The sequence below is a fragment of the Hypomesus transpacificus genome, chromosome 9 (genome assembly GCF_021917145.1).
Source record: "Hypomesus transpacificus isolate Combined female chromosome 9, fHypTra1, whole genome shotgun sequence".
In the NCBI taxonomy this organism is placed as follows: domain Eukaryota; kingdom Metazoa; phylum Chordata; class Actinopteri; order Osmeriformes; family Osmeridae; genus Hypomesus; species Hypomesus transpacificus.
The window spans coordinates 14305376-14377464 of NC_061068.1; the positions used below are offsets into that span (position 1 = coordinate 14305376).

At 42.6% G+C, this 72089-nt stretch overlaps 1 protein-coding gene and 1 pseudogene across 1 annotated transcript; both read right to left on the reverse strand.

The window, feature by feature from the left end:
- Nucleotides 1-470: 470 nt before the first annotated feature.
- Nucleotides 471-30160, reverse strand: LOC124471359 (zinc finger and SCAN domain-containing protein 31-like). Its single transcript, XM_047025845.1, has 2 exons — nt 29752-30160; nt 471-1758 (listed from the first exon to the last, which is right to left on the reverse strand). Exons 1-2 carry the CDS (start codon nt 29942-29944, stop codon nt 863-865), a joined length of 1089 nt encoding a protein of 362 aa, XP_046881801.1. The 5' UTR covers nt 29945-30160; the 3' UTR covers nt 471-862.
- A 6432-nt stretch (nt 30161-36592) lies between these two features.
- On the reverse strand, nt 36593-57648 carry LOC124471347 (annotated as a pseudogene).
- Nucleotides 57649-72089: the final 14441 nt, after the last annotated feature.

Here is a 72089-nt window from a genome sequence, read left to right on the forward strand (position 1 = left end):
TTAGGCAATATTGATGAAAATAATGGGGATTATCATTTTGGCCATAATCGTGCAGCCCTAGGACATGATTCAAAAGTTGCATATGTAAACACACCTTCAACTTTGCCCCATTTGTGGCGCTAGAGTGCTAGAGACACTGGCATGACACTTGGTGACAAGAGCCACTGTACTGTCCTCAACCACTGTGCCAAATTTAAAAACTTTCCCACAAGCGGTTCTATGGACTGCCATAGACTCCCATGGCAGAAAAAGGGGAGCTGGTGAGAGCTCCCGAGCAGGTTTAAGTTAACGGATCTGTTGCTATGACAGCAAGTCCAGGATGAGCTTCGAAGAACCGAACAATCCAAGATAATGACAAAATGTCAATAATTAAATCCAGTTAACTAAAGATCTATGTATAAGAGACTGACATTTAGCTAAACATATACTTATTTAATAAGTGACAACCTACATCTGGACATCTTTGTTTGGTTCTGGAATATTTAATTTTCGAAAACATTACATATCACAAAATAATACCTTGTTATACAATATTTCTATTATGAAATAATTGACTGAAATCTATTCCCCTATTAGCCGATCACTGTTAGTAAGCTTGTTGACTTTATCCATCGCAACAAGATCAACCTCACCCTTTGTTTTAGCTCAAGATGGCTCCTTATTGCCAATCAAAGTTGGTCTCAACTGCTTTGTGAAGAGAAACTCTTACCAATTAGTTTTAACTGCTATTTAAGAGAACTCTTAGTGGTAAGATAAAATGTTTTGTGAATACGGTCTTTGTTACATTGTTGACACTGATACAGTTTCTCTCATGTGTGTCCTCCTGTGTAAATGCAGTGAACTACTTTTAGAAAAGGTTTTGCTACATTCCTGACATTGCTACGGTTTCTCTCCTGTGTGTCTTCATGTGTTCAACCAGGGGACTCTTCACTGCAAACTGTTTATTACATTGTTGACACTGATATGGTTTCTCTCCTGTGTGTCTCCTCACGTGTGCAGCTAGACTACTGCGTTGAGTAAATAGTTTGCTACATTTCTGACATTGATAAGGTTTCTCTCCAGTGTGTGTCCTTGTGTGCTGAACAAGAATGGACTTCACAGCAAATTGTTTGTTACATTGTTGACAATGATATGGTTTCTCTCCTGTGTGTCTCCTCATGTGTGCAACTAGACTACTGCTATGAGTAAACAAGTTGCTACATTCCTGACATTGATAAGGTTTCTCTCCTGTGTGTGTCCTCATATGAAAAACCAAAGCAGCTTTTCTACTAAAAGTTTTGCTACATTCTTGACACTGATGTATTGTTTTTCCTGTGTGACGTCTCTGTGGCTTATTTTCCCTTGGCAGAGCCTCACTGGCTTGTGATCTGTTCAGAAGAAGCAGCACTCCTCCATGTTCCTCCTCCTCCAAACTCTGAGCTATAGGACAGTCTGGAGCTACAACAGAGAGGGGCTGAGAGTCACTGCCTGGTTCTGGTGCTGCACAGTCTTGTCCATCAAGCTCTGCTTTGATCTGCTCCTCAGTTGTGTTGCTGGGTAGAGGGTCTCCTTCTTTGTTCTCCACTTTAACAGTTTGGTCAAGATGTGAACATTCAGAAAAGCCTTCCTGATCACAGTCATGTTTCACACTGGTAGAAGTGAACACTGAGTCTGTAGTTTCAGACTGCAGTCCTTGGAGCTGCTCTTCCTCCTGACTGATCCACAGCTCCTGTTCCTCTTTAATCTGCTGGGGTTTAGGGAGAGAGAGCTGCTGCACATCTGGGGGAAAGAAGAGTAAGTTGGTGATCAATGTAGTCATTATGCAACGCAACATGTCTGACAGCTAAAACCAGACCAATTGTAGTGATCTTAGTATAATATTCGTGTAATATTTGTATTTTATATTGTATTTATACTGTAAATTGGCAACTTATATTTTATTTTATGACAACTTATATTCTACTTTATTGTATATTTTATTTTAAATTGTATTCCACTTGGTATTGCTAGTTTATGTATCCTTAGTATAGTTAGACCATATATCTAAATTTAAGATTCCTATATGTTTATTGTATGCACCTTCCTGCCAAAGCAAATTCCTTGTCTGTGCAAACTTTCATGGAGAATAAATCCCTTTTTTGATTCTGATTCTGATATGCTAAACATCCAAGGCTTGAAATCGCAACCATTTTGGTCACCATTTACTCACAAGCTGTGGATAGCCTACCCGCTTCACTTGTATTCTACAGAACTTAGTCAAATAGGATCCTAACGCTGCTTCTCGGTCTCCGGCACCACATCTTAGCAGGTTTGACTCTGTGATTAGTCTTCACTATCTCACAACTGGAACTGAATTAAGCAAATGCAAGAGATAAAATTGCACGTCTAATTTATCTTTAACTTAAAAATCGAGAGTCCAAATTCTACATTGTACACTGAAAAGTCCTATCTTATGTTCACACATATATCTGAATCCTGGTCGCCCAGGCCTCAACCTGTTCATTTGGCTAGGATTTAATAACACATGTTTGTAAGGCACGTGTCTACCACCAGACCCAGATCTATCAAAACAAACACATCTCAGCAACAATAATGCAGAACTCTACCCTCTAATGGCATTCAAACCCTTTTAGGCTATGTGTAAATTACAATTCCCAATTCATCAGCAATAACAATCAGTTATGTCAATTTCAACCACTATACATTTACAGGTCAGGATCCATTGTGAGTTTAGTGCACAACTTCACAGCGGAGTTTTTCATCCTAATATTAACCTGTTCTGGAGACTGTTAAATGTGCCTAAAAACGCCTAAACAGCATGCCCAAAGTAAATTGAAAGCTGTTCTTGAACTATTTGGAGTACATGCATGTAAATGGACTCATTTGAAAGCTTACACTCTGAAGTTATGTTCCTTGTTGTCAGGACCCCTCTCAGTCCTACTGGTGTTGAGTAACAGAAGCTTGAACACAAGGAAAGTGAAAGTTTCTATTTCCGCCTAGATTTTGTTTTGAAAACAGAGGCCTGAAGAGGCCTAGAGGTGGTAGGTATTAGCTGGAAGACAGAATTGGACCACAGGTTGAAGCCTTACCAAATTCAGATCAAAAGTCAAACATAATACCACAATATATTCATATTTGACACATGTTTTTATAAGAGTACATCCAGGCGTTTTCTAAAAGGGCCTTGTGGAGACTCCAGAATGACCCTTCTAACCAAGGTCAAATTCTTAGGATAAAAAGGTATAATTGTTATCTCTAATGAAATGTGGTCCTTAGAACTATCATATATAACAGCTAAATCCCTCATTAGTAATACTGAAACACAAAAACTGAAGCATGAACACATTGGAGTGATTTATCTGATTCCCAGGATTGGCACACAAAGAACACTGACATATTGCGCAATCGACTTTTATTTTGAAGGCTCCACAAAACCTGGCATATGGGGTATCGCCATTTACAGCTAGCGCTAAGCTACAAGGATAACTAGCTCTTTTCAGATTCAGTCCAAGCCAGTTAGAAAAAATCGTGTAGAGGGGGCAGGGGGGGTGGGCGGGGGGCGGGCTGGACGCACAGACCTAGTTGGCTTTAGAAGACTGTCACCGGGGCAAGGAAGCTCCTATTGGCTAAACCAATAGGAGCTTCTAGGTGTCTATCAAAAGGTCAGAGTGTAGCGGCCATTTTAAGACTATCCCCGTGTTTCTACTTGACCCAGATCTCATGCTATGAGCTAAAGTGCGTTGAGAGACACAATTTTTTTTTTTTTACGAAGTAACAATGAAGCAACAAGATCGTGGCTATGTGTGGATATAATTCTTTGTTTGGACAACAACTCAACATGGTTTAATACTTTGGACCCTTGGGAATATGAGCAGATGAGGTTTTGATGAGTTGTGTGCATTCCTGGACATTCCTAAGTAATCGAAGGTAAGTACAACTTTTTCTCTGGTATTGTTGAATGAACGGTCACCGGACAAAGACATTGACGCTACTTTCTGTTGCAAGTTGAGCTTGAATTGGTTTATTTCAATGGAAGCACAAGAATCGTAGCTTTCCAACGATGTATAACATGTGTACTAGTCGAAAAAAATTATTTATGATTTTTAATGCGTAATAACTGGGGGAGGAGGGGGCAGTGTTTCGGGCCCGCGCACGCAAAACAGGTTAACCAGTGATTAGTCTTTAACGACCTCACTGCGCGAGTGACATACAGCATTCAGCAACTATGTTGAATGAAAGCCCTGAGAGTTGTCTCCCTCATTCTAGCGGGGTTTTAACTAACTATATGGTAGGCCTATGTCACTGTACTTCCCGTTTAAATTAAACTCAAGAATATACTCGTCATGTTGACAAACATTTCCAACAAAAGAAAAAGGCAAAAACCAGAAGAGCAGTGTTTTCGTTAGATGACGAAGGGGCGGGCATGTTTGTATTCGATAGTAGCACAGGCAGAGGTCAAAAAAGGCAGAGGAAGAGCCAGGGGGAGACGAAAGATGGATGCTATAAGTGTGTTAGAATGGGACATTATGCTAGAGATTGCAGACGAGGGAAGCAGAACTTCTCACCAGGAGAAGAAGGGGCTGTATAGAAACAGGAGAAGGAAATCAAAAGGCCAACAAAAACTCTAGTTTGAATTTGCCAGTCCGATGTTGTATTATGTCTGCTATAAAGGAATGACAGAATAACTTAGACAGAATCAACAGTGACGCCGCCGGGTGCGGGTTAGTAAAATAATTTCAGCTTGATAATGGGTAAATCGCATGATATGTACAGACAAAGTGACATAGACAATGTAAAATAGGTAAAGTTAAATAGGTAAAGTTAAAGAGAGAAAGACAAATTTGGAGAGAATTTTACATACTAATTTGGTTACTTTTGAAACATGTAATGAGTATTTTGATACATTTGTTAACAAGGTTTTTGTTTGTTTGAGTACATTTTACATGAGTTTCAGAAATTCCGATGAGAGATGGAGAAAGGTGGGGCTAAAATAGTCCCGATGCATTTAAGTTTTACAAAAGGTGATCCCAGAGGGTGTAATTCTGCACAATTATGTGAGTATTACATGCTGAGAGCTGTGTTCGTTTGGATGAATCCGGAGTTTGGTGGTTAACAAATGCTTGATCAACCCTTGTTATAATTCCTTGCCAAACAGGGAGGTGAAGCATTGCTGACCAGAACGAAGATGTATGTATAAGCGGCAAATCTGTGATGTGTGGCGGTATTCAATAAAAATGCAGAAATGAAACCCCTGGTTCATAAACATGGATTTTATGAAACAAAATTGTGATGTAGATAGTTTGAAGCAAATTTAAATTTGCACTATCTGTATTTTTAGGTTAGATTGTTAATTAGGGCTACTTATATTTTATATTTTATTTTATATTATTTTTTATTCCCCTTAGTATTAGCTAGACCCCCTTAGTATTAGCTAGACTTTGCTCCTTTTGTATAGTTAGTCCACATATTTAAGTTCCAATATTCCTATATGTTTAATGTATGCACCTCCCTGCCAAAGTAAATTCCTTGTTTGTGCAAACGTTCATGGCGAATAAAATCCCTTCTGATTCTGAAATGTGGGTCAGATAATTAGTGAAAGACTATATAGTCTTACATACTTTTGAAATCAAACGGCAAGATTCATTCAATAATGGCAACCTTGGTGTGATGGGAACTTTTGGGACATTTTTGTGTTTCAGACAGAAAGGTTGGTTTAAATTTGAGGAAGGAATGTGTTTATGGGTTTGATTTAAGTTACAAATTTAACATTATCTATCCACATCTGATTTTAATAACCACGTGCACATCAAATATCCATTGACATGGAATCAATTGATGGCACTTTTCCAGTTGGGTTATTTTGAAGCTTTATATTTTATTTTGGTTTTAGGAAATGTGAAAGATTGAGGAAGTTATTAGATGGTTACATGAAAAATTGGTTTAGAGTGGATCATGGAAAGTTGATGGAATGAAGCAAGAGAAGGTTTTATGGATGAAAAGAGATGATCGGTTTAAACACTGATGTTTTGAAAAAGGACATATACATATACTTTGAAGGTATATGGGCTAACATTCTGAGTCAAAATAGTAAAAACTTAGGGTTTTTAGGAGTTTAATAAAGGTATTAGATGCAATTTGGTTAAGAATGAAAAAGACAAAATAACAACAACGTACTTTTGTTTGGGTTTTGATTGTCATTTTAAATTTTAAGTTTTATTTGATGTCTTATAAAAAGCCTACCATAATGTTTCGCATAAACAGTTAGGTTGTGATGAGGTTGTATTAATAAATGGTATTTGTGTATAAAGAGGGTTATTATAACCTTTGTTCTGAAATAATTTGGGAAGGCTGATTAAGTTTGATAAATTGTGGTTATGATGGTTTATGCTAATTAGCTTGTTTTGGACTGCCAAAAAGCAAGTTATGAAGTTTTACATATCGGACCTTTATAGAAAATATAGTTGGGGAAAACATTTTGGTTAATAGCTACATTAAGAACTTTATTTGGTCTATATATCATTTGAGAAGCATACAGATTGAATTCTGGTTTGGGGAAATGACAATGGTTTTTATCAGGTCTTTGACAAAAAGGGGTGGGATTTGGTAAAATAGAGAATTAAAAACAATAAAGGTCTCAAACTTAACTGTTTTGAAAGAAAGAAAACGTTTTTTTGGAGTGAAATAAATGAGACTAACAGTTGATTTTCTAAAGAAGGGAACAGAAAAAGTAATTTCTAAGTATGACTAAGATCATATGTACACACCACAACTTAAACCTTTCACATAGCAGGATGAAGGCACAGTGCTATTCCGGCTGAGTGATTAAACAAATTACACAGGTTTACGATGTGTGCTTTAATGTTATAACAATAGTTTTATGTTTACTCTCGAACGATGCAAGAGCCTCTCATTACCGTTTTCCATGTTCAAAAGATGCAATGTTTTTTACAAGGGAAGATATCAATTATGAAGAATTTGTTTGCTCTACTAGAAGTTCATACTGATAACATTGATTTCATTTTTCTGGGAATGCTAAAGCAGATGTGGCAGCAAAAGAGGCAGCCATACAAGGTGTCTTAACATTAGGAAATGTGGATGAGACTGTCTTGAGAGATATGCAAGGAGTGTCACCAACATGATGGGTTATGTAAATTCACAGGAGGAGAACTTATGTTATTAAAGAATGTATTTTGTTTTGTGCTGATTTGAGCCATGGGATAAATAATGTCTCAAACAGGAGGGATGGTGATAACAAAAGAGTGTTTACAGCATATGGATTTACAAACTATTCAAGAAAAACTTGAAGAAAAAAGCTTTTTAGCATACCGATTTGAGAGAGAACATAATATGCATGACCTTTATTGAGCTAAAGAAAAGTTTTAAAGATTCAGGAATGGGTCAACGACGAGTCAGTTGCCTTTAACTGACCTCTGTGACAATGTAATTTTAATTATTATGCAATCATGTAGTCTACTTTGTGTAAAAAATCCACAGACAGAAAGGCAATCCAGTGAGAGGTCCGTTGGCCTGAGGAGACTGGATTGTGGTTATGGATTTGAAAACATTGGGCCTCATTCTCGAACGCAGTTAAGAAGAATTTAAGAAGGAATTTCTTCTGAATTGGATTTAGGAAAACATTTGGCATTCATGGAGTTCTCTCATATGGGATTTGTTCTGAACTTCAGAAGACTTTCCGAACTCCAAATAGCAGTCGTAAATTGGCCAGAGTTGTCTCAAATGCGATCCCTTAAAAAACTCAAGGGGAATCGCATTTAAGAAAACTCTCTGTTAGAAGTGTTAATGAATATGTGAGAAATCGTTGGTGATAGCGTTCAAATCAACTCTACAGACATCCTCGGATTAAAATAACTATAATAATTTACCTTGCCCAGTGTGCACACTGTTAGATCCAGTGGAGAACAATTCCACTGCTCATCTTACTGGTATGATGTTGTATGTGACAAATAAACCTTTAACTTGCACTTGGACTTGAACATCATATAAATTCAACCAGGCCATCCAATTATCACTGATCACTCGACCTACTTAAAGGGACGAGTGTGCACCCTAGGCATACAATATGGCACAATTTATTTTCGCTTGGACATAATGTGCGTTCCTGTTGCTTTCCTTATTGTGTCGATTCTGACGGCACACGTCACTGCTGTTGCGTGCCCTTAAGGAGCTGTCAGGGCGTGTATGTATGCTAATTCAGGAGCACGAGGACGCGCCTTCAATTTAAGAAAACTCTTCTAGGGGAGCACAGCTCAGAAAACTTCTGCTGCATAGGAAGTAGTGGTAGGCATAGATTTAAAAAAAAATCTAGATTAATCTCACTGTAATATTGGCGTTAATCTAAATTAATCTAGATTAAAATGGCTCATTTCCAAAATGCATCACAAACTTGAGAAAACTGTTCTACTATAATAATTGGTGATAAATTATGTTAAATAAGATGTACTTGTGTTTATTAGATTAGTTAGCTTGGCTGATAGAGCTGTACTGACGGGCTTGCCTCGGTTGCACTCAAACATATTAGTTTGACGACGACTCTTCCCCTACGCTACATCAGTGCTTGGCCCGGCATCTTCCGCATTAGCTAAGGGATGCTTTGCGTTTAGGTGGTATTTGAGACTGGAAGAACTCTAACAGTAAACAAATTCCGCATAGCACAAGGTGCAAACAACCTTAGTCTTGTCGAGGTTTCCACTGGGAAGCTTCTTAAAAATAAATTTTTCCTGAAGCAAACCAGGCGGCTTCATAGCTGCATCCATGTTAGCATGTCACGTTTGGTTGGATAATTTCATACACAAGGCATACACACAGGTTCGAAGACTGGTTCTCGCCCCCTACAGTGCATTTCGGCTAGGTATACATCCTCGCTAAAATATCAAGGTGAAAGTCATCATAGCTTGCGTAGTATAGACCCAGTTCCCAACCCAACTTTAAGAATAATTAACGGCAATATTTTGTTTTTGCGCCCGATAAGAGTCTCACGTTAACGCAGCACGTAAATGCCGATAGGGGCCCACCACTAGTAGGAACACATTTTCAAGTGTTTATGAATGTGACGGATGTCTTTTTCGAACGTTGTTTTTCCAAAGCCCATAAGAAACTTTTCAGAAGAAACTTCAGAAATGTTCGAGAATGAGGCCCATTAACAGTGCGTTTACACTGCAGCGACGCGATGCGAGCGACAACATGTTTTCCATTCATTTTCTATGAAGCCAGGCGAATCGCTTGCGTGGTGCATTGTGGGTAGCGACGCAACGTGACAGAGTTGAGATTTTCTCAACTTTATGCAAATGAGGAGCGATTTTCGCTAGCGATGGCCAATCGGAGTGTTTTCTTGTTTCTCCTAACGTAGCAGCCATGGCAAAAATTTCTAGCTTTCTAGGTTTCAAGGTGGAGAAGAAACTAATCGTTTGTGTGGCTGCTTACCCAGTCCTGTACGATACATAACTGTATTCGTACAGAGATGTTAATTAAAAAAAACTATGTATGGCGCAAGGTTTGCCGAAGTTGTGGGTGCTTGTACTTTCAAATTCAGTTTAGTCACATTACGTAACTTCGTTCTGTGGTAACTAGCTAGCTAGCCCGGCTGGAACTCCCTATCGTATCGACAGATTAGCAGAGACTGAGGAATATAGTAAATGTTTTTTACACATGTCAACGTGTATGTCTATTAAACAGTTTTGTATGTTGTCTACCAGTTGGAATTTGATCGATGTTGCAACTACGTAAACCCAAGTCTGCACACTTGGCCATGACAACTACAACAGTGACTTTAGAGAACTACATTTTACATTTATCAGTTTGAAACGGGATTTTAGAGAAATGCATTCTACATTTATCTATATAAAACGCCCCCGAGCGTGGTGAACTGTGGGAAGGCAAGCGATGGCAAGCGATTTGCGTTGCTGCAGTGTGAACGCAGGGTTAAGTCCTGGAAATTACCCGAAGTGTCATTTCTGTTTCAGAGGAGATGGCATGGTACACGTGAGTCAAGCGTGCACTTTGTTTGATGAAGTCAAATTAAGGAAACTGCTATGCCTATAGTACAGTGCGTTGAGGTTGCCGTTTTAATCAACTAGACTACATTTTCTATGAGAAGATTACACAATCACCATGCACACACAATCATGGCATCCGTTTCAGCAAATGAAGTTGAAGTTGGTATGGACTAAATGGTACTACAGAAATACATTTTAATTTGAAAAGAAACAAATTGAAAACATGTATGGACATTTCAGGATGTGTGCCAAAGTAATGTATCTTGACATGCAGAAGTGTCTTAGCAGCAGGCTGGAGAGGAATGCCTGTTGACTTAAAGGCCTGATTGCTCTGTAGGAGCCCACCTTCGGGGGAGGGGGAGCTTCTTTTGATAAATTCGCAGGGGAGTAAATCTGGAGACAAAATCTGGGGTGATTTAAGGGTTAAACAGGTTTTTGTTAAATTAGGTTTATAAACCCACGACCTGGAAGAGAACTGCTTATCACCTAACCTGGAGAGAAAGAGCAAAATCAGGGCCTGGTTTAGACTGACTGACAGTTTATTAATTGTTTGTTTTCAAGATGACCATATTGACAACAAGTAGGCTGACCATTTCTGTGTTGATTACTTTGTTGCAATCTTTGTTTATATTTGATTTTGTGTGATGAAGGAGATCTTTTTTCTATTTGGCTCTCAACGAAGGCAGTCACATTTTCTTTCCCTCCCCTCCCCCTGACCTTCCCCGCTTGCTTCCCTGCTTGGCTTCTATCCTATTGTCTAGTCATTCACAGAGAAATTCTCTGAAGTTTCAATAATTTGGATAGTTTTTAATGTAATTACTTAAAATTAAGTGGATCGACTACAACCACAAAAAGGACAACCTGAGGGACTGAAGCCCAAGGAGAACAGAAGTATTTTGGGCTGCTCTCCCAGACTGACCACAGGCAAGCAAGCTAAAGCTTGTTACCTGTAGAACTATGGCTTGCAACGACTGCAAACAACTTACTCAGAGGATAGTCGAACTGGAGCTAAGAGTCAGAACCCTCTTAGACATCAGAGAGACCGAACACTTTATAGATTCCAAGCTACCTAGCCCGGAGGCTAAGCTACCGGCTAATGAGCCACCCTTGGAACCAGCATTCTCTCCACCGGCCGGTGGACCGGATGGGCCATCGCCCGCTCTCGGCGTTAAACCAAAGAGGTTAGCGCCGCTTCTACCTTCATCGGAAATTGGACTGGCTCCAAGGATAATAAGAAAAAAAAGCGAGGCAGAAACTCTTTCCGCATCACCTCTCCTCCTGTCCCACTCAGAAACAGATTAGAACCACAGGGAACTCTCTCTCCCTTGTGTGTGGAATCCAAGGCGAAGAGGCACAGGAGTGCTAGCCACACAGCTAACAAACATGAAGGCCCAGATCGCCGACACACTATGATGGTAGTTACTACACACATGCAAATCCAACACATAATCGTCTGCTGCGACCGGGAGTTCCCCATTTCACTCCAAGCACCTCTCGGACCATTCGGAGCACTGTTCAACCCCCTATCAGGCCTATCAGACAACAATACCACAGGATTATCAACCAAGGTATGCTAAGACTACCCACAGCCCATCAGCACTTAGAGGACCTAACGCTGCTAGCACTATAGAATCTACTGCTAGCACTGACACAGTGGCTAACCTTGGTCTAGCACAAGGACCTATCATTGCTAACCCAAATAAGATAAGAACTGGCTCCGCAGCTACTGATATGGCAAACGTTAAAAAGGCAAACACAACACCACATATGGCCACTATCTTGATTGGAGATGCCATGACAGCACATGTTAAACTGGCAAAGACAGAAAATATTTGTCTTAGCAACACATCTGTCGAGGAACTGTCGTCAAACAAGAGGTACAAACAATCCTCAAAAATAAACCAAACAACCCTAAGATTATCATCCACACTGGCTCGTTTGATATCCTACACAAGAAAACTGGCAGTGAGATACTTTAAAAACATTTCACCCAGCTTCTGAACACACTCAACAGATATCAAGATGTATTCATCAGTGGACCAATTGCATGCTTTTGCAGAGGAAAAGAAGCCTTCAGTCGAATACCATCTTTCAACAAATGGTTGGCATCTGTCTGTCTGGCACACAAACTGAGATTTATCAATAATCTCAATGTGTTCTGGAACTGTGCAGACCGTTTTCAAGCTGACGGACTCAACCCAAACCATAGAGGATCTTGACTACTAACAGCAAACATCAGTCACGTGCTCCTGACCACAAATAAACTTTCTCTCCTTATCCTTGTTGTGTCTAAGCTGACTGACGCATCCCAAACAACCTCCCATGGAACAGAACAGAACATTCAAACAGCCTCCTGCAAGGACATGGGCCCTGCACAGATCTGCACCCCCCGGAAGAATTCCCTTGTGATGGAACAGCTCAGTGACATAGACTTTCCCAAAGAAAAGCTACGCTAGGACAGCCACCATGCTATTTCATTGGACATACCGGTCATCATCACAAACAGAAAATGGCATGGTAAAATGCATGGTTACAAACCTGAAACTAGTGTTAGAAGTCACAGAACTATCCATATTCTTCCAACAGATTTATCAACCCCTGTTTTATCTGTTATTACCCCACAGATGAAACTGGCCCTTCTAAATGTTAGATCACTAAATAACAAAACATTTTAAGTTAATGATCTGGTCAAAGAAAACAACTTAGACTGCATCTGTCTAACAGAAACCTGGCTAAACAATGCGACGGCAACAGCAACTCTGATAGAAGCGTGTCCGCCCGATCACAGCTTTCAAGTTTCTAGGAAATCAAAAAAAAATGGAGGAGTCGCAGCTATTTTGTCCTCTGAACTATTGTTCAAAATGACTGAGCTAGGTGAATTCACATCATATGAATATCTTGCAATACAGCGCAAAACCGAATCAATACCTTTTGTTATTATATATCGGCCACCTAAGCACTCGCCAATATTCATGCAAATTCTCTTAACTATTATCACTATGTGTCACTAGTAATGATGTAGTTTTAAACGGAGACTTAAATATCCAAGTAAATAAAAAAGCAGACCCAAGAACTATTGAGCTCTTAAATCTCCTTGACAGTTTCAATCTACTTCAACACATAACAGACCCAACACACCGGCACGGAAACACACTAGATCTAGTGATAACAACTGGACTAAATATCAATAATATTTCAATAACTGATCTACCCCTCTCAGACCATCATTGTATACTTTTTAATGTGGAAATTATCATAACAAAAACCACAAAATAATTCTTAGTCCAAAGATGATATTTTAACGATACAGCTATGATGACATTTTTGGAACAATTTGCTCTATATGAGCCAAGTACCGTAATTTTCGGACAATAAGCCGTGCCTTTTTTCCAATTTTTCGACCCTAAGGCTTATATAACGGTGCGGCTAATCTATGGATCTTTACAGCTAACGGCTTCCTCAAGCAGCCATCTCTTTCCCGACAATCCTCTCTGTGCATGAACCCTTACATATGTGAGGGATAATGCAGGGCTCCAGACTGCGACCAAATGGTCGCATTTTGCGGCACTTCTTTTTACAAGCACTCGCGCATGTGCGACCTACACATTTGGAATTGATTGGGTGTGCACAATGGCTGTTTATCAATCCACATTTTTTTCCGTTCTTGTGTTCTTGCAAACTCGTTTGACGTCATCTTTCATTGCCCAAGTACGGTTCCAATCTAAAGAACACAAGTCACCAAGAACGCCAAAAATACCCGGAAATGTTCCTGATCCGTCCCTTTAATCGAGGATGCATCGGATGGTGACTTGACCAGCGAGAACGCTTCTGATTTCCCAGAAGTCCTTGCGGACTTGCAAGACCATTCTCGCAAGGACGCTTGCAAAAGAATGTACTTGCGTTCTCAGGATTGATAAACAGCCAATGTCAGCACAATGTCAGCACACGTTAGCAACAACACATAAAAAAGACGTTCTAGTAAGACAGCGATATTAGCGTGCCCTCAGCATTAGTACCGTAGCTTAAAGTCTAGGAAAATGTAGGCTATTTTTCGCTAGGTTCCTACGAACATTTCTTAATCTGCCAGACAAGTGGGTTTCCCTTGTTCTTTTGAGGAACAAGGCGTCATGGAGGCGTTTCACCTGGCGTCATGGAGCCTAGCAGCTAAATACTTATTTAGCACTAGCGTTGCTACTGTATCCCTGCCTGTGTTTGAGCTGCTGCGCTGTTATACTCAGCTGTTATATATACTCAGCAAGTATCGCTGTAAATCAGTTGTAAAAATGACAGCAAAAAAACAGACCCATCTGCAACCGACGCAGGCACACCACAATTTCCCCAGAAATTGTACCAGGGGGCGATTCTAGGATCAGACCTATAGGGGTGCTCAGCCCCCAATGAGAATGTGACATGAATACAGTGCCTTGCAAAAGTCCTAAACGTAAACCTCCTTGATAATATAAATCCTTAATTATGAACTCATACAAACTGACCTAGGCTGACCATTATCTTACTAGAAGTGCAATAAATGTGTTAACCTTATCTGTGCTGAGTGAATCATATCAGTGTTTCCTCTATGTTGATTTCTGCCGCCATGGTATCAGAAATAGGGCTGTACAAAATTTTAGGCCGTCTATCAGTAGTGATTGTTAGAGTGCATATCGGAGAATAGCACGGACATACGCTTCACAGTGCAGTTGAGATTGCGTGTGTGCGTCCTTGAGAACTGTAAATCGTATAATTTATGTTTGTTTGTATCCTTCCATTGCTAGCAAAATTGCACATGTCGATTCAATGGCGATTTCTGCCCTTGCTCACGTTTGTATTTTAGGTGCATTATTATGCTCAAGTAGTTTTAATTTATAAATAGTGAGTATATTATTATTATTTGCTACAGAATGATTAGCCTATCAAGATCAAATGAAGCAGACAGTGTACATGCTTCCGAGTGGCCTACCTTAGTTGATAGGCTAGCTACTGACCATTTAGCTATATAAGTTGTTACGTCAATTATTAATTGGAAGCATTTATGCCATTTAGAACATACTTTATGAGTGTAAGGTGTCTTTAAGTAGCCTAACTTTATTTCTTTAGGGGAAATAGGATGAAAATATGTGTAATATGACATTAGCTATTAGATTATTACATTAACCTGCTCCGAAATATAGGGTTAGCACTTAGTTGTTTGTTTCGGCCGGGAGAGGGGGGCAGACACACTTGCCCCCACTGCAAAAAAAAATCCTAGAGGAAACTCTGCATATGGTCAAGCCTAGGGTCAGAGCTAGTCAAGCCTAGGGTCAGAGCTAGTCAAGCCTAGGGTCAGAGCTAGTCAAGCCTAGGGTCAGAGCTATGTTCCCACGTGCACGCACACTCTGTCTCTGGGATCAATCATATTATATTAGCTGATATGCAGGGGAGGGGACTTCTCACCCATATGTTGAAAAAGGTTGCTAGCACAACATGCTAGCAGACAAACTTTGTATTGCGATCAGACTTTGTCTCCTTGCTGGCAAGCATTAAACCATTGTACTTTCTTTGAATCCAACAATGTGCATTACTTACACCCACACAGTAATATTAATAAATAATTATAAAGTTTACAACTTTACAAATGTTCACCGTAGTCTACAATTAATGGAGTAAAATCTAAATAACATGTTTTTTTATTCAAATATATAAAATAATATGGTGTATTTTATCATCCTGCAGCCGATTTTGTAAATGTCTCGATAGAGCACGAGCCAATCGCAGCCTGTGTGGCCGGTCCAATTTGTTAACATGGGCGCCGAAAGAAAAAAGGCGGTGCTTCCAGGCGCTTTGAAGCTAATCATAGCACTTCGCAACCAGTGTGTCCTAAGCGTACGCTCTGCACCGCTGGATATACAGAGTTGTAGTTCTTTAAGGTCACTGTTGTAGTCATGGCCAAGCGTAAAGACCTGGGTTGCAATGAATCAAGTACAGCCGAACCCTGGTTCTTTTTTCATCAATAGTAATCGCGTTGATAGAAAGATCGGGTGTGTCTTCTTGCCTGATTAAGATGCAACTGTGATGTGAACAGGAGCTTGCTTCTAATCATGCACCCAATTATCAACCTGCAGAATCCTGACTTCATCAGTTGGCGGTAATTGTGGTACTTTTTGGAGACAGAAAAATGCATTTATATGTAAAGAGGTCAACTTTAATAATCTTTGAACAGTATATGATAGCACCATGGGGCTTGGACTATTGTCAATCTATTAACCTATCGTTTTCCTAAAGTGGAAGCAAAATGATTTCCTCAAGCATAGCCTCCATTACTTATTAAATGATAAAGACCCATTTTGACCCAGGAAAAACCCTACAGTGGTTGCGGCGCCATCTTGGGGACTGAATTGCCAGATGCCGTCTATCTGCTGTGCTGTGGGCTGTGATAAAAGCAAATCTCAAATACATAAATTACCTTTTACAATGTCCCAAAAAACCCTGACCGTCATGAGAAATTGATTTCTCAAGAGGGATTACTGGACTCCTACAGAACATAATTTAAAATGTGAGCATGTATAAAGTTATTTTGGACAGCTAGCATTAGATATAGCTAATGATAGCATATTATGCTATCATGCTATTATGCTATTATGCTACGCTGACGACACGCAGCTGTACCTGTCGTTCCCTCCGACCGATCCGGGGATCTCAGCTAGGATTGAGGCCTGCCTCGCACACATCTCCGCCTGGATGACTGAGCACCACCTCCAGCTGAACCTTGCCAAAACGGAACTTCTCATCATCCCGGCCAAACCCTCCATCTCCCATGACCTCTCAATCACCCTGGGATCTGCGACGGCGACCCCCTCATCCTCTGCCAGGAACCTTGGGGTTACCATGGATGACGAGCTCTCCCTCACGGCCCACATTGCTGCGGTCTCCCGGTCGTGTAGATTCACCCTTTACAACATCCGGAAGATCAGGAGATACCTGTCTGAGCACTCCACCCAGCTGCTTGTCCAAGCAGTTGTCCTCTCCAAGTTGGAATACTGCAACTCGCTGCTCGCCGGTCTCCCATCATGCGCAACCCGCCCTCTTCAGAGGATTCAGAACGCAGCGGCCCACCTGGTCTACAATCTACCCAGACGCTCCCACGTTACCCCGCTCCTCATCTCCCTCCACTGGCTACCCATAACGGCCCGCATCGGATTCAAGACCCTGGTACTGACCTTCCGAGCAGTGAACGGGACTGCGCCCGACTACATCAAGTCTCTCCTGCAGCCTTACACCCCCATCCGCCACCTACGGTCTTCTTCAGACAACCGCCTGGTGGTCCCACCTCTCAAGAACGCCCGGTCCCAGCACAAGCTCTTCTCCTGCCTGGCACCCCAGTGGTGGAATCAACTCCCCACCTCCATCAGAGACACGGACTGTCTCTCCACCTTCAAGAGAAGGCTCAAGACGCACTTGTTCCGGGAGTACAATGGTACTTAGGAATGGTTTGCTGAACCCACCGCTAGTTTCCTCAAGGATCACAATGACTCTTGCTAAGACTGTTGCTCTTGTTGGTTAGTGGTAGCTGATTTAAACTGTTGTATTCTATTTTAGTTAATCCTATTTTTATTGCTTTCCTACAGGTACACCTGCACTTACAGATTAATGTTGTGTAATTTTAACTTGTTTAACTACATGCTCTTATGGTTTCTTCCCTTTAGCACTATTTTTTGGTTGTTCACAATATGTACTTCTTGTTTTTGACTACCCGCAATGCTGTGGGGCTATCTTGTTGTTATTACCAGTGACTTATGCATTTGTAAAGTTCTCTCTTGGAAGTCGCTTTGGATAAAAGCGTCTGCTAAATGAATAAATGTAATGTAAATGTAATATTATGCTAGCTGTCCAGAATAACGTTTAAATTAGTAACGTTAGTTATGTAAGGTATTTTATTATGAGCTTTCACTGTGACAAGGGGAGTCATTGTTCTGACAGTCTGGCGAAGTGAGTTAAATAAAGTAAGACGTGCCGTCTTGGTTCCGGCATTGGAACCCTGTGTCCTTCTTTTAACTAAGGGTTAGCCCAAACCTATGTTATATATATATATATATTAGAGCTGTCAAACAATTAAAATATTTAATCGCGATTAATCGCATTAATGTCATAGTTAACTCGCGATTAATCTGAATTAATCGCACATTTGTATCTATTTTAAATGTCCCTTGATTTCTTTTTCGTCCATTCTTTTTTCAAATTGTATGTTTTTTTTAAAATTGAAAACAACATTGCAATCGCCTGGCTTTGGCGAGCAGGCGGAGAATTCGCATCAGCTGTGTGCTTGGCTGTGTGCCATCAAAATTCTATTTTCGACTCCACAACGTGCTGCGATGATAGCTCATTCCCTCCGGCTCAGTTCACAACGACAGAATACACTGATCACTTTTCCTCTTGTCAATGGAACCATTTGGCAACCTTTTAAAAGTAAACTTTCAATTCAGAATCTGATTGGCATCCATTTCGGCGTCTGGCACTGGCAATCAACTCAAAACATAACGTTAGCCTCCTACCAGAGAATGTCTAATATCCGTAAACGGGCTCTGCTACGACTGTTTAGCCGGCTCGCAAGCCCAAACAAGTGGGTGTGACGTGCCTGTTTTTTTATTTCCGGTCTAGCTAGATCCGGTGTGGTATTGTAGTTTTCAATACCACACCGGATACCAACCAACGTCAGTGGTTGTTGCAACAGAATGTGAAAAAAACTACAAAGTTTGCTAGGTCAAAAAGAGCGTTAATCGCGCGATAAAAAAATTTACGCCGCTAATTTGGGTTTGCGTTAACGCCGTTAATAACGCGTTAAACTGACAGCACTAATATATATATATATATATATATTAGTGCTATGAAAAGCAGTTGAACTGCTTTAGTTATATGGTTAAATTATGTTATGTTGCTACTTGTTCGAGTAGCGTTAGTATGCTAAACTACTACAAATGAGATTATAGTTGGGACAGTAATATCAGTAGCAGATGTAGCCTGTCATTAAGTGCGTTTATACTCGGCTTTCTTAGTAGGATTCAATGTTTTGATTGAATGAAACATACAGCAGTAGGGCTGATACAAGAAGACACGGCGACACTTTGTTGCAGAAGGATGATGGTGCAAGTTTGGTTTGTGGAGCATACAACAATTAATAAAAAGAATCATGTAGACGTGTTTGAGTAATCGCATAACTAATTACACATGTAAACGGAGTAATCGTATTATTGGCATAAACCGACAATGGCTATCGGGTTTCTCATGGTCAAGTGAATGCACTCAGTGGCGTAGTAGAACAAAACAGTACCATTAGCATAGTAGTTAGTAAAAGAGATATTGGCAGCATCTGCAGAATTTGTAGTTGTAGTGTGGCATAAGATATAGCAGTATCGGTAGTAGTTGTGTTGTGGTGCTCTTACGGTGCGTTCACACTGCAGCGTTTTTTACTGCTCTGCACCGCTGGCCTTCCCACAGTGCACCACGCTCGGGGGCGTGTCAGACAGATTCAAGTAGTTCTCTTAAATCACTGTGGTAGTTCGTATAATGTCATGGCAAATGTGCAGACAAAATACAACTTTTACACACATTAAGCAAAAATCCGACACGCTGTCTAGATCTGACATTATCTTATCTACAGCACACAATAGGTTATCTTAAGTGCTGAAGCAGCATTCCAACAAATATGAAGAAGTTGAATAAAGATTCAAAGAACAATACTTGGAATGCTGAAGCAGCATACCAACAATGATACATTTCTGAGCGTGACTTAAAGGCCATATTGCAGGTTAAACATCACTGTTGATAAATGGGTACATGAAGCACTTAAAATATGTATATCATTAAAAAGATCTCCAAATGTTGTCTCTAAATGGTTTTGTTTTTGGTGTTAGCATTAGCATATTAGCGCAATTTGGTGATGACGTCACGTTGGGGAGACGTTGAGGAGACTAGGCATTGATATCCATAATATAGATATCTATGGAGAATGGCCCCAGATTAGTACTAGAACTATGGCGAATGACTGCAACTCACCAAGACGCTTCACCAACTCCACTCATTCTCCTCGGACCATCTAACTACAATTTTGTTTTACACAATTTCTACAGAATGAAACACTTTCTGTAATGTACACAATTGCAGCTTTGTCCCAAGATCTCTACAGACCATGCAGCTAATTTAATCCTCAACACTTGAACACAGGGGCTTATTACTTGAAAGAGGAACTATAAATGGTACGATTTCTAGAGGAAATTGTAGGGCGTGTGTCGGTTGCAGGTGGGTCCGTTTATTATGAAACAAGCCGAACCCCCTTTGAAACTAGCTATTCTAACAACGTTGTCACCAGCAGTATTTTTCAGATGGAATCGCGATTCAAACAGTACCATCTGCTAACTGAAAATATGCAGCCAAACACGTAAATAAGCTTGATATTTATTTAGGGGGAAATGGCTAATTCAAAAGAAGTTTGCTGGAAGCGATCATTGTCAGTAAAAAAAAAAAAAACTTTTGGTCTCAGTCTAGAGCAGGGGTGTCAAACTAATTTTCACCGAGGGCCACATCAGCATTATGGTCGCCCTCAAAGGGCCAGTTGTAACTACGATGTAACGTCAGTCACAATGTAAAAAACTGTATTTTAGTTGTAGCTTTTGTGAACATAGGGCCTATTCTGCTGGAATTGCATTCTGCGTTTGAATTCTTGGACAATCTGATGTTTTTCTTGGAGGATAAATTTGGCATATTTAGGGGCCAAGCATAAGCGAGGCTGCTGTGACACCTATTGTTTTTGTTCGTTTTATTATTATTATTGGGGTGTGCTTGCCTTTTGGCGAGCACAAACCATTGTTATCTCACATATATATTATTATAATTTGTTTTGTTTATTTTCGCGCCCCTAAGGCTCAGTCAATATTTGGACTACATAGACAACGGTGTTGTCAAAAGTTTTGTCTTGGTAGTGATTGCGTTGCTTCTATTCGGATTTACGTTTCGTTGCACAGTTTAGGAGGTTACAACGTTTTTGTGGCGACAAAGTGCCTTTAGTCGATGAAGGGTAATCTGTGCTAGCTACGTCACCACGTCAACACACGTTAGCAACAACGCATGGATACAACGTGCATGGATACAACGTGATAGAGACGTTCTAGCACACAAATTGGAGCTTGGATTACGAGTGAAAAATCCCACCCCAAAAAATACCAACCATTTGGCTTTGTTGAGAAAGCGATTTCGAGTGGAGCTGAAATCTCGGATGTTTGATTTAGGTTGTCAAAGTCTTTGTAATTTGAGCGAGTGCGGGTCGCCCGTGAGACCGCCTAGTCTTTTAGGCGGCAGCCATGCTACAAAGCGTCATAGTAGTATTTTCGTTGCTATTTTTATACTTCAATTTTACACGAAAAAACAGAAAGAGGGAAATTTTATGACGATATGACTATTGTAAAGACAGCCAGGTGGTGAGATTTTAATGTAGGTTGCTGTAAAAACTTTGATTTGTTTGCTACGTGAGAGCCCAGTCAGCCTCCATTGACGATTGTGGCAGCAACAACAGTGTTGTCAACGAGTGTCGACAACAGTGTTGTCGATCTGCGTCTGATGAGTAATTTCTTAATTTCGTACCAGGGTCAATTCTACATCTAAATGGAGAGCAGTTTTTTAAAAATATGGCGATTGTGAAGACAGCCAGCGGGTCAGCATATTTTTGTTATTTGTGTAAAACTTGGAATTTCAGTGAGACCGCGTCTTGTTTTGACGTTAGCCTCTGAGTCACTGACTCGGCTCGCCCACTGCAACTGGCAGTGTGTAGTAGTAGGCTACAGTACTGTCTTCAATGCCACAGCTATGGCTAAACTTCATTGTCTTACCAACGGCTGTTCTTAATGCTGTAGAATGCTCCATTCACTTGAATCTCATATTTGACCGTTGCCATGCATATTTGACCGCTGTCAAGGGAAGAGTCACCACCTTACCGCGGTGGAGGGGTTTGCATGTCCTAGTGATCCTGGAAGCTATGTTGTCGGGGGCTTCATGCCCCTGGTAGGGTCACCCAAGGCAAACAGGTTCCAGGTGAAAGACCAGACAAAGCGTGGCTCAAAAAACCAACCATGAAGAAACACAACAATGGTTCTCAGTTGCCCCTGCCCGGAAGCGGGTCACCGGGGCCCCCCCCTGGAGCCAGGCCCGGGGGTGGGGCTCGATGGCGAGCGCCTGGTGGCCGGGCCTTTTCCCATGGGGCCCGGTCGGGCACAGCCCGAAGAAACAACGTGGGACCCTCTTCCAGTGGGCTCACCATCCGCAGGAGGGGTCATGGGGGTCGGGTGCAGTGTGAGACGGGCGGCGGCCGAAGGCAGGGGGCTTGGCGGTCCGATCCTCGGCTGCAGAAGCTAGCTTTAGGGACGTGGAATGTCACCTCGCTGGCGGGAAAGGAGCCTCAGCTGTTGCGCGAGGTAGAGAGTTTCCGGCTAGATATAGTCGGCCTCGCCTCGACGCACGGCATAGGCTCCGGAACCAGTCTCCTTGAGAGGGGCTGGACTCTCTACCACTCTGGAGTTGCCCTTGGTGAGAGGCGTCGAGCTGGGGTGGAAATACTGGTTTCCCCTCGGTTCGGCGCCTGTACATTGGGGTTCACCCCGGTGGACGAGAGGGTAGCCTCCCTCCGCTTTCGGGTGGGGGGACGGGTCCTCACTGTCGTTTGTGCTTATGCACCAAATGGCAGCTCAGAGTACCCACCCTTTTTGGAGTCTCTGGGGGGGGGGTGCTGGAAAGCGCTCCTCCCGGGGATTCCCTCGTCCTCCTGGGGGACTTCATGTGGGCAATGACAGTGAGACCTGGAGGGGCGTGATTGGGAGGAACGGCCCCCCCGATCTGAACCCGAGTGGTGTTTTGTTGTTGGACTTCTGTGCTAGACACGGCTTGTCCATAACGAACACCATGTTCAAGCATAAGGGTGTCCATATGTGCACCTGGCACCAGGACACCCGAGGTCTCAGTTCGATGATCGACTTTGTAGTCGTGTCATCGGACTTGGGGCCGCATGTCTTGGACACTCGGGTGAGGAGAGGGGCGGAGCTGTCAACTGATCACCACCTGGTAGTGAGTTGGCTTTGATGGTGGGGGAGGACGCCGGTCAGACCTGGCAGGCCCAAACGTAATGTGAGGGTCTGCTGGGAACGGCTGGCGGAACCCTCTGTCAGAAGGAGCTTCAACTCCCACCTCCGGGAGAGCTTCGATCATGTCTCGGGGGGGGCCAGGGACATTGAGTCCGAATGGGCCATGTTCCGGGCCTCCATTGATGAAGCGGCTGACCGGAGCTGCGGCCGCAAGTCGGTCGGTGCATGTCGCGGCGGTAACCCTCGGACCCGGTGGTGGACTCCGGAGGTGAGGGATGCCGTCAAGCTGAAGAAGGAGGCCTATCGGACTTTATTGGCTGGTAGGACTCCAGAGGCAGCTGATGTGTACCGGCAGGCCAAGCGGAACGCGGCTTTGGCGGTCGCGGAGGCCAAAACCCGGGCATGGGAGGAGTTCGGCGAGGCCATGGAGAATGACTTCCGAACGGCTTCAAAAAGGTTCTGGACCACCATCCGGCGGCTCAGGAGGGGGAAGCAGTGCTCTGTCAACACTGTATACGGTGGGGATGGTGCGCTGCTGACCTCGACGGGGGACGTCCTGGATCGGTGGAAGGAATACTTCGAAGACCTCCTTAATTCCACCAACACGCTTTCCGACGTGGAGGCAAAGTCTGGGGACATCGGGGGGGGCCCTTCTATTTCTGGGGCTGAGGTCGCCGAGGTGGTTGAAAAGCTCCGCGGTGGCAGGGCCCCTGGGGTGGATGAGGTCCGCCCGGAGTTCCTTAAGGCTCTGGATGTTGTAGGGCTGTCTTGGTTGACACGACTCTGCAACATCGCGTGGACATCGGGGACAGTGCCTCTGGACTGGCAGACCGGGGTGGTAGTTCCCCTCTTTAAAAAGGGGGACCGGAGGGTGTGCTCCAACTTTAGGGGGATCACACTCCTCAGTCTCCCTGGAAAAGTCTATTCAGGGGTCCTGGAGAGGAGGGTCCAACGGATTGTCGAACCTCGGATTCAGGAGGAACAATGTGGTTTTCGTCCTGGCCGTGGAACAGTGGACCAGCTTTATACCCTCCGCGGAGTCCTGGAGGGTACATGGGAGTTTGCCCAACCAGTCTACACATGTTTTGTGGATTTGGAAAAGGCGTTCGACCGTGTCCCTCGGGGGCTCATGTGGGGGGTGCTCCGAGAGTACGGGGTACCGGATTTCCTGATCGGGGCTGTCCAGTCGCTGTACGACCGGTGCCAGAGTTTGGTCCGCATTGCCGGTAGTAAGTCAAACTTGTTTCCGGTGAGGGTTGGACTCCGCCAGGGCTGCCCTATGTCACCGATTCTGTTCATTACCTATATGGACAGAATTTCTAGGCGCAGCCAGGGTGTTAAGGGGGTCCGGTTTGGTGACCTCAGGATCGGGTCGCTGCTATTTGCGGATGATCTGGTCCTGTTGGCTTCATCGGGCCGTGACCTTCAGCTCTCACTGGAGCGGTTCGCAACCGAATGTGAAGCGGCTGGGATGCGAATCAGCACCTCCAAATCTGAGGCCATGGTAATCGACCGGAAAAGGGCGGAGTGCCATCTCCGGGTCGGGGAGGAGATCCTGAACCAAGCGGAGGAGTTCAAGTATCTCGGGGTCTTGTTCACGAGTGAGGGAAGAATGGAGCGCGAGGTCGACAGGCGGATCGGTGCGGCGTCTGCAGTGATGCGGGCTCTGCATCGGTCCGTCGTGGTGAAGAAGGAGCTGAGTCGAAAGGCGAAGCTCTATTTACCAGTCGATCTACGTTCCTACCCTCACCTATGGTCACGAACTATGGGTAGTGACCGAAAGAACGAGATCGCGAATACAAGCGGCCGAAATGAGCTTTCTCCGCAGGGTGTCCGGGCTCTCCCTTAGAGATAGGGTGAGAAGCTTGGTCATCCTGGAGGGGCTCAGAGTAGAACCGCTGCTCCTCCGCGTCGAGAGGAGCCAGCTGAGGTGGCTCGGGCATCTGATTAAGATGCCTCCTGGACACCTCCCTGGTGAGGTGTTCCGGGCACGTCCCACTGGGAAGAGGCCCCGGGGAAGACCCAGGACACGCTGGAGGGACTATGTCTCTCGGCTGGCCTGGGACGCCTCGGGGTCCCCCAGAATAAGCTGGTGGAAGTGGCCGGGGGGAGGGAAGTCTGGGCTTCCCTGCTTAGGTCGCTGCCCCCGCGACCCGATCCCCGGACAAGCGGCAGATGACGGACGGACGGACAAGGGAAGTGGCCTTTTTGCCTTCACGTCTTTCGTAGCACTCCGCAAGTTGTCCGGTAACTTTTCAACCCCAGCGTGCTCTGTTGCTTAGCGACGTCAGCTGATTTGAAGCCTAAAGAATGTTCAACGTCTATGAAGTTCAACGTCTTTGGCGAACTATTTCTCTGCTGATGAACAATACGAATGGTAACAAATACATTGTAAAAAAAGACACACTGTGTTAAGTAATTTTTGTTGGCAAGTAGCCGAATCAGAAAGGGATTTATTCGCCATGAAAGTTTGCACAGACAAGGAATTTCCTTTGGCAGGAAGGTGCAAACAATAAACATATAAGAATCTTAAATTTAGATAGCCGTGTAATAAGTAAGGGATTATGTATAGAACCCCGGTCATTATCGGGAAAATAAGCCCCGGAGCGTGAAAACGACAGCGATGGCCATTCGGGTTGGTTTCTTGTTTCTTGTAACGTAGCAACTGTTGGTCATGGTAAACATTTCTAGGTTTGACAATTTCAAGATGGAAGAGCAACTCATCGTATGTGTGTCTTCATACCCAGTATTGTATGAAACGTCTATGTTCGATTACAGAGAAAAAAATTATGCCTGGCGCAGGGTTGCTGAGGTTGTCGGCGTCCCTGGTGTGTTGTATTTTGTACTTTAATTCAGTTTCTTCACATTACGTAACTTTCTTCTGTGCTAGCTGCATAGTCTAGCTAGCTCACCAGGCACACGATTGACATTCAACGCTGAAATGCTGGCTGGCAGCCACTCGCTATCCATACAGTGAATGTGTAGTGGCAAGTCATGATCTAGCGATTGATTTGCAGAGATTTCGAGTAATATAATAAAAGGTTACACATGTCAACGTTTATGTCTGATGCATCTTTTTTTCCAGCCGGAACAATACCCGTTCCATAGAGTGCGGGTGGCATTTCATCTTTCACTCGGCCTAAAAAAAGTGTGGAAAAAGATAACCTATTGTGTGCTGTAGATAAGATCATGTCAGATCTAGAATGCGAGTCGGATTTGTGCTTAATGTGTGTAAAAGTTGTATTTTGTCTGCACATTTGCCATGACATTATACGAACTACAACAGTGATTTAAGAGAACTACAGCTCTGAATGAATCTGTCTGACACGCCCCCGAGCGTGGTGCACAGTGGGAAGGCCGGCGGTGCTGAGCGGTAAAAAGGTCTGCAGTGTGAACGCACCGTAAGAAAACACTTGCATAGACAAAACACAAGCAAATTAAGAAAACATCTTCATAAATTTGACAACACATGTGCAGCATTCCACAAACACGCTGCAAATACACACAACACAACCAAATACATAAACACGCTACAAATACTAATCTTTTTATGTCGCCTGTTTACTTTGATTTTGGTCCTATTCAAAACAAACTTCTCATCTGCCCTCTCTGGTTCTAAAATCGAGCTCTTCTACTTAGCGCTCCCACTGGCCTGGAGCACTTCCGTTGTGTTATCTGGATGCAGCGTTTTTCTGTTTGCATTTGTTTTCGGGGTTTGCGTGTTTTCCTTTTTGCAGCGCGTTTCTATATTTGCAGCGTGTTTATGTATTTGGTTGTGTTACTACTATTTGAATCGCAATTCCATCTGAAATACTGCCTGTGACAACGTTGTTACAGTAGCTTGTTTCAAGTGGGTTTCTTGTTTCAAAGGGTATTCTTAATGAATTATGCAATATGAGTGGGCTAAATCCTTGAAAATATCACTAGATGGGAAAACGAACCCACCTGCAACCGACGCAAGCACACCCTACAATTTCCCCAGAAATTGTACCCTCTCTAGTTATGCATAGCAATTGGTGCGAAGTTTTGAAATTTGGCACACTGATTTGGAACGGTCTCCTGAATATCGTCAGCAAAGTTTCATGTCGATCCCTAAAGCTCTATAGCGCCACCAAGGCGTCAAAGTTGGAGGTGCGTTTACGCCCATAACATTTGAACCATGAGACCGTTTTCTTAAGTGAGGTTTCATTAGATTCCGTAGATGCAGATGATTCGACGGAACCCTATGGCGACTTTATTAAAAGTTTTGCTTTGCTGCTTTAGCTACTGAATTTCCATATCGAATGCTGCTTGGCTTCTTCATTGCTGCTTGCAGCTATATTTATCTCTGTGTTTGGTGTCAAAATGCCGACCGAGATTGTACTCCAACGACCAACATCGCCTAATAACACCAAATACATTTTTTTTTAATCCTTGAAGCACAAACATTCGCTTTCCCATCTTTATTGAAACTGCCTTCCATCCAGGGCTGGATGCAGCCTGCTTTGACTGGGGGTGCAGTTAACATTTGGGGGGGTAAAATGATTATGGAAGGGGATCTTATTATTTGTTATATTGATAGGCCTATCATTTTTGAGACTGCTTATTGATCCGAGTGTTAAAGGCGCGGAGCCAGGCGTTGTAAACATTCGGGGATTAGCCCAAACCTAAGAGGTATTCTGGGTTTGTTGTGATGCTAGATAGGGACTTTCACACTTAATACAAGCGCGCATAGCGAGGAACCGAAATTTTTGGCCCTTCATTTGAACGCAGAATAGCTTTTTGAATTTTATGTAAAATAAACATTGCCATTTTCCAATTGGTAAAACCTTGTCTAGTGAAGGTGAAGTCTTCATCATTTCTGGCTCCAAATTGTCGACAGGGGAAGCAGAAACATGCTACCTTGGCTGAGTACTCTAACCAAGTTTGAGAGCGATACCAACTTGGGTTGAATGCCCGAGGACCTTGGCTGAAAATGCGTATGGGATACGTTTGCAGAACCGGCTCCATTGGAGTGCTGTCATTCAACCCATGCTCGCCTTCACCCAGTTAAACTTTGCGTTTAACACTGATGTGCATACACTGCTTATTAGAGGCGGGATGTCATCACTTTGCCGTGACATAATCGAAATGCATTGTGAGAGATGTAGTTTATGGTCAATGCACGCTGTAAAGCAGCGTAGACTATTTCAATACACCATTTAGCTTCCCCGGGCCACGTAAAATGACGTGGCGGGCCACATTTGTCACAGAGCTTGACACATCTGGTCTAGAGCCCTGCATGGAGAAGCTGCATGAAGAAGTTACGAGCCAGCTAGCCTGGCAGATGTTGCTAGCCAAACTTCACTGATTGTGCCGTAAATGAAAAACTTTTATTTTGACATAAAGTTGCAACGCACCACACAAGCTTGAGTTTAAATACATAATTTAATGTGACATTACTTACTGCACATGCAAGTCTTGAATTGCTTAAATGTATGATGCTGCCAGTACACCATGGCACGATAGATAGTACTTAAGCTACTAGTACTGAGCAACAGTCTATCGGATAGAGTGCTAGTTCTATCCAGCCTAGCACATATATGCACGTCATTTCTACTGCATCGCCTCAGTTAAACTATCAGGGCTTGGAAATACTGCGACTTGCTAAACACACAGCTGCAAGACCCAGTGAAATGTTATATACAGCTAGCAAACTAACGTTAGCTAGCATAGCTAACAACATTGGCAAACTTTGGTAGGCTATCCTCAGTGCAAGCTGGCCAGTGCAAGTAACAGTTGACACTGTGTGCTCAAAGATTCTGACGCAAGTGCTAAGATTCCGTTGGCCAAGAGAAAAAGTGCTAAGATTCCAATTGGCCCAGAAAAATGTCAATTATAAGAATTATCCAATAATGTTTTGCAATTCTAAGCCTGTATGGCATGTAGAAGAAGGGCAGCCTTCTGCTGTTAGTGTTATGGCGCGCGATATCCTCCTTTCTCCATTTAAATGACTATGAGTGTGCACCTCTGCAAACCAGGGTGATCAGATGAGAATGGCTAAATTCGAGGCATCTTACAGCAACGGGGGCTACGAGCCATTGCGATACATCCGTTGTAAACATTAGCGCATGTTGCAGCCCCTCTCCTCCTCATTAGCATTTAAAGCTACAGACACCAAAACAGCGCGTTCTGAGGAAAGCTCATTGTGGGAGTACTCGTAGTGGCTATAATTCTGCACCATGGCTGAATTTCGGGAAAGAGACTTAAGATACAGAATTAGGGGACCACTAAGGCCTATATAAAAGCATCCAAAAACAGCATTTCATGTCTCCTTTAAGTAATGAATTATTTGTAAAAAGTTGTTACCCACGGTGCTCCTACATTTCCTCATTTAGGAGCATACTCCTTGGGGAAAAAGTTAGCGTAGCCCTGAGCCATCTGATGGATGGATGGCTCTCTAATGTACATTCGCTTGGCTTAATGGGGCTATGGTCTGCTTACCTGGTTCCATACTAGGGAAACAGATACTGCTCTAGTAACCACTCAAAAAAGGGGTGTGACATAATTCTGCTTTTTTCTTTAATACCCTCATTATAACACCACACCTGGTTATGGTCGTTCTAGACCAAATGTATAATTAAAGATTAAGATCATTAATATAGATACAGCAGATTATAATCAACTGTAGTTATTAATCGAACCTGTTCGGTGAAGCTTGATCTCAGGTTGAGTAACAATGTCCAACAAGCGTTGCAGTCGCGTGGTCTCCTCCTCTGAACGATAAATCTCCTGTTCGAACTCGGCAAACGATTTTTCAGCGGCTGCAATTATCTCCATAACTGCAGTTCTCAACCGCTCAGCGAGAAAGTCCCTAAACACATCCAGTTTAGACATTTTCGTGGTGAAAAACTCGGAAACGTTAGCTGGAGGAAGTTTAGTTTCTGCTCGGTCTTTCTAGCCGGATGTAAACAAGTCAAGCTGTTCCGGTGATTCACTGGCTTCTTCCTAACTCTATGGCTGTTTAACAATCCACGTTTTTTTCCGTTCTTGTGTTCTTGCGAAGTCGTTTGACGTAATCTTTTATTGCCCAAGTACGGTTCCAATCCAAAGAACACAAGTCACCAACAACGCCAAAAATACCCGGACATTTTCCTGATCCGCCCCTTTTATCGAGGATGCATCGGATGGTGACTTGACCAGCGAGAACGCTTCTGATTTCCCAGAAGTCATTGCAAGATGTCAAGCGAGGCGGACAAACCTCACAACTGTAATTTTTTACTTTTCATATTTTAGCTAAACGGTACGTGTAAATCAGCATCTGAATAAAAATGTAAGAGAAATAAGCAGTTCAGTCGCTGAAAATGTTCTTATTTTATTGATGAAACGGCTAATTTGTAAATTTGCTCCGACTTGTCGATAACCTAGCTAGCATCTCAGTGCAGTGCAGACACTAGGTACTGTAAGTTAGCAAGGGCTACAGAAAACGTAAAATTACAGGTAGATGGACAATTTTTTAGCTTTGTTAGCTAGTCTTTGTAGTTAGTCAGTGTTATCATAATGCTGCGAGTCCAGGAAAACCCTAACCATCTCAATTCATTCTCCGTCCTTGCAAGACAATTCTTGCAAGGACGCTTGCAAGAAGGTTCGTCAAAAGAATGTACTTGCGTTCTCAGCGTTCTTTGGATTGATAAACAGCCTATGGCTTCTTCGAACTTACCAGACCCCCGCCCCTCGGCTTGAGGCAACGGCCCCGGTGGATGTAACTATCTCCCCCAATTCTTTTTGTTCGAACCTGGCTCATATTACTAGCTTTTTCATTTAATAATTTTTCCAGATTTTTGTTAAGTTTGAAACCAATCCAAAATGGGTAAACTAGTACCCCATTTGCTTACGTCAAGAAAAGTTGCCTGGAAATGTGCTCAAGGATACCAACACGGCACAAGCACAAAAGTGAACATGAGCCGATCGCTGATTTACCTGGCTGAATGAGCACAATGGGAAAGGGCTTGATAATGTTTGCTTACCTTGCTGTAGCCAGTTTTACAAACGGTTGCACACATACATGACGGTTGTATGCCCCCTGATACATCCAGTCAAATGTTCCCGGGAAAAAACGCTTTTCTCCTTTTATGGTATGCTCATTACATTTAGTCATTTAGCAGACGCTCTTATCCAGAGTGACTTACAGTAAGTACAGGGACATTCTCCCCGAGGCAAGTAGGGTGAAGTGCCTCGGGGAGCACCGGCCAGGAATTGAACTGGCAACCTTCATATTACCAGCCCGATGCTCTACCCGCTCAGCCACCTGACTCCTCCTCATTAATACATAGACAAGCTGCACTGATTGGTTGTTTTACAACGAGTGAAGCTGCGGAGCAAAGACTCAACACAGCCAACAGCACTCACTTAAACAACAAAGGTGAAGCCTTGGAAACGTACAAAGAAATCTATTGTGTCTATTCAACACTGTTTTCAACAGATTAACTAGATATCATTTGAAACTAGAAAGGTACATTTCCTGAAGAAAATGTGTGTGTTTGCTGAATGCAGTTTAAACGATTTTGTGTTCAGGCTTGAATGATGATACCTTTTTAAGAAATATCTTTTTTAAAGGTATGTGTTTTAAAACAAAGTGGTAAAAAAAAGGAATATTTGTTTTTGTTATGCATTGAAATATTTTCTTACGGTTGATAAAGAAGAAAAAAGAGTGATGAAAAGGGTATCTTATTTAATTTTATAAACGTTAAAGCTAGTGGTGGGCCGTAATCGGCGTTAACGTGCTGCGTTAACGTGAGACTCTTATCGGGCGATAAAAAAAATATTGCCCTTAATCTATTCTCAATGTTGGGTTGGGAGCTGGGTCTATACTACGCAAGCTATGATGACTTTCACCTTGATATTTTAGCGCGGATGTATACCTAGCCGAATTGCACTGTAGGGGGTGAGAACGAGTCTTCGAACCTGTGTGTATGCCTTGTGTATGAAATTATCACATCAAACATGACTTTCTAATATGGATGCAGCTATGAAGCTGCCTGGTTTGCTTCAGGGGAAATATGTTTTTAAGAAGCTTCCCAATGGAAACCTCAACAAGACTACGGTTGTTTGCACCTTGTGCTATGCGGAATTAGTTTACTGTAGGAGTTCTTCCAGTCTCAAATACCACCTAAACGCAAAGCATCCCTTAGCTAATGCGGAAGATGCCGGGCCAAGCACTGATGTAGCGCAGGGGAAGAGTTGTCGTCAAACCACTGTTTGAGTGCAACCGAGGCAAGCCCATCCGCACAGCTGTATCAGCCAAGCTAACTAATCTAATAAAAAGTTAATAAACACAAGTACATCTTATCGAGCATAATTAATTTTCATCACCTATTATCATAGTAGAGCAGCTTTCTCAATCATTTTGTGATGCATTTTGGAAACAGGAGATGAGCACCTGGTCTAATACATCACCTGGCTTGAGAAACCCGTTCTCAAAGACTTACTTATAGTCATTATTTGGGTAGCACACATATTCTGAACGCCTTCGGCGGAATTCAAATGATACATTTTAATCTAGATTAATCTAGATTAACGCCAAGTGAGATTGATCTAGATTTTTTAAATCTATGCCCACCACTAGTTAAAGCTTTATGTTAGAGCTCAATGCTCTAACAATGTCACCCCCATCACCCTGTGTGACTCCCCAGTCAACACTGTGGAGTCCTTCCGATTCCTGGGCACTATCCTCTCCCAGGACCTCAAGTGGGAACTGATCAGCTCCCTCACCAAGAAAGCACAACAGAGGATGTACTTCCTACGGCAGCTGAAGAAATTCAACCTGCCAAAGACAATGATGGTGCACTTCTACACGGCCATCATTGAGTCCATCCTCACCTCCTGCATCACCATCTGGTACACTTATGCCACTGCCAAGGACAAGAGCAGACTGCAGCGTATCATCCAAACTGCTGAGAAGGTGATTGGCTGCAATCTGCCTACCCTTGAGGACCTGCACACCTCGAGGACCCTGAGGCGAGCAAGGAAGATTGTGGCCAACTACTCCCAGCCTGGACACACTCTGTTTCAGCCACTCCCCTCCGGCAGAAGGCTGCGGTCCAAACCTCACGCCACACAAACACTTTCTTCCCATCCCTCTTCAACAAGGCCAAGGACTCACACTGACTTGACCACTTATCACTTTATCTGCACAAAACACCTTGCCATAATGCACTATGTTGTCCTATTTCTACTATAGCAATTTTTCATTCTAGATATTTTACATTTTTAGCCCCTTAGTATGAGTTAGACTTGTACACTTCTTATTTAAGATTCTTTAATGTGTGCACCTTCCTGCCACAGTAAATTCCTTGTCTGTGTGATGTTTCTTGGCGAAGAAAACCCATTCTGAAAAGTATTAATAATTGAAAGATGTAGAAACAGCAAAAAGTTTGAACAGTGGAACAATGAAGAGCGTTGGCCAATCGGATTGGTTCCTTGTTTCTTGTAACGTAGCAACCGTTGATCATTGGAAACATTTCTAACCTCGAATCTAGGGCTGTGTCTACTACCGACCACTTGTGCACTTGGAGCAATGACTTTCAGTGCTTAGGGCGCTCACACTGACAGAACCAGCAGAATTCACGGCACTGAAAGTACCCGGATGGCGTACTGCAAACGGTCCAAAAATGCAGTGTACAACGATGGACACTACTCGCCCTAAATGGGCGCCATCTTGGCTACGTAGCGGAAGAAGAGGAGCCCTTTCGGCAGCTTTTAATTTCTAAAATAATGGCGGACAAAATGACTGGAGAGCAGATTTGAGTCCGTCACTTCCACCTTCGATTCGCGGGTTCAGACGTGAAAATGTGCAGAGTCCCCAAAGTCTTGTCTGGCTCTGTAACATGGCAAATTCTGACTGTATAGGGCCGAAACTCATCAAACATTACAAAACAAAGTTTCCACTACAGTTACTGTCATACGTCTATGACGTTGACTATTGAAAAAACATAAAAATACAAGTTTGATCATTAATGTGGATGATCACATCAAAATGCCAAAACCCAAAACGGGAAATGCTATATACTGTTTAATCTGCCACCACTTAAAAACTTCTGTTGAACTTGAAGGTGTCAAACGAACGACAAAGTCACTCAGGAAATCACTAACGCTATAGCTGCCATGCTGTTACGATGCGCCACCACTCGTTTCTTAATTTCGAGTTTTACATCTGACCATATCTTCTTAATTTCTGCCATGGTCCGGTTCTCCAAACCCACAGCATTTACGGCCCTTTAATAATAATAATTGTATTTGTAATGCATTTTATATTTAGCTAAATCTCAAAGTGCTACAGAAAAAAAAAAAAATGCGCATGTGCCCGTCACAGTTTAATAAGTAAGACTTTATTTATACAGCACATTTCATACATGAATTGCAGCTCAAGGTGCTTTACATAAAATCAACAAAAACAATAATACAATGATAAAAGTAATAGATCTAAAACATAACAAACCAGACTAGCCGCACTATCTACAGTCTCTCGAATCCGTCTTAGACCTGAGCTGCCACTTGCAGTTTCCACACATATAACAACCCAGACAAGCCGCACTCTATCTGGGTCTCTCGAATCTGTCTTAGATCTGAGTTGCCACTTGCAGTTTCCACACATACAGTTAGGTCATTAAATATTTGGACATTAACACAATTTTCATCATGTTGGCTCTGTATACCATCACAATGGATTTGAAATGAAACAATCAAGATGTGCTTTAAGTGCAGACTTTCAGCTTTAATTTCAGGGTATTTACATCCAAATCAGGTGAACGGTGTAGGAATTACAACACATTTGATATGTGGCCCCCCCCTTTTTAAGGGACCAAAAGTAATTGGACAATTGGCTGCTCAGCTGTTCCATGGCCAGGTGTATGTTATTCCCTCATAAAGGGAGTTCGTTATTTCATTGACAAGGAGCAGATAAAAGGTCTAGAGTTCATTTCAAGTATGGTATTCGTGTTTGGAATCTGTTGCTGTCAACTCTCAATATGAAGTCCAAAGGGCTGTCACCATCAGTGAAGCAAGCCATCGTTAGGCTGAAAAATCAAAACAAACCTATCAGAGAGATAGCAAAAACATTAGGTGTGGCCAAATCAACTGTTTGGTACATTCTTAAAAAGAAAGAACGCACTCGTGAGCTTAGCAACACCAAAAGACCCCGAAGACCACAGAAAACAACTGTGGTGGATGACAGAAGAATTCTTTCCCTGGTGAAGAAAAACCCCTTCACAACAGTTGGCCAGATCAAGAACACTCTCCAGGAGGTAGGCGTATCTGTGTCAAAGTCAACAATTAAGAGAAGACTTCACCAGAGTAAATACAGAGGGTTCACCACAAGATGTAAACCATTGGTGAGTCTCAAAAACAGGAAGACCAGATTAGAGTTTGCCAAAAAACATCTAAAAGAGCCTGTACAGTTCTGGAACAACATCCTATGGACAGATGAGACCAAGATCAACTTGTACCAGAATGATGGGAAGAGAAGAGTATGGAGAAGGGAAGGAACTGCTCATGATCCAAAGCATACCACCTCATCAGTGAAGCATGGTGGAGGTAGTGTTATGGCGTGGGCATGTATGGCTGCCAATGGAACTGGTTCCCTTGTATTTATCGATGATGTGACTGCTGACAAAAGCAGTAGGATGAATTCTGAAGTGTTTCGGGCAATATCATCTGCTCAGATTCAGCCAAATGCTTTAGAACACATAGGACGGCGCTTCACAGTGCAGATGGACAATGACCCGAAGCATACTGCGAAAGCAACCAAAGACTTTTTTAAGCCAAAGAAGTGGAATGTTCTGCAATGACCAAGTCAATCACCTGACCTAAATCCAATTGCGCATGCATTTCACTTGCTAAAGACAAAGCTGAAGGGAAAATGCCCCAAGAACAAGCAGGAACTGAAGACAGTTGCAGTAGAGGCCTGGCAGAGCATAACCAGGGACGAAACCCAGCATCTGGTGATGTCTATGGGTTCCAGACTTCAGGCTGTCATTGACTGCAAAGGATTTGCAACAAAGTATTAAAAGTGACAATTAGATTTATGATTGTTAGTTTGTCCAATTATTTGGTTTGTCCAATTATTTGGTGGTATTATTTGTCCAATTATTTGGTCCCTTAAAAAGGGGGGGGGGCACATATAAAATGTGTTGTAATTCCTACACCGTTCACCTGATTTGGATGTAAATACCATGAAATTAAAGCTGAAAGTCTGCACTTAAAGCACATCTTGATTGTTTCTTTTCAAATCCATTGTGGTGGTATACAGAGCCAAAATGATGACAATTGTGTCAATGTCCAAATTTTATGGACCTAACTGTATAACAACCCAGACAAGCCGCACTCTATCTGGGTCTCTCGAATCCGTCTTAGATCCGAGCTGCACTTGCAGTTTCCACACATATAACAACCCAGACAAGCCGCACTCTATCTGCGTTGCTATATGTGTGGAAACTGCAAGTGCAGCTCGGATCCAAGACGCATTGAAAGTACAGTTTACTCCGCCGACTTTCTTTTGTTGCTAATAACTGATGACAAGCCGCCAAACAGGACACATTTTCTCGCCTCCACCTCTGTTGTTAGAACCTCGATCTCAGTCTGTGAAATTTTTCTTTTTAGCATGTTTAGCCATTTTAATTCATACACATAAATGACCTCAGGAGCACATTTATAGTCCATCTGCATTTTCATTTATGGGGGGAAGCAAGGCGGGGTCAGTGGCTCGTTCACGTGCGGTCAATCTCACGTTGATTGAGATTCATAAAGGAAATGTGCGCAGAACCTGGCGTACGACCGGTTTTAAGCATGTGAATATTGCTGTACGTAGGTACTTTTCAAGTTTTGGCCATCTTCTGGTATGAAAGCTGAGCAATATTTTATACATGAGGCCCCAGAGCTTAAAAAAAAGAAGGTATTGGCGGGTATTATGATTGTAGTAGAGTTATCGGTAATAAAGTCACTACAGAAACAACCCAGTAACACTGGAGATCGAGGTTGACAACTATGCTACTTGGCCACAGGGAAAATGCAGCAATGCAGCGCAGAAGAACTTGGTATACCTCAGCCATCCATCAGCAGAACACATAACTATGCAAACAATATGCTCTCTGCAGACCCCACATCAACAATTCATACAGCTGCCTTTAAGCATATTCGCTATTTCTTTACAAGATCCATGTGCAAGAGACTGACAATTAGTTCAACATAAACTTATTTCATTAGTGACACAACCTACATCTGGACATGTTTATTTGATCATCAAAACTTCAGTTTTTCAAAAAATTTACATATCACAACAAAACACCTCGTTATACAATATTTCAATGATGAAATAATTGACTGAAATATATCCCCCTATTAGCCAATCACTGCTAGTAAGCTTGTTGACTTTATCCATAGCAACAAGGTCAACCTCATCCTTTGTTTTAGCTCAAGATTGCTCCTTATTGCCAAACAAAGTTGGTCTAAACTGCTTTGTGAATATGTTTTAGGAGGAATCTATTACCTTCCTGACATTGCTACGGTTTCTCTCCTATGTGTGTCCTCATGTGTTCAACCAGGCTACACTTCACTGCAGACTGTTTGTTACATTTTTGACACTGAAATGGTTTCTCTCCTGTGTGTCTCCTCACGTGTGCAGCTAGACTACTGCGTTGAGTAAATAGTTTGTTACATTGTTGACACTATAATGGTGTCTCTCCTGTGTGTCTCCTCACGTGTGCAGCTAGACTACTGCGTTGAGTAAATAGTTTGCTACATTCCTGACATTGATAAGGTTTCTCTCCAGTGTGTGTCCTTATGTGCTGAACAAAAATAGACTTCACAGCAAATTGTTTGTTACATTGTTGACACTGATATGGTTTCTCTCCTGTATGTCTCCTCATGTGTGCAACTAGACTACTACGTTGAGCAAACAGTTTGCTACATTCCTGACATTGAAAAGGTTTCTCTCCAGTGTGTGTCCTTGTGTGCGCAACAAAATTACCCTTCATAGCAAATTGTTTGTTACATTGTTGACACTGAAATGGTTTCTCTCCTGTGTGTATCTTCATGTGTGAAGCTAGAGTATCACTTCGAGCAAATCGTTTGTTACATTCCTGACATTGATAAGGCTTCTCTCCTGTGTGTGTCCTTATGTGCATAACCAGATGAGCCTTCTGACCAAACCGTTTGTTACATTGTTGACATTGATGTATTTTTTTTACTCTTCCTTTTTGACTCTTTGGCATATTTTCCCTTGGTGGAGCCTCATTGTCTTGTGTCCTGTTCAGAAGAAGCAGCTCTCCTCCATGTTCCTCCTTCTCCAAACTCTGAGCTGTAGGACATTCTGGAGCTACAACAGAGAGGGGCTGAGAGTCACTGCCTGGTTCTGGTGCTGCACAGTCTTGTCCACCAGGCTCTGCTTTGATTTGCTCCTCAGTTGTGTTGCTGGGTAAAGAGTCTCCTTCTCTGTTCTCTACTTTAACAGTTTGGTCAAGATGTGAACATTCAGAAAATCCTTCCTGATGAGAGTCATGTTTTTTACTGGGAGAAGTGAACACGGAGTCTGTAGTTTCAGACTGCAGTCCTTTGAGCTGCTCTTCCTCCTGATTGGTCCATAGCTCCTGTTCCTCTTTAATCTGTTGGGGTTCCGGGACAGAAAGCTGCTGCATATCTGGGGGAAAGAAGAGTAGGTTTGTGATCAACTTAGTCATTATGCAACCCAACATGTCTGACAGCTAAAACCAGACCAATTGTGGTGATCTTAGTATAATATGCTACACATCCAAGGCTTGAAATTGCGACCATTTTGGTTACACATGCTCCCAAAATTGTATCACAGCCAGAGACAGTGGCACAGAACAGTCACGTAATGTGACGAGATTGAATTAACCCATCCTGATGAGAAGTAGCGTTAGGCTTTCGGTGCTCTTTAATGCCTTAAGGGCTTCCCCGGTGTATGGAGAGGGATTGTGGACGAGGTAAGTATAGATGTCAGCAAACGTCAAATTTGGCAGGTTTTTACTAAACTTTAGTGGAGTAAGCAGTTCACTTGTCAGTAAATAAGGATCAAAACCAAGTTATCTTATAAAAATTGTTTTGCTTTTCGGCGGAGTTAAGGTGTGCTATTTTCGTTTGCGACATCATCCATTCTCACTGAGGAGACCAGAGGAGAGGCTTCGAAGCGGCTTATAGTCCGGTTTTAGAACAAAAAAGTGTCTTTGTCTTAAGATCTCTACTGACCGTGCAGCTAATTTTATGCTCAACACTTGAATGGGAGCTTATTACTTGAAAGAGGAATTATTTACTGTGTTACACTATCAGGGCATGAAAATACAGTGACTTGCTAAAGTAGGCAAATGGCTAGTAGAGCATAACATTTCCTAATAATTTCAGTTAATGAAACAGCTGCAAGACCCAGTGAAATGTTATAGGCTAGGCTAGCTAGCAAAATAATGCTAGCATCGCTAACAACATTACTAATTTAACTTTGGTAGTCTAACCAAGCTCTTTGTAAGTTTGTTTTGTATATGGTCGTGTGGACAATAAGACATGGACGCAGTCTCTTTTTATAACTTGTATTTTACCACTGCTCTTCTTGACATCGCCATTCCAACAGCCCTCACTGATTTCACGTAAGCTAATGTTTCAGCATCAAGACTACGGCAATTCCCGAGGGACAAAACACCCTTGTCCGTCGTCACATAGAAAGGTCTGCTACAGTAGGTTATCCTCAGGATTTGCGAGCTAGCTAAACTTACAATATATCTAAAATAATTTTGTGGACAAAACAATGGATTCTGCCACTAAATGAGTCACTTGGCTTTATTTATGAACATACTATCCACAACCGAAGAGTGTTACACAATGCTGTAAGATCGCCTATACTCGTGCATTGCTCTTGGAACCCAGAATTCCCTGCGGCAAGCTGAAAAGCTACTAAGTTAAGCGCATTAGCTTAGTTAAATAAGCATTGTTTGGAGTTCTATTGTTGTAGTGGTTCTGTTTTGATATGTGTAATGCTCTGGATAAGAGCGTCTGCTAAAAAATGATTAAATGTCTATAGCTTAGATAATTTGAGTGTTCACCCTGAATGGGAATGTTGTCTAGTTAGATCGCTATCCAAGCTGTCCGCTCAGCATGAATGTGCAATTGATCAATTGTGAGCAGTGGTCTGAACAACGGTGACGTTGTTAACTTGTAAAGTGCGGCTTGTATTCCAGTGCGGCTTGTTCTCCGATTTACAAACACAAATTGCACATTCGGAGGGGGTGCGGCTTGTACAAAGTGCGGCTTATTTTCCGTAAAATACAGTACATAAAGTTGAGAAATTTTTACACGCAACGCTCCGCTTGCCTTTCCACAATGCCCTACTTGAGCGTCAACGGCCGTTTTTTTTGCCTCGGATTCACGTCTTTCGCAGCACTCCGCAAGTAGTCCGGTAACTTTTCAACCCCAGCGTACTCCGTTGGTTAGCGACGTCAGCTGAATTGAAGTCTAAAGAATGTTCAACGTCTATAAAGTTCAACGTCTTTGGCGAACTATTTCTCTGCTAATCAACACAAGCCTACGAATGGTAACATATACAATGCGAATGGTAACCCAGATAGCACACATGTCGGGCCGACGTCGGCTTAAGATCGAAACGTTGTGTTCTATTCATAACGTCGGATAGGCATCGGCAAATGGTCGGATTTCTTCTCATCTCTGTGCTCTATTTCAAACGTCGCAGATACATCGGCTCATCACTGACTGTTTCAGGAAGAACGTTCCATTATGCTCATTCCGTGTTGTATTGCAAGCATATCTAGAGTCAGAGGCGTTCACTTTTTAAAACGGTAATTTATCTTCACAAAGAAGGAGCAGTCGTTGTTAGGTAAATAAATGAAAGTAGAAAAATATAAAAAAGTTTTGCGATAAGTAGCCTATGCCTCCAACAATGTGTAAAGTTACTGTAATGAGCTATGTTTGAGTGAACGTTATGGTACAGAGCTAGTGCAAAGGGACCCCAAACGGCTAGGCTAGTTCAACACTGGTCAGACATTTTACAAAAATGTAGCTACTAAGTAGAGCAGAGGTCGGCAACCTGCGGCTCTAGAGCCGCATGCGGCTCTTTAGCGCCGCCCTAGTGGCTCCCTGGAGCTTTAAAAAAAATATATGAAAAATTGAAAAATATTTTTGGTTTTAACCTCTTAAGGAGTAGCGTCACAGATGTGGTTTTTCGACAGCGAGCCCCACAGAGTACCGTCACACGTGTGATTCTGAACATTCCAACCTACTATTTTCCGATGGACAAAAACTATAGGTGCGTTCGACATGGACTGCGGCTGCATGAAACGACCGGCGAGAGTAGCCGCTTGCAGTCGGGGAGGAGTTGAAAACGGCTCTGTGAAGTCGGACATTACAGCTTCTCGTGGTTTGCTGCGTTGATGTCCGTCACGGCCGATTAAGCGCTGTTTGCTTACTTTACTCTATTTATAATTAAACGTAGTCTTTTCGTTAGTGAAGTAAAACGCTTTCTTCCATAACTGTTTTTTTCAATTCAACAGTTTGGTCCGGATTTGTGCATTGGCGAAACTGAAGGTGTCCGAATATTACAAAACACGAGTCAAAGTTGTCGTGTGTGAATCTGGCCAATCATGAAATAGCTGTGTCGTCACTTGAACCCGTGCAGTTGCTCTTAAGAAAATGCGCTCAGCTACACAGCCGGCAGTTCTCGAATCAATCTCACGGTACTTTGATGGCGACGTCACAGTGACGTATCCTCGGCGCCGTCTCAAGTCGGACAAAAAGTCTAACCAGAATTCACTGTTTCAAGTCAGCCGCCTGCAGCGCCGCATGAAGTCGGGTCATGTCGAACGCACCTTATATGACAAACGCAGCCTGACGTCACAACAATAAATATCTTACTTCCTGGTGGATAACGTTGATCGTGGCTGGCGATAGTAATCCTTAACAAGCCATTGAAGCCAACAGGATTTTCCATGTCATTTAACCACAAACACGTTTTATGATTATTATGATTATAACACGTTTCATGATTATGATCTTGTGAACTGAAAAACAAGACACTCTTGATGTCATTGCTGTTGATATTGTTAGCGAATAACGGTAATATTGTAGCCCAACAGTGTATCAAACTCGACTTACTCGTAGTGACTGAAATCGCTAGCTACTGCTGTACTGTAGCTACAATATCCAACTAATCGATTAAAGATTTTCTGGACTGCGTGACCTTTCTAGCTATCTGTCTGGACACAATAATTTCCCTTCGGGGGTTAATAAAGTACCTATCTATCTTATTGACTATGGAAACTTTATCATATGGCTTAAAATTTTACAATGAGGAAGCTAACAAGTAGAGCTAACACTAGCAGGAAGTAGCATGGCTACGAGTGTTATGCTAGGTAACAGAAGCTAGCCAGCTTTTTTTATGAATGCTCATTATGTATTTGTAGCCTATTTATAATTTTGATAGTAGGCTAATATAGCTAATATACCCAGCTAACACATTTACGTTGCCCTGACGTTGTCGCAACGTCACGCGATGACCAAACATACGTTGCCGCAACGTCTTTGGCGACGTTGCGGGACCGTGCATCTGTGGGGCGCCAGTAGGTTGCCGCAACGTCATCTTGTGACGTTGCCAGTCCGTAACCGCGACGTCGTGGCAACGTTAATTTTCCGACGTTGCCAGTCCGTAACCGCAACGTCGTGGCAACGTTATTTTCCGACGTTGCCAGTCCGTAACCGCAACCTCCTAGCAACGTAATTTTCTGACGTTGCCAGTCCGTAACCGCAACGTCGTCACAACGTTATTTTCCGACGTTGCCAGTCGGTAACCGCAACCTCCTAGCAACGTTGTTTTGGGACGTTGCCAATCCGTAACCGCGACGTCGTGGCAACGTTATTTTCCGACGTTGCCAGTCGGTAATGGCGACCTCCTAGCAACGTAATTTTGTGACGTTGCTAGTCCGTAACTGCAACGTCAACAATTTACTTAATTATGAAGTAACCTATATTTCATATGCAGACCTCTTTTGCCCAGAAGGCTACTTTTTTTGGTATAATAGATAGCCAACGTTAGGAGGAATATGTTTGTGTGATGTGTAGCCTGACTCAAGCTAAATCATAAACGAGGCAGCATTTCAGAATCAGAAAGTGTTTTAATCGCCATGAAAGTTTACACAGACAAGGAATTTACTTTGGCAGGAAGGTATATACATTCACCATATAGGAATCCTAAATATGTGGTCTACCTATACTAAAGGGGAGTCAGATGGCTGATCGGTTGGGGAATCAGGCTATTAAATCAGAAGGTTGCCAAATGATGTATCCTTGGGCAAGGCACTTCACCTTACTTTCCTCCAGGGAATATCCTGTAAACAAGAGTGTCTGCTAAAATGACAATGCACAAAGTATGCATGTAACATTTACAATAAAAACTAAAATGGCCAAAATATATACATATGTGATAAAAAGTGCCACTGCAAAACAAACACTGCAAAGAAAAAAACACTGCAAAACAAACACTGCAAAACAAAAGTGCCAAACAAAGTGCCAAACATGAATTAAAATCTTCTTCCAGTCCCCGCTATGAGTTCTGTCTGTTGGCCCTGACAAGGAAGCACAAAATAAGTTAGTGTTCGATTAACATAATCGCACGTGTGAAAAGGGGCTATACAAGTCATTAAAAAAATCACATCTAAAATAATATACGTCATCAATTAAAATATTATGTGATTCTAGATTTGTGTCATAGCCATGTGAAAGATTGGATATGGAAGTTGCAAACATGATTCATTCACCTGGCTCGTTTTGAATGGGCTGCCAGGGTGTGTTTGAGTGTTTACTCTATGCGGAGCTCCACAGCTTTCTCTCCCAGTCCCGTCTTCTAGTTCATCACAGCGTCTGGAATTAGAAGTCATGAACTTATTGTCAGCACCAATGTGAACGTTGAATGCATGTAAGCCATAGTTTGTGGGATCTCCAAACACTTACCGCTCTCTTTCGCAACTCCAGCACCTTAAGGCGCTCCTCAAGGTCTTGAAGTTCAGCCTGTGTTTGGGCCACCTGTAGGTCCATCACTGGCACCTCTTCAGTGTGTCTGCCCTGTGGTCGCCTGAACAGGAGAGCCTCCCGCTGGTTCTCTTCCAATGTCTCCATCTTCCGGAGCATAACCTGTAATGTGTCTGTAATTAAAGACAAGTAAAACAAGTTTACAAGAGTTTGCATGATTGGCATACACTGTGGTTCTTCTAGATTAGCTGTAACATTGATGTACATAACAAATGTTACCTTGATTGGTCTTTGCCCAAGATGGTACAGCTGAATGGGGTATACAAAGCATTAGTAAGACAACATTTGTTGTTTTGACAAATATGTTTCCCCCCACGATCAGAACAACTTAAGTATGTCTTACAATTAGGTATGCCTTACAATGGCAATGGTATGAGTATTTTTTTGAGTGTCTTATATTTGCACTTGCCTGGCTGCCAGCTGTTTTCCGGGGCGCCCTATGGGTTCTCCTCCACCAGACCAGAGTTGACACCTAGAGGTATGGCATCTGGTGATGCAAACGTTTTAAGTCATACTTTTGCTTCAAAGCATAGCCTTTAGGGTTGCCATGGCTCATACAATTATTGTCACTGTTATAAACGGTCATTCATTACTTTACCATAATTTCCAAGGGACACGTACTTGTGATGGTGGTCGGATCACCTGTACAGAAATGAAAGTGGAATGTAGTTTACGTACATAGTAGCCTAGTAGTATATTGATATTGAAGAAGCATCGCACATATGTGATCGTTCGAAAGCAGGGCCCCACAGCGTAGCGTCGCACATGTGTGATTCTGAACATTCCAACCAACTATTTTCCGATGGGCAGAAACTATATGATAAACACTACAGTATGGCTTCAAAATGTACAATTAGTAGGCTAACAAGTAGTAGCATTGGTACGAGTATTATCTTAGGTTGCTAGGTAACGGAAGCTAATTAAAGCTACATAGCTTCCGTTTTGGAAAAATAACTCACGTACTCTGGTGAAAGTGTCTGAAATATTTAGAACTCACGCATCTAAAGGTTAAAACGAATAAACTTATCCAAAAACAAATGTCATGTACAAATTGGAAGAATTAGTGACATGATACTTTTACAGACGCCATTGCTGTGCATGCCATGACCGACTGTGAACGTGATCAGCCACGCGCTAGCGTCTTTGAAAATTCAGGGCTAGCTAGCTAAATAAACTATTTTGGGACAAGGTTTTCTAACAGTTCTGAACGTTTATTTTCACTGATTCTTTTGAGGGTGATTTTTTAAGACGCTAAACTTTGATAACATGTATGCATTTTCAGTATTTCAAAAAAACTTTCTGGAGGGTTTAACCTAGCTAGCGAAATCCTAACGTAAACAATGTGAATCTGATATAACGCTATAAACAACTCAATTTCAAACCTATATGCCCCATCCAATTTCTAAAAATATGTTTATATATTTAAAACTATGTCTGTAAAGAAACTCACCTTTGAAGTAACTTATTTCCAGGTAAAATCCATTGTGTGAAAGACGGTAGGACCCCGGCAAAAACTGTTTAGGAAGCCCAGTTTCAGCTATGCGTTGAAATGGGCATGCGCAAAGTAGTTGCTCAGGGGCAGACTGAGGGGCAGGTTTGCTAAGGAAGAATTGTAATATTCTGTGATGACTTGTCTTTGAAAGTGAAACTCTTAAGAGTCGCTTACCTTTTGGTCACATTTAACAATTTTGTAGGCCTATTACAAAACTATTGGAGCACAAATTTGCATTGTGTGTCATACAGCTTTGGTGTGCTATAGCCTACAAATAATGTTTGCTTAATCATGTTACTCATCACACATTGATTGCTTTTGTACATGTTTATAGTAAAGAATGAAAGACTAAATTATATTCCACATTCTGTCTTTTTTAATTTACGATATGTGTCTGCATATGAGAACATTGATGACCAATGACCTGCTGGGGCTGAGCAGCACATGAATTACATGCAGTGTCTACATTTATATATATAAACCACTATATTGCACTCAAAATCCGTTGTCCTGCGACAAAAATAATGTAACCAGCCGACCAAGGGACGACGTCGCGGCAACGTTGTCCACGGGTCTAAAAATAAGGTAACCAGCCGACCAAGGTACAACGTCGCGGCAACGTTGTCCACGGGACCAAAATTAACGTAACCAGCCGACCAAGGTACAACGTCGCGGCAACGTTGTCCATGGGACCAAAAAATAACGTAACCAGCCGACCAAGGTACGACGTCGCGGCAACGTTGCCCACGGGTCTAAAAATAACGTAACCAGCCGACCAAGGTACGACGTCGTGGCAACGTTGCCCACGGACCTAAAGATGACGTTACCAGCTGACCAAGGTACGACGTCGCGGCAACGTTGTCCATGGGACCAAAAAATAACGTAACCAGCCGACCAAGGTACAACGTCGCGGCAACGTTGCCCACGGACCTAAAGATGACGTTACCAGCCGACCAAGGTACGACGTCGCGGCAACGTTGCCCACTGGTCTAAAAATAACGTAACCAGCCGACCAAGGTATGACGTCGTGGCAACGTTGCCCATGGGACCAACTGGCAACATTACCTTTATAACGTTGCTACGACGTTGCCACGACGTTGCCAGAAGGTAACGTCGCGGGTTACCAACTGAGCACTTACTGGCAACGTTGCCGCAACGTCATGTGTTAGCTGGGTAGACACTTAAGCATGTGTTGTCTTCATTATAAAGCTTATACAAGGCTTTAAATTTTTGCATACAGAATTGTTTTTTGTTTTTTTGGTCCAATATGGCTCTTTCAACATTTTGGGTTGCCAACCCCTGAACTAGAGCAAAATAAACATACACTATACATGTTATGTCAAAGTGTTGTATTGTAATAAGTCACCTAAGCCTACATACACATAGGCTTATACATTCTGGTTTAATAGTGATATGTCAGATTTTTTTCTTCTAATTTCAGCAATTAGATACTGTAACCATGGCAGTCAAGACAGTCAGAGGGCGGCGGAGACTAATGGAAGACGCAGAACTGTAGGCAAAGCTGTATATTTATGTTTCTCTGTTCCTTGATCTCTCTTTTCTGTGTTGGAGTTCTTGTAAGAGCTTGATGACATCAACATCCAGTCTGATAATAAAAGATTGTGAACTTGAATTGTGTCTCTTCAATACCCACACACAGAAAATCCAGGTTGAATCAAATAGCTAGCTACTGCTAATAGCCTATTCCCAGCTAACACATGACGTTGCGGCAACGTTGCCAGTAAGTGCTCAGTTGGTAACCCGCAACGTTACCTTCGGTCATTAGCAACGTTATAAAGGGAATGTTGCCAGTTGGTCCCATGGGCAACGTTGCCACGACGTCGTACCTTGGTCGGCTGGTTACGTTATTTTTAGACCAGTGGGCAACGTTGCCGCGACGTCGTACCTAGGTCCGCTGGTTACGTTATTTTTAGACCAGTGGGCAACGTTGCCGCGACGTCGTACCTTGGTCGGCTGGTAACGTCATTTTTAGGTCCGTGGGCAACGTTGCCGCGACGTCGTACCTTGGTCGGCTGGTTACGTTATTTTTTGGTCCCATGGACAACGTTGCCGCGACGTCGTACCTTGGTCGGCTGGTAACGTCATATTTAGGTCCGTGGGCAACGTTGCCGCGACGTTGTACCTTGGTCAGCTGGTTACGTTATTTTTTGGTCCCATGGACAACGTTGCCGCGACGTTGTACCTTGGTCGGCTGGTTACGTTATTTTTTGGTCCCATGGACAACGTTGCCGCGACGTTGTACCTTGGTCGGCTGGTTACGTTATTTTTTGGTCCCATGGACAACGTTGCCGCGACGTCGTACCTTGGTCGGCTGGTAACGTCATATTTAGGTCCGTGGGCAACGTTGCCGCGACGTTGTACCTTGGTCAGCTGGTTACGTTATTTTTTGGTCCCATGGACAACGTTGCCGCGACGTTGTACCTTGGTCGGCTGGTTACGTTATTTTTTGGTCCCATGGACAACGTTGCCGCGACGTTGTACCTTGGTCGGCTGGTTACGTTAATTTTGGTCCCGTGGACAACGTTGCCGCAACGTTGTACCTTGGTCGGCTCGTTACCTTATTTTTAGACCCGTGGACAACGTTGCTGCGACGTCGTCCCTTGGTCGGCTGGTTACCTTATTTTTGTCGCAGGACAACGGATCTTGGTGCAATATAGTGGTTTATATATATAAATGTAGACACTGCATGTAATTCATGTGCTGCTCAGCCCCAGCAGGTCATTGGTCATCAATGTTCTCATATGCAGACACATATCGTAAATTAAAAAAGACAGAATGTGGAATATAATTTCGTCTTTCATTCTTTACTATAAACATGTACAAAAGCAATCAATGTGTGATGAGTAACATGATTAAGCAAACATTATTTGTAGGCTATAGCACACCAAAGCTGTATGACACACAATGCAAATTTGTGCTCCAATAGTTTTGTAATACAAAATTGTTAAAAGTGACCAAAAGGTAAGCGACTCTTAAGAGTTTCACTTTCAAAGACAAGTCATCACAGAATATTACAATTCTTCATTAGCAAACCTGCCCCTCTGTCTGCCCCTGAGCAACAACTTTGCGCTTGCCCATTTCAACGCGTAGCTGAAACTGGGCTTCCTAAACAGTTTTTGCCAGGGTCCTACCGTCTTTCACACAATGGATTTTACCTGGAAATAAGTTACTTCAAAGGTGAGTTTCTTTACAGACATAGTTTTAAATATATAAACATATTTTTAGAAATTGGATGGGGCATATAGGTTTGAAATTGAGTTGTTTATAGCGTTATATCAGATTCACATTGTTTACGTTAGGATTTCGCTAGCTAGGTTAAACCCTCCAGAAAGTTATTTTGAAATACTGAAAATGCATACATGTTATCAAAGTTTAGCGTCTCAAAAATCACCCTCAAAAGAATCAGTGAAAATAAACGTTCAGAACTGTTAGAAAACCTTGTCCCAAAATAGTTTATTTAACCTAGCTAGCTAGCCCTGAATTTTCAAAGACGCTAGCGCGTGGCTGATCACGTTCACAGTCGGTCATGGCATGTACAGCAATGGCGTCTGTAAAAGTATCATGTCACTAATTCTTCCAATTTGTACATGACATTTGTTTTTGGATAAGTTTAGTCGTTTTAACCTTTAGATGCGTGAGTTCTTAATATTTCAGACACTTTCACCAGAGTACGCGAGTTATTTTTCCAAAACGGAAGCTATGTAGCTTTAATTAGCTTCCGTTACTTAGCAACCTAAGATAATACTAGTACCAATGCTACTACTTGCTAGTGTTACTTGTTAGCCTACTAATTGTACATTTTGAAGCCATACTGTAGTGTTTATCATATAGTTTCTGCCCATCGGAAAATAGTTGGTTGGAATGTTCAGAATCACACATGTGCGACGCTACGCTGTGGGGCCCTGCTTTCGAATGATCACATATGTGCGATGCTTCTTCAATATCAATATACTAATAGGCTACTATGTACTTAAACTACATTCCACTTTCATTTCTGTACAGGTGATCCGACCACCATCACAAGTACTGTGTCCCTTGGAAATTATGGTAAAGTAATGAATGACCGTTTATAACAGTGACAATAATTGTATGAGCCATGGCAACCCTAAAGGCTATGCTTTGAAGCAAAAGTATGACTTAAAACCTTTGCCTCACCAGATGCCATACCTCTAGGTGTCAACTCTGGTCTGGTGGAGGAGAACCCATAGGGCGCCCCGGAAAACAGCTGGCAGCCAGGCAAGTGCAAATATAAGACACTCAAAAAAATACTCATACCATTGCCATTGTAAGGCATACCTAATTGTAAGGCATACTTAAGTTGTTCTGATCGTGGGGGGAAACATATTTGTCAAAACAACAAATGTTGTCTTACTAATGCTTTGTATACCCCATTCAGCTGTACCATCTTGGGCAAAGACCAATCAAGGTAACATTTGTTATGTACATCAATGTTACAGCTAATCTAGAAGAACCACAGTGTATGCCAATCATGCAAACTCTTGTAAACTTGTTTTACTTCTCTTTAATTACAGACACATTACAGGTTATGCTCCGGAAGATGGAGACATTGGAAGAGAACCAGCGGGAGGCTCTCCTGTTCAGGCGACCACAGGGCAGACACACTGAAGAGGTGCCAGTGATGGACCTACAGGTGGCCCAAACACAGGCTGAACTTCAAGACCTTGAGGAGCGCCTTAAGGTGCTGGAGTTGCGAAAGAGAGTGGTAAGTGTTTGGAGATCCCACAAACTATGGCTTACACGCATTCAACGTTCACATTGGTGCTGACAATAAGTTCATGACTTCTAATTCCAGACGCTGTGATGAAGTAGAAGACGGGACTGGGAGAGAAAGCTGTGGAACTCCGCATAGAGGAAACACTCAAACACACCCCGGCAGCCCATTCAAAACCAGCCAGGTGAATGAATCATGTTTGCAACTTCCATATCCAATCTTTCACATGGCTATGACACAAATCTAGAATCACATAATATTTTAATTGATGACGTATATTATTTTAGATGTGATTTTTTTAATGACTTGTATAGCCCCTTTTCACACGTGCGATTATGTTAATCGAACACTAACTTATTTTGTGCTTCCTTGTCAGGGCCAACAGACAGGACTCATAGCGGGGACTGGAAGAAGATTTTAATTCATTTTTTGCACTTTGTTTGTTTGGCACTTTTGTTTTGCAGTGTTTGTTTTGCAGTGTTTTTTTCTTTGCAGTGTTTGTTTGCAGTGGCACTTTTTATCACGTATGTATATATTTTGGCCATTTTAGTTTTTATTGTAAATGTTACATGCATACTTTGTGCATTGTCATTTTAGCAGACGCTCTTATTTACAGTAAGTACAGGGATATTCCCTGGAGGAAAGTAAGGTGAAGTGCCTTGCCCAAGGACACATCATTTGGCAACCTTCTGATTTAACTGCCTGATTCCCCAACCGATCAGCCATCTGACTCCCCTTTAGTATAGGTAGACCACATATTTAGGATTCCTATATGGTAAATGTATATACCTTCCTGCCAAAGTAAATTCCTTGTCTGTGCAAACTTTCATGGCGATTAAAACACTTTCTGATTCTGAAATGCTGCCTCGTTTATGATTTAGCTTGAGTCAGGCTACACATCACACAAACATATTACTCCTAAGGTTGGCTATCTATTATACCAAAACAAGTAGCCTTCTGGGCAAATGAGGTCTGCATATGAAGGTTACTTCATAATTAAGTAAATTGTTGACGTCGCAGTTACGGACTAGCAACGTCACAAAATTACGTTGCTAGGAGGTCGCGGTTACGGACTGGCAACGTCACAAAACAACGTTGCTAGGAGGGGTCGCGGTTACCGACTGGCAACGTCGGAAAATAACGTTGCCACGACGTCGCGGTTACGGATTGGCAACGTCCCAAAACAACGTCGCTAGGAGGTTGCGGTTACCGACTGGCAACGTCGGAAAATAACGTTGCGACGACGTCGCGGTTACGGACTGGCAACGTCAGAAAATTACGTTGCTAGGAGGTTGCGGTTACGGACTGGCAACGTCGGAAAATAATGTTGCCACAACGTCGCGGTTACGGACTGGCAACGTCGGAAAATTAACGTTGCCACAACGTCGCAGTTACGGACTGGCAACGTCACAAGATTACGTTGCGGCAACCTACTGGCGCCCCACAGATGCACGGTCCCTCAACGTCGCCAAAGACGTTGCGGCAACGTATGTTTGGTCATCGCGTGATGTTGCGACAACGTCAGGGCAACGTAAATGTGTTAGCTGGGTTGTATGTTCATTTGCTAAGTGACATTTCAGATAGTGAAATATTTGCTGTCAGAGATCCGAACTAAATAAATACATGTAGAGTTAAGAGGAAATATCTGTAGAACGGCCGATTGGTACAGTTTTGATTCCTCGTCTGGAGGTCGGTTTCGATCAATTGTGGACGTCTCGGCGACGTTTTGCCAATGTGCAAACGATGTCCATACGACGTTGGCCCGTCGTATATTGTATACGTCGGCCCGACGTATGTGTGCTATCTGGGAACAAATAGATTGTAGAAAGACACACTGTGTTAAGTATTTTTTTCGGCAAGTAGCCGTGTAATAAGTAATGGATAATGTATAGAACGCCAGTCATTATCGGGAAAATAAGCCCCGAAAGGGCGAACAACACCTAGCTGTAGCTTCGTTCTGAAGGGGCTTATTTCCCGATGCCCTATTCACTTGAATGAGGCTTCCCAACGATCTGCGGTCAATTATTTTTCAATAACAGACCGTTGCTATGTTATACTGACCGCTGTCAAGAGAAGTGGCCTTTTGCCTCGGATTCACGTCTTTCGTAACAGTCTGCAAGTAGTCCGGTAACTTTTCAACCCCAGCATACTCCGTTGCTTAGCGACGTCAGCTGATTTGAAGCCTAAAGAATGTTCAAGGTCTATGAATTTCAACCTCTTTGGTGAACTATTTCTCTGCTGATCAACACTACGAATCGAGTCGATTTTCTGGTCGATATGCTCTTGGTCGACTTAGATTGTTTTAGTCGAGCTGCCATATGGCAGTGCGAGATCTGATTCCCGCTTGTGTCATCATTGCTGAATTAACGAAATGTTCAACAGAAATTGTAGATTATATTATTTAAGACAAATAAACCAACTCTAAAAATATATAATTTAAAAGAAAGGTGTTACTGTTTTCCCTTTCGTTGATCTGTGCTTTGTTTTGTTTTGGTATTTTGCACATGGTACGAGCACAAGTGGCTGCAGAACTACAAACTCTGCCATAGCCTTCTTTGTCTGTGTTATTAGTCAAAATGGCAAAGACATCTGTGTATGTGTAAGACATCTGTATGGCGTCATTTCATTAAAGTACATTTACATTTACAAAGTACCAGTTTATTTTTCATAGTTTGACGTAGAAAATGATGTAGCCTACCACCAGAAAAACGTAAGTTGGTCTAGCCCTACTTCACTCATGCTAACGCGCTGGGTTGAAAAAGGAATATGCCTATTAAAAGAATCACATCCAAATCAAATGACATCATCTTCTCCGGCCAAGACAAAATCTTTCTCTGTTGCAACGTTCCCCACTCAGCTTCTACGTAAGTTCGCATGCTGCAAGTTAGTGATACGCGCGCTCTGATGATTCGCATGCTAAACAAACAATATTTTTCATTTGTAGTACATTGTAAGAGATATTAAATGCCATCGGCATTCGGTTACAACAGGACTGGTGATACGAGTCTTATTATCAGTAGGCTATTAGCGGCTGAATCTGCAATATCCAGCAGCCACTGAGTCAGATCGCGAAAATGTTTGTGCGTTTCAAAGTTCGAGTAGTCGATTTTCAGACGTTTTAGTCGAGGTTTGGTCGACTAAAGAAAATCATAGTCGGGGACAGCCCTACTACGAATGGTAACATATAAATTGTAAAAATATTTTTTTTTGGCAAGTAGCCGTGTAATAAAAGGGATAATGTATAGAACGCCGTTGTCATTATCGGGAAAATAAGCCCCTTCATAGCAAAGCTACACCCCTCCGCTTCGCGTCAGGGTGCTGTTCGCCCTGTCCTGGAAGAAGAACGCTCAGGAAAGCACCTCTGAAACTTTAGAATCTGATTCTGATGAGTACTGGGAGAGGGGAGGATGGGTTGAGGAATGTTAGTTTGTTGTTTAATCTGCCCTACTCATTTAATGAAATGTGTATCAGTTCGGCGTTTGTGTATGTATAAGAGAGAAAGAGAAAGTGTCAGTGTTTCATTGAGAGTTGAGATTAAATAAACTGATTAAATATTGTAGATCGTAGTATTAATTTTCACATGCAGTCACACATTGTTGGTTAAAAACAAGAAAGTGGCTGGTAAAAACATTGAGTGGCTGGTAGATTTTGAAATCCACCGGCCACAGTGGCCGACTTGGGTTCATGTACTTACAAAATCGATCACTATTGACATACATATAGGTTGTCCTGTCTCGATCAAAATACAGCTTTTACACGGCATGAGGCAAGGAATCAGATACACTGACTAGATGTAGCATGATCTTGTCAACTAGGCTATACAGCACTTCGTACATTTTTCCAGTTACATTCGCTAGATTATGGCCACTACACATTTACTGTACGGCTAGCGAGTAACTGCCAACCAGCATTTCAACATTGAATGTCAATCGTGTGCCGGGTGAACTAGACTAGCTAGACTACTGGAGTATGCAGTTAGCACAGAAGAAAGTTACAAAAAACACACCAGGGACACCAATAACCTTGGCAACCCTGCGCCAGGTATATATTTTTTTGTTAACGTCTCTTTGATTGTACAGAGACGTATAAAACAAGACTGGGTGTGTAGACATATATCCCATACGTTTCTCCTCCATCTTGAAACCTAGAAAATGTTTACCATGACCAACGGTTGCTACAATACAAAAAACAAGAAACCAATCCGATTGGCCAACGCCAGCGTTTAACGCTCCTCATTTACATAAAGTTGAGAAAATCCAACTTGCAACGCTCCGCTCGCCTTCCCACAATGCCCTACGCGAGCGTTGACAAGCGTCACCGCCAGGTTTCATTAACAATTGGAAGCCGACGCCCTGCGCCGCCCACTCCGCTGTAGTGGACACGCACCGTAAGACGTTTGACCATCTGACTAGTCATGGGCAAATCCAGGCTTTTCGAAACGCTGAGACAATTGTAACATTAGAGTCGGGGTCTTTGAAACGCTCGAAACCTTTACTCAACAGCGACATCTGCTGGCAGCTAAGAGTATGGCAAAACCAACAGTCTTACAGCTAATTCTACAACGCCATCTTAAGGATACTTGTGGTTGAACGGAATAGGGGTTGTGCGGAGCGCTTGAACCGGAAAACAGATCGTTTTCGCTTCTCACTTCTGTACACATCTGCAGCGCTAGGTTATCCAAGTAACTTATATTGACAGGGAAGTTCAAGGATTTTGTAAGTTGTATTACTCTCTACATTAGGGTAAGTGTGACAGGAATAAAGTGATGAGCTCATATAACGTTATAATAGCCTAACGTTAGACCGTTTCCCAGGAGGTAGCACTAACACTAGCTCTACACATTAATTATAACGTTACAGTAGGCTACATAGCTACACAACTAGTGCTAAGTTATCAATGAAATATATGAATTCAGCAAATTAATTTAAGAAACTCATTTTAATTTAGTGTCATATCCATATCATTATTCTGGTTTCTATAGCTAGGACCTATTGTTCCTAGAAGGAATTACGTTTACTAGCCTACTACTAGGCCAAAAAAAACGTTCAAGTTAGCAGGTGTACAAGATTATGCTACGACAAAATTGACCTGTAAATAAATACTGTCACACTGGTAGTTGTTGCAGTTGATTGCCAAACACTGCATTCTTTGAGTCCACTTGGACTTCTACAGGTACAGTCTTCGTTTGACTGTTTTAATCGTCTGCGAGCAACAACAAAAAAGGCTACTCCCCAGGGTACTCGGGGCTCTGGAAGTCCGTTTGGCAATCCTGTGTACATGGGAAATTGTAATTAAGAGTAGCCCCTTTAAACACCGGCTATAGTAGGTGGCCTTTCCTACGCTGTGTTTACCTCAAAAGCGGCCGGCCAGAAGTAGTTACATCTGTTTTGTAAAACCGGAAGAATGTTGCGCATAACCCCTATTAATGCCGTCCTTTAATGCAGATGGCGTGGTATGGAATATGGGATCGGTGGCTTTCATCTAACAATACAAATAAGCCCAAATATGATTTTCTAACTGTTTGAGACGATAAACTCAGTGTAAAGTTGTTACATATATTTAAGCAATATGCCCCAAGAGGCCGTGGTTTACGCTGATTTTAGAACAGGTAAGGGGAGTAGTTAGGCACGACGCGAAGCGGAGTGCCGAAAACCACCTTACCTGTTCTAAAATCAGCGTAAACCACGGATTCGCAGGGCTTATTGCTTTTCTAAAACTGTTACTACAAATATTTGATATGGTTTCATCAATAAAAACAATTAGAAACAAAATAGTTTAATAATAAACCGTCATTCTTCCGCTACTACAAAGTATAGTTCCTACATAAATCGTTGCCACGCAACAGCCAGATGGACACCATTGCCGTCTTATTCAATTTGAAATATTCGATGCGCAATAATCCATAGTACCGTAGTTCCGTAGTACCAAGCTGTCCATCACTACATCTGACTATGCTTCCAATTGGTTGGCATCTTTCCATATTCCACAGCTGTGTCCCTTTGTCCGGTCCCAACACAAGCTCTTCTCCTGTCTGGCCCCCCAGCGGTGGAATCAACTCCCCACCTCCATCAGAGACACTGACTGTCTCCCCACCTTCAAGAAAAGGCTCAAGACAAACTTGTTCCGGAAATACAACGGCACCTAGGAATGATTTGCAGGACCTGATGCTCGTTTCCTCCAGGATCACAATGACTCTTACTTAGAGACTTGTTGCTTTTGTTGGTTAGCTGTAATTTGACTTAAAACTCTGTAGGCTACTCGCTGTGAAATATGCTTACAGTTGCTTGCTTTTTCTACAGGTAGGCCTACACTCTTGCACTTTTTAGAGGTTCATGATGTTTACTTGTAACTTGTTTAACTCAATGCTCTTATGGTTCTTCCCTTTGGCACTTATTTTTGGCTTTTCACAATGTAGGCTATGCTTCATGTTTGGCTACCCGCAATGTTTGGGGATATCTTGGTGTTATGATCAGTGACCTATGCACTTTAGTAAAGCTCTCTCTTGGAAGTCGCTTTGGGTAAAAAAAATGTCTGCTAAATGAATACATTCAAATGTAAATCCACATACTCACGCAGTATAAATGTGTATGTAATTAATTGTTTGTAAAAAGTTGTTATTCACTGTGCTCCTACATTTAGGAGCATCCTAAATGGGAAAAAGGTTAGCGTAAATCCATGAGCTAGATCTTTCTTTAGAATTTAGTTATTAGCTCTAATGTTCGTTCGGTTGGCTTAATGGGGCTATGGTATGCTAATCTGGTTCCATACTAGGGACACAGCTACTGCATTTAGGAACCACTCAAGAAACGGGTCTCATAACATAATTCTGTTTTTGTCTTTAATACCCTAATTTTGACACGACACCTGGGTATGGCCCTGCTAGACCAAATATAGGCTACAATTAAAGATATAATTAATATAGATACAACATATTATAATCAACTGTAGTTATTAATCGAACCTGTTCGATGAAGCTTGATCTCAGGTTGAGTAACAATGTCCAACAAGTGTTGCAGTCGCGTGTTCTCCTCCTCTGAACGAGAAATTTGCTGTTCGAACTCGGCAAACGATTTTTCAGCGGACGCGATTATCTCCAAAACTGCCATTCTCAACCGCTCCGTGAGAAAGTCCCTGAACACATCCAGTTTAGACATTTTCGTGGTGAAAAACTCGGAAACTTTAGCTGGAGGAAGTTTAGTTTCTGCTCGGTCTTTCTAGCCGGATGGAAACAAGTCTAGCTGTTCCGGTGATTCACTGGCTTCTTCGAATTTACCAGACCCCCACCCCTCGCCCCGAGTCAACGGCCCCGGTGGATGTAACTATCTCCCCCAATTATTTTTGTTCGAACCTGGCTCATACCACTAGCTTTTTCATTTAGGGTGATTTCAGGTAATGTGGGACATCAGGTAAAGTGGGACAGTTTTGCATTTTGATGATTTAATATGGGCAAAACCGACATCCAATCACCAGAGCTGATCTTGACTCATAAATACAACACTTCTAGTCACTATGCAGTGGTTTTTATTTGTCTAACATCATCTGAGTATGCGTGATCTGGCTTGACAGGAGGTCCGTACAGAAAAAACGCATCGAAAGTTCAGCGGCATATGACATTCTGTTTTGTCAATGATAAGGCTGGCAAAGGAATTTAAATTAAGTTACAATGAGTACTATTGGAGCATAACGAAGGGTTTTAACCACTGATTGAAAAACACACAAAAATGTGTAAAATAATGCTTTGTTAGAAGAAAAAAAAAAGTTTTGTGGGACAGCATTTTTCAGGTAAAGTGGGACATCTAGTAATGCTGTGTTTATGCTATAAAAGTAATTTAATTCGACAGTTCTCAAATGTTTAATACCAATGCATCATACTGCACTTAAGTTCCCAACTAAATAACAACTTACACTGTCATCGAACCAGCGCTCTCAGACTTGTAAGCGTGACCGCTAACACTAGTCCAACAAAATGCTAACGCAGCGGGACTAGCTAGCTAGCACATAAACTGCATATCACTAAGGTTTACATCAGTTACACTTTATGCCTATTGTATAAGTCAAACCCCACAACTAAATGAATATTGCCACACCCTTGCAACTAGCATTGCTGTATATAGTGAAACAAATTATTATTATATTAGCATTTAGCAGACTATAGGCTGACAGATGACGACTGTCCCACTTTACCAGACAAGCTGTCCCACATTACCTGAAAATGCTGCCTGAGTGAGAGAGGGGGTCATGTTATGTTTGAAATTGTGTAGCTTCTATAATATTGTGTATTCCCATTTTATTCCAACATGAAAATGTTCCTAAGCCCTAAAACGATTTACAAAAACACCACTGGGGCGAGTTAACATTTATTTTGTAAGTCTATTGGAGCCTCTACCAAAAAGTGTCCCACATTACTTGAACTCACCCTAATAATTTTTACGGATTTTTGTTAAATTTGAAACCAATCCAAAATGGGTAAACTAGTACCCCATTTGCTTACGTCAAGAAAAGTTGCCTGGAAATGTGCTCAAGGATACCAACACGGCACAAGCACAAAAGTGAACATGAGCCGATCGATGATTTACCTGGCTGAATGAGCACAATGGGAAAGGGCTTGATAATGTTTGCTTACCTTGCTGTAGCCTATGGAGGATTATAGGGGCCGAAACTAAATAAATAAATACTTGGATAAATAAATAATTATATAACACAAAGCTTAAACAAATGACACAAAATATATAAATGTTACATGTATTTGTGTGTACATATATATATGTTTACGTTTTCATGTGTTTACATTTATTCATTTATACTTACATTTATTCATTTATACTTACATTTATTTATTTATACTTACATTTATGTATTTATACTTACATTTATCCACGGTGAAACTTCCTGCAGCAAAATAAATCTGTCGTCCCCCCGTCACAAAGTCAGGGGGCGGGTCAAAGCCTCTGATTGGTGGTTCAACTTGAATCGACTGCTTTTGACTATTCCAAGGTGGCAGCACCTTGTAAGGATTCAATGAATGAAATATTGAATGCTACAGTGGTCGAAATGTTGGCGGAAGCTGAAGAGATGGAGGCACCTGCCAGTTCACTTTTTTTTTTTACATCATATTGAGAGCTTCGCTGAAATTATAGGAATGATATTGGCCCTAACTGACACAGACATCAATGAAAATGTGTTCACGATCCTCAGCGAGATGATACAGCATAGGGGTGGGCATATCGATTTTAAGACCGACAGTGGCCGGGTTGGGAAACCCGGCAACTATCGATACCAACGTTGGTATCAATAGCCTGATTGAAAGCGTGATAAGATACTCGATACTTAAGTTTCATTCCACACTGAGTACACAACTCCCTTTACATCATAGTGGTTGTGCAAACACCGTCTAACTTCGCTCAAACTCACTTTGCCCCTCCACTGCTTTTCTAAGCCCAAAGTATCGGTATGGGCAATACTGGCCCTGTATTTACTTCTTGGTATCGGATCTATACCACATCGTGCAGTGCCGCACACCCCTAGCAGCTGTAGAGTGAGGCGATAGAGGATCCCTCTAGCTTGAAGAGAGCTTGATCGACTGGCTGAGCCTGCCTGGTGTGTAATGCTGTTCATTCACCAATCAGAGGCTTTGACCCGCCCCCTGACTTGGTGACGGGGGGACGACAGATTTATTTTGCTGCAGGAAGTTTCACCGTGGATAAATGTAAGTATAAATACATAAATGTAAGTATAAATAAATAAATGTAAGTATAAATAAACAAATGTAAGTATAAATAAATAAATGTAAGTATAAATAAATAAATGTAAGTATAAATGAATAAATGTAAGTATAAATGAATAGATGTAAACACATGAAAACGTACATATACATATATATATACACACAAATACATGTAACATTTATATATTTTGTGTCATTTATTTAAGCTTTGTGTTATATAATTATTTATTTATCCAAGTATTTATTTATTTAGTTTTGGCCCCTATAATCCTCCATAGTAGCCAGTTTTTCAAACGGTTGCACACATACACAGTGGCGGTTCTGGCACAATGTGCGCCCAGGGCGAGTTTATTACTTGCACCCCCCTGCATGGGAATATTTTCTTACGGTTGATAAAGAAGAAAAAAGAGGGATGGAAAGGGTATCTTATTTAATTTCATAAATGTTAAAGTGTTATGTTAGAGCTCACTGGGCCTCATTCACCAATACCGTCCTAAATTATTTCTTAAATTCGTTCTTAAGAAAGTTCCTAAGAAAAATCTACGTGTGATTCATGAAGTGTTCTTAAACAGCAGAATTGTTCGCGGGTGTGTTCTTAGAATGATGAATCCCAATATTTCGTAAGTTGAAAGCTCGTGCCCTGTTGCTCCTATTTAGCATAGGTAAACGCCACGTTAATTCCCATAAAAGGGCATGATATGGCAGGGCTGTGTGCACACTCAGAGAAATGTCAAAACGACGAGGTAAAGACGGTGGATGCCTCGACAAAAGACAGAAAAACGTAATAATAATTCTGAAGTGGAGGTACAGCTGCAAGAAGTTAGCGACAAACGACACATCATATTTATAGCGTCAGCTGTGGATACAAAGCAGTAAATAAAACCGATGCATGGTGTGCAATTACTCATGCAGTGAACGCTGTATCTGGAGAAGTGCGCAGAACTGATGTGAAAAAATAAATGGTTAACTTTAATCTAAATTCTTAAGCAAAAAAATATAGCCTAGAAATCAGTTGACTGTTACAAATATCCATGAGGACTGCTCTTGGTAGCCTAAAGCGTTCCAACAGGTAGCCTACTCGTCGCTCTCTGCAAATAAATCGGTATGGTCAAGGAAGATGTGATCCCTCCTCAGGGAACGATCTGCAACATTTTGCAGCAGCAATAAATACGCCATTGTGTGGTGTAGTCTTAGTGTACAGAATAAGCCTTCTTAGGGCCCATAAATATACAGTGATAAGTCACTTGTTACTTGATGGCAAAGTTCCCTGTTAACATAATTTATTTTAATTGAAGGCAAAGCAAGGCTAGTTTACAGTTTTTTGAATGACCCATCTCAGAGTAGCTATATAGAATGTACGGTTACTGTAATGAAAAAAAGAAGACAGAAACATAATTGCTGCAGTAAAGGCTTCATTTGCAACAGGACAGGAAATATGCAATATAGCTTCCATTTACTGTATTACCCTAGCTCTGGCCCTTCTCTGAGCGCCACCACACATTCCAACTTCTCTCCCTCTCCCTCGTCTCACTCCTCTCCCTTGGCCTGGTACTTGTCTTCCTCTCCCTTGTCCTGGTGCTTGTCTTCCTCTCCCTTGTCCTGGTCCTTGTGTTCCTCTCCGTTGTCCTGGTATTTGTCTCCCTCTCCCATGTCCCACTCCTCTCCCTTGTCCTGGTACTTGTCTTCCTCTCCCTTGTGCAGGCATTACTGTATTCTTACTTTGTGTTGCTCTATATTGTTCTTTTTCCACACCAGATCAGCCCAAAGAGGTCCTCTTTACTGTCTATACCAGAGGTCGCCAACCTGTCGATCGCGATCGACGTGTCGATCTCGGAGACTTTCCCTGTCGATCTCCAAAATAATTTCAGAAATACTGATCTCCGACTAATTCATGAACGTGGAGGATTCTTAAACTGAACGCGCGTTCTCTTGTACCTGGATTTGCATATTGGCCTGTGCGTGTTGCAAAGCAATTCACCGACAGAATAAATGGGCGTTTTTTCCCGAAGACGACCTTTGAGAGACCTGCTATCCCAGGATACCTGTGGGCGTGGTTGCCGTTGGTTTGTTTATTTACCCGGCCGTGTTGTCCACATAGTGTTAGCAAGCATGGCAGAGGCACCACGAAAGAGGGCGAAAAACTACAGTTTCCATCATGAATGGGAGGAGGAATTCCTCTTTACCTTGGTAAAAGACAAGAGTGTGTGTATGTTGTGCCACCAGCCACAGGCACTGTCTAAGCGAGGGAATTTGGAGCGGCACCACAACACTAACCATCCGAAATTCAAAGACTGCTATCCACCAAAGAGCGCAATCCGCGCCAAAAAAGTTCAGGAGCTGAAAGTGGAGTTGAAGGCTCAACAGTCGCTTTTCTCACAACCTACGTCTCAAAGTAAGGCTGCAACTGAGGCGTCATTTCGTATTAGCCACATTTTGGCTAAACACAAGAGACCTTTTACAGACTGCTATCCACCAAAGAGCGCAATCCGCGCCAAAAAAGTTCAGGAGCTGAAAGTGGAGTTGAAGGCTCAACAGTCGCTTTTCTCACAACCTACGTCTCAAAGTAAGGCTGCAACTGAGGCGTCATTTCGTATTAGCCACATTTTGGCTAAACACAAGAGACCTTTTACAGACTGCTATCCACCAAAGAGCGCAATCCGCGCCAAAAAAGTTCAGGAGCTGAAAGTGGAGTTGAAGGCTCAACAGTCGCTTTTCTCACAACCTACGTCTCAAAGTAAGGCTGCAACTGAGGCGTCATTTCGTATTAGCCACATTTTGGCTAAACACAAGAGACCTTTTACAGATGGGGATTTGTTTAAGGAACTATTGACCGTCACCGCAGAGACTGTTTGCAGCACCTTCAAAAACAAAGAGGACATAAAAGCTGCATTCCGTGCTGTGCGTCTTGGTCCTACAACAGTGACACGAAGGATCGAGTTACTGTCGGATAACGTTGGTCAACAGGTGTTGGAGGACTTGTCACTCTGTGAATATTTTTCACTGCAGTTTGATGAATCGCTGGATGTAATGGACACGGCTCAGCTTGTTGTATTTGTCAGAATGGCTTTCCAGGACTTTACAGCAAAGGAGGACTTCCTCACTCTTCTCCAATTAAAAGAGAGAACGAGAGGTGAGGATATTTACAACGTTTTTAAAAGCTATGTCCGTGAAAAGAACATCCCCATTCAGAAACTGGTGGCAATCACTACCGATGGGGCACCGGCAATGTGCGGTGTGCACGCTGGTTTTATAGCACTGTGCCGTAATGATCCGGATTTCCCCGACTTCATGAAGTATCACTGTGTGATTCATCAGCAAGCCTTGGCTGGGAAAGTTGTGGACTTTTCTCATGTCATGTCACTGGTGGTCAAAGTGGTAAACTCGATTCGAGCAAAAGCGCTTCAGCATCGCTTATTCAAGGCGTTATTGGATGAGCTCGATTCGGCGTATGGAGACCTGCTTCTGCATGCTGATGTCAGGTGGTTGAGTCGCGGAAAAGTGCTGCAGCGATTTGTTGACTTGCTGCCTGAGATTAAGACGTTTCTGTCGAAAAGGAACGAGGAGCACGAGGAACTTTCAACGGATGCGTGGCTACTGGACCTGGGGTTTCTGACGGACCTAACCGGAAAACTGAACTCGCTCAACCACGAACTCCAGGGAAAAGACCGGCACCTCCTCCACATGATCAGCGCAGTGAATGCGTTCAAGGCCAAACTCTGTGTCTGGACCACGAATCTGAGGAAAGGGACGCTGACACACTTTACAAACCTGGAAAAAATGTCACAGTCCATCAAAGACTCTTCTGACTTTCACCCTGAGCAGTACTGTGTGCACCTGGACAAACTGGCAGCGGAGTTCAGTCGACGTTTTGGTGAGTTAGAAATCATGAAGGATATTGCTGCATTTCTTTCAAACCCATTCCTGCCTATTAATACAGAGGAGGTTGCAGACCAATTCGAGAAAGCATTTGCTTTGCCAAGTGGAGTGGACATGGAGATGCTTGATTTGCAAAATGACATTGAGCTGAAAGCCAGGTCAAGGGACAGTGACTTTTGGGGACTTGTCAGCCGAGAGAAGTTTCCTCTCCTCAGTGCATGTGCACTAAAAGTGAGTGCCTACTTTGGATCGACCTACCTCTGTGAAATGGCATTTTCACAGATGAAAATCACCAAATCCAAGTACAGGAGCCGGCTTACTGACAGACACCTCACAGACTGCCTCAGACTGGCTGTCTCTGCTTATGAGCCAAACTACAAGGCACTCACAGACAGTGTTCAGTCACAGCCATCACACTGACTTGTCACATGAGAAATTTGTCAGTGTTGTGTTGTAACTTCAGTTTATAAATAAAACCGTTCATATCCAGCCTGCTCATTGCAAAAGTGTTTTTTCTTGTTCATATTGTTCACAAAGTGTTTGATTTCATTCAATTACAATAAGGCCAAATATAAAGTTAAGTTGTAAGTTCAGTCTGGAGTCTGTTCTGTCTCTCAACGCCTCAATAGGTAGATCTTCGGGTCACCAAGGCAAAGGTCGGTGATCTTTGGCCTAAAAAGGTTGGTGACCACTGGTCTATACCATATGGTCATGCAATTGAAAGCACCTCAACACCTGAGTGTTTCCTAGTTGGGAATCAGCTGTGATGTACAGTATTTGCATAACTTCAGCTGTTTCTCAGTAGCAATGGAATAAAATACAGGGGATATATTTGTGTTTCAATTCACAATATAAACAGCTGTTCAATTTGACTTTAGCCAATAATTTAGGTTTTGAACATGACGTTATCCGTTTTGCTGACAGTGTGAAAGCATTGGTAAATTGGGCAGTAAAAATCGATTGTTGAGCTTGGTTGAGCTTGTGTGTAAAATAAGTTCAAGCATTTAAAATGTGTATTTACTCTATGCATTTTGTGTCAAAGTAACAAGAAATGTGTTAATTGTATAGCCTACACAGACAGATGTTGTGCTCACTGTGTTAAGAGTTTAGGAAACTTGTTAAAGGTAAAAAGACTGTCATAGCGATTGTGAAATTATTACTGTATATACTGTATTTATACAGGCCTGCCACAATTCATGCACAATGGAAATTCCAAGTGCTTTACAAATGAGCAGAAGTGTAGTCTGTATTTATCAAAACAAACAATAAATTGTGTAATATTATGAAGATTATTAGTTGGAAAATTATAAAGGAGAGAAATATTCAATTTTAAATTAGAACGGACAAAAAAGGTATAACTACTTATTTTGCGCAAACATGTCATCTCTCAATTGTGCGTAAGAGTGCTCTTGGATGTGCGTAAATTCTGCTCTTACCTAAAAACAAATCCCAAATAAGAAAACATTGGTGAATGGCAGAATCTTTGTGAAAACTGCGTAAGTGGGGTTTGAGAACAAATTTGTTCGTAAGAACATTTGGTGAATGAGGCCCAATGCTCTTAAGACAGTTACCCCCATTACCCTGTGCGACTCCCTTGTCAACACAGTGGAGTCCTACCGCTTCCTGGGCACTATCCTCTACCAGGACCTCAAGTGGGAACTGAACATCTGCGCCCTTACCAAGAAGCACAACAGAGGATGTACTTCCTACGGCAGGATAATATGTACAATAACCACAATAACTAAGAAATGTACAATAACCACATCTTATATTACAAGGACTCCATTGCTAGCACCAAAACCCACTACAACCCAAGTATAATCACTGCCAATAAAGGAAACTCCAAGTCAGTGTTCTCCTTACCCAACAATATCACCCAACCCCAGGACATTCTTCCCCCTCACCAGTATACAACTTCCTTCTGCAACTCCATCATGTCCTTTTTCAATGAAAAAATCAAGAAAATCCGCCAGCACCTTGGATCAATCCCTCAGCTCAGCTTCTCAACAGACTACCACCCACATCTACAGACTCATTCTCCTCCTTCCAGCTCCCCGCTCTTACAGATATCACTGAACTCAACCTGAAATCAAAGCCATCCACCTGCCAACTTGACCCCCCCACACACACAATTTGTTATAGCCTGCCTTCCCTCCCTGGTCTCCCTAATTTCTGCTATCATCCACTCCTCTCTCACCACTGGAACTGTCCCTAAATCCTTCAAAAATGCTGCCATTACCCCAATTCTGAAAAAATCTGGTGCCGACCCCTCTAACTTCAATAACTTCCGTCCTGTATCCAATCTACCTTGGATCTCCAAAATCCTGGAAAAAACAGTTGCCTCTCAACTCCATTCTCACCTATCCTGCAATAACCTTTATGAACAGTTCCAGTCCGGTTTCCGCCCACTCCATAGCACTGAAACAGCACATCTCAAAATCACTAACGATCTCCTCATGGCAGCTGATTCTGGACTTTTAACCATCCTCATCCTCCTCGACCTGAGTGCAGCTTTTGACACCATCTTTCACACCACCCTCCTCAACAGGCTATCTTCGATTGGCATCACCCACACTCCGTTAAACTGGTTTATATATTATCTTTCTGACCGCACTCACTTCATCCAACTCAAGTCTTTTAAATCCACTCCCTCCTCTGTCACTTCAGGTGTGCCCCAGGGCTCTGTCCTACTCTTCATCAACCTCCTTCCGCTCTGCAACATCACTTTCGCAAATTCAACTTTCACTGTTACGCTGATGACACCCAGCTCTACCTTTCTACCAAACCCTCGTCCACTCTCCTGCCCACCTCCCTTACTGATTGCATCTCTGAAATAAGAATGTGGTTCACCCAAAACGTCCTCAAATTAAACAGTAATAAAACCGAGGTTCTCTGGCACCAAATCCACTTTATCCGAAACCGACAGTTTTTCTCTTACTATTGCCATCTCCTCAGTTTCACCATCCCCCAAGGTTAAGAATCTGGGTGTCATCCTTGACAGTCTTGTTCACGGTCTTGTCACTTCCTGTCTCGATTACTGTAACTAGGTCCTTTTTGGCCTCCTTCACAAATTCCTCCATAAACTTCAACTGGTCCAGAATTCAGCTGCCGCCATTATAACCCGAACCCCTTCTATCCACCACATCACTCCTGTCTTACAACAGCTCCACTGGCTCCCGGTTCAGTCCCGTATACAATTCAAAATCCTCCTGTTTACATTCAAGGCCATCCACCACCTCACCCCCCCGTACATGTCTAATCTCCTCCAGAGTCCCACTACCTCCCGCTCCCTCAGATCCTCTTCCTCCATACACCTGTCTGTCCCCTCTGCCCGTCTCACTACCATGGGGAGTAGAGCATTCAGCCCCTCTGTCCGTCTCACCACCATGGGGAGTAGAGCATTCAGCCGCTCTGCTCCCCGTCTCTGGAATGCACTACCACCCCAACTCAGAAATATTGACTTATTCCCCCATTTCAAATCGGAACTCAAAACCCATCTGTTTAAAACGACATATTCCATTTGATGTCAATTACGCTGCCTGATTCTGTTGTTTTTAATGTTGTTGTATTCTTTGTTTTTGCTGTATTTAAATTTATTTTATATCCTGTACGGCAGGAGTCGGCAACGGGCGGCCCGCGGGCCAATTGTGGCCCGCCAGTGATTTTATTTGGCCCGTCAAAATATTTCCGATGACATTTTTTTGTATTGTTTTTTTCCCCCTGTCGACTTTTATTTTGAAACCGGAAACTAGGTATGGTGTCATTAGATGTTGTCGACTTCATGCAGCGCCGGCGTTGCCTGCAGCCGCCTGAAGCCCGGCTGACTTGAAGTAACCAATGGCATTCTCAGCTTCAAGGCAGCCGGCTGTCGGCGCCGCCGTCGCTGCATGAAGTCGAACACACTTATTGACTTTTCTGAAGTATTTTTTCGCTATGTCATCGCTGCCATATGATCGCTACACCTCACGGCTGACAGATCGCCTGAGGAGAAAGCACAGTTATCGTGGGCACCGCTCTCTATGGCGGAGCGAGGGGCTAGCAGGTGCTTCAGAACCCCCAAGAAAGACCAAAGCAACCCGATAAGCACCCCCCACGACATTGCTTATTAATTAATATTTTTCAGGCCCGGAGTGGCCATCGGGAGAATGAGGAGAATTCACGGTGGGCCGCTTTCCCGCTTATAAATTGGGCCAGATGATCGCCTGCTTTCTCTTTGTTTTTTCACACACCGAATAAAAGGATATGCCTTAAGTTTGTTAAGTTACTGTGTGGCTGATAAGTAAGCTAATAGGCTACATTATGTTTTAATCTAATTAAGCGCATGATCAGACCGTGCATTAAAAAGTGCAGTTTTCAGTTGTCGCGCTTGTTCTCTTTCTCAAACACAAGTACGTGTACCAAGATGTTGCTATGGAGACAACCCTAAACCATCATTTATTGTTGTGGAGGGAGTTAGCTAGATTAAGCTGATGCGAAAAGAATAAAATGGAAGGGAAAAAGATCCCAGGAGGAACTGAAAAAGCCAGGTAAAAAAAGAAATTAATGCCAAAATCTTTGTTAATGTTGTTAAGTTCCGATTTCACCTCACATCAAAACCTTGACTACTAGGTCCTAGTAATCCTATTCTCACTTGATGAGACAGTATTTATGTGCACCAACGATGACAACCCACCACGTTGGGATGACAGTGACGACCATGTTCGTTAAAATAATAAAATAAACATTTACATGGTTTATTATCATTAGGTATTTGTAGTAGACCTACCCATTCTCCATGTAGGCCTAGTTGTTTACATTTACATTTATTCATTTAGCAGACGCTTTTATCCAAAGCGACTTCCAAGAGAGAGCTTTACAAAGTGCATAGGTCACTGATAATAACAACAAGATAGTCCCAAAGCATTGCGGGTAGCCAAAACAAGCACACATTGTGAACAACCAAAAAATAAGTGCCAAAGGGCAAAACCATAAGAGCATGTAGTTAGCAAGTTACAATTTAAACAACATGAATCTGTAAGTGCAAGTGTACCTGTAGAAAAAACAAGCAACAGTAAAATAAAAATATAAGATTAACTAAAAAACAGTTTAAATCAGCTACCACTAACCAACAAGAGCAACAAGTCTCTAAGTCAGTCATTGTGATCCATGAGGAAACTAGCATTGGGTTCAGCAAACTATTCCTAAGTACCATTGTACTCCCTGAACAAGTGCATCTTGAGCCTTCTCTTGAAGGTGGAGAGACAGTCTGTGTCTCTGATGGAGGTGGGGAGTTGATTCCACCACTGGGGGGCCAGACAGGAGAAAATCTTGTGTTGGGACCGGGCAGTCTTGAGAGGTGGGACCACCAGGCGGTTGTCAAAAGAAGACCGTAGGTGGCGGATGTGGGTGTAAGGCTGCAGGAGAGACTTGATGTAGTCGGGTGCAGTCCCGTTCACTGCTCGGAAGGTCAGTACCAGGGTCTTGAATCTGATGCGGGCCGTGATGGGTAGCCAGTGGAAGGAGATGAGGAGAGTAGTTGTTGCAAGTGCATGTATCGCAAGGGCACCTATCGCAGCGTCTAAATAGGCAGTAACCCAGACTCTGGCCCGCCATCTAGTGGCGAGGAAAAATACTGGCCCGCGGCCCAAGTTACTTGCCGACCCCTGCTGTACGGTGTCCTTGAGCGCCGAGAAAGGCGCCTTATTATTATTATTATTAGACAGTGTTAAAAGTATATCTGTCATTGTTATGCATTGAAATATTTTCTTACGGTTGATAAAGAAGAAAAAAGAGTGATGAAAAGGGTATCTTATTTAATTTCATAAACGTTAAAGCTAGTGGTGGGCTGTAATCGGCGTTAACGTGCTGCGTTAACGTGAGACTCTTATCGGGCGATAAAAAAAATATTGCCGTTAATCTATTCTCAAAGTTGGGTTGGGAGCTGGGTCTATACTACGCAAGCTATGATGACTTCTAAGAGACTGTTCCCACCCATCCTTCAGTCTCTTTAACCCGTTGCCTTCTGGCAGGCGTTACCGCAGCATCCGGTCGCGCACACGCAGACTGGACAACAGTTTCTACCCAAGGGCCATCAGGCTTCTGAATGGACACTGATATGGACATTGTTTTTCTGCACACTAGTCACTTATACACTGTCACTTTCAGCTACTGGTAGCTCTATCAGTAACTTGCACTACTGTACCTCACTGTACCTCGCCAACAGGCTCCTGTAGGTCATTGACATTGCACTATTGTACTGTACTCCACTTAGGTTAGAATAGGTTATAGGGTTGGAACAGGCATCTTGTGCATTTTGGGTTGGTATAGTGTACTATCTATTGTTATCTGTAATTTAGGAAGTTTTAGTATTAGGGTTAGTATAGTCGATATTTATTGCTATCTGTATATGTAGGAAGTTTCACTTATTTAAGCTCAGCATTGATGTAAATTGTGTTCTGTGTACTTATATGTTATGTTATGCCAGGTGCTTGCGTTGTCTTGTCTTAAGAATTTCAGTGCCCAGTTTAAACTTGTGTTGTTCTGTGTACCTGACAATAAAAGACTTGAACTTTCACCTTGATATTTTAGCACGGATGTATACCTTGCCGAATTGTACTGTAGGGGGCGAAAACGAGTCTTCGAACCTGTGTGTACGCCTTGTGTATGAAATTATCACATCAAACATGATGTGCTAATATGGATGCAGCTATGAAGCCGCCTGGTTTGCTTCAGGGAAAATACATTTTTAAGAAGCTTCCTAATGGAAACCTCGACAAGACTAAGGTTGTTTGCACTTTGTGCTATGCGAAATTAGTTTACTGTAGGAGTTCTTACAGTCTCAAATACCACTTAAACGCAAAGCATCCCTTAACAGAGGATGTACTTCCTACGGCAGCTGAAAAATTCAACCTGCCAACCCTCCATCCTCATCTCCTCCATCACCATCTGGTACACTTATGCCACTGCCAAGGACAAGAGCAGGCTGCAGCGTATCATCCGCACTGCTGAGACGATGATTAGCTGGAATCTGCCTTCCCTCGAGGACCTGCACACCTCGATGACCCTGAGGCAAGCAAGGAAGATTGTGGCCGACTCCTCCCAGCCTGGACACACTCTGTTTCAGCCACCCCCCTCCGGCAGAAGGCTGCAATCCAAAACCTCACGCCACACAAACAGTTTCTTCCCATCCGCCGCTGGCCTCTTCAACAAGGCCAAGGACTCACACTGACTTGACCACTTATCACTTTATCGGCACAAAACACCTTGCCATAATGCACTTTGTTGTCCTATTTGCCAATCGGATTGGTTCCTTGTTTCTTGTAACGTAGCAACCGTTGGTCATTGGAAACATGTCTAACCTCGAATCTAGGGCTGTGTCTACTACCGACCACTTGTGCACTTGGAGCACTGACTTTCAGTGCTTAGGGCGCTCACACTGACAGAACCAGCAGAATTCACGGCATTGAAAGTACCCGGATGGCGTACTGCAAACGGTCCAAAAATGCAGTGTACAACGATGGACACTACTCGCCCTAAACGGGCGCCATCTTGGCTACGTAGCGGAAGAGGAGGAGCCCTTTCGGCAACTTTTCATTTCATTTCTAAAATAATGGCAGACAAAATGACTGGCGAGCACCAACTTTCAAAAGCTTTATCACCCCCCTCCCCCCCGGCGAGTATTGATAGTAGACATGGCTGCTCTCTGCTTATAAGGCCACAATCAAATCTTGTTTACATAAAATAAACCTGCTCCCAAGCAGGTATTATTATGGATATGTCTCTTTGATGCAGTTGACATTGACCTTTCTTTGTGGAACAAACATGGCAGTGGGCAAGGTTGGGTCAAGTTTGTTACAGATGACAAAAAAATATGATCTGAATACTTTATGGATACTTACATGTTTTACACTAAAATGGATAAAGCCACAAAAAGTTTAGTTAATCAAATTCTCTCTTTTCAAAGACTTTTCTCCTTTAGATCATTCAACACCATCTTCCCTCACGGATACCCTATCACTTTCTTCAAGTGAAAATGACTGTAGAGAACTGGGTATTTTCACCGGCAGAAATAGATCCAACAAAGAAGACGAGCAGTTCTGCAACAAAGGCAGAGGTTCAGAAG

Bases quoted from the DNA above. Each gene is read 5' to 3' on its own strand.
- LOC124471359 (XM_047025845.1), bottom strand. From the start codon at position 29,944: ATGTCTAAACTGGATGTGTTTAGGGACTTTCTCGCTGAGCGGTTGAGA. The intron at 1,759-29,751 runs GTTCGATTAATA...TCTTTCCCCCAG, and splicing joins GATCAAGCTTCACCGAACAG to ATGTGCAGCAGCTCTCTCTC.